Source organism: Papaver somniferum, chromosome 5, assembly GCF_003573695.1.
Source record: "Papaver somniferum cultivar HN1 chromosome 5, ASM357369v1, whole genome shotgun sequence".
NCBI classification, from domain to species: domain Eukaryota; kingdom Viridiplantae; phylum Streptophyta; class Magnoliopsida; order Ranunculales; family Papaveraceae; genus Papaver; species Papaver somniferum.
The window spans coordinates 2412082-2469164 of NC_039362.1; the positions used below are offsets into that span (position 1 = coordinate 2412082).

The 57083-nt window shown below is 38.0% G+C and overlaps 3 protein-coding genes across 6 annotated transcripts; all 3 read left to right on the forward strand.

Annotated features, from left to right (window-relative positions):
- Window positions 1–15501: 15501 nt before the first annotated feature.
- On the forward strand, window positions 15502–19372 carry LOC113280875. 4 transcript variants are annotated; one of them, XM_026529461.1, is made up of 6 exons: window positions 15502–15847; window positions 15947–16055; window positions 16276–17261; window positions 17843–18208; window positions 18538–18704; window positions 18950–19372. In XM_026529461.1, exons 3-5 carry the CDS (start codon window positions 16315–16317, stop codon window positions 18698–18700), a joined length of 1476 nt encoding a protein of 491 aa, XP_026385246.1. In that variant the 5' UTR covers window positions 15502–15847; window positions 15947–16055; window positions 16276–16314; the 3' UTR covers window positions 18701–18704; window positions 18950–19372. The 4 variants fall into 4 exon arrangements, with proteins under 4 accessions (XP_026385246.1, XP_026385245.1, XP_026385247.1 ...); XM_026529460.1 differs by having other exon boundaries at window positions 15503–15847; window positions 18806–19310; XM_026529462.1 differs by having other exon boundaries at window positions 15503–15847; window positions 17885–18208; window positions 18806–19310.
- Window positions 19373–19655: 283 nt separating this feature from the next.
- On the forward strand, window positions 19656–22023 carry LOC113280876. The gene is made up of 2 exons (XM_026529464.1): window positions 19656–21363; window positions 21554–22023. Exons 1-2 carry the CDS (start codon window positions 20611–20613, stop codon window positions 21563–21565), a joined length of 765 nt encoding a protein of 254 aa, XP_026385249.1. The 5' UTR covers window positions 19656–20610; the 3' UTR covers window positions 21566–22023.
- An 849-nt stretch (window positions 22024–22872) lies between these two features.
- LOC113280878 (replication protein A 70 kDa DNA-binding subunit B-like) lies at window positions 22873–26572 on the forward strand. Its single transcript, XM_026529465.1, has 12 exons — window positions 22873–23104; window positions 23557–23703; window positions 23786–23965; window positions 24180–24357; window positions 24476–24746; window positions 24859–24961; window positions 25052–25176; window positions 25272–25350; window positions 25427–25571; window positions 25704–25864; window positions 25943–26063; window positions 26161–26572. The coding sequence occupies exons 1-12, from the start codon at window positions 22965–22967 to the stop codon at window positions 26350–26352; spliced, it is 1842 nt and encodes a 613-aa protein (XP_026385250.1). The 5' UTR covers window positions 22873–22964; the 3' UTR covers window positions 26353–26572.
- Window positions 26573–57083: the final 30511 nt, after the last annotated feature.

Consider the following 57083-nt stretch of genomic DNA (forward strand, 5'->3'; position numbering starts at 1 on the left):
ATGAAATCAAGGAGTTTCATGGGATGAAGTAAACCTTAAAATAATTAATAAAAAATAAAGGGGAGTGTGGCACCGGCTAGGGCATGTTCGGCCGGCCGGCTGGGGCCTGGTCCCACGGATTTCCCTAATTTTATATTATTTTTCATGTATTTATGAAAATACCATGAGATGAAGGAGTTTTCATGAGATTAGGAAAATAATAATAAAATAATGAGGAACCATGAGGTGTGGGGCCGACCGGGATCAAGGCATGGCCGGTTGGCCAACAATCACGACCCCACAATATTTTTCCCAATTTTATATTATTTCCTTCGTGCGAAGGAAGCACCATGAAACTGAGGAGTTTCCTCAAACGAAGGATGTTTGTTCAAATGAAAGGATTTTCATAAGATCAAGGAAAATAATAAAAAATATGATAAAATATAAAACTGGCGTGAGATTAGCCACGGCACGGCCGGCCGGTCGGTGAGCTTAATCCCCTGGCGCCTTGGTCAATATTTTAATTATTTATTATTTTCCTTCCGATTTTGCATAGGTTCGTCGTATTTTGAAATACTCGTTCGTGCGGTGATTGTTAGTGCATCATCGTTGAGTACACTTGCACCTTTTAAGCCGGGACTTACTCGGAGGTAGCTCAGACGCCCGTGTGTTGAATATTTATTACTAACCCATGGAATTCTGCTGGGAAGAACCATAGATTGAAGTAACGAAATATTGCGAAAATATTTGAATATTTTCAGAAATTCAGTGGATGAATCCAAGAATTTAGGAATAATTAACTTATGGCTCTATACTAGCAGAGCAATATGTCTAGGAGCATTAATTATTCTGACATGAGCTTGTTGGAGCTTCATATCCTTTATATAGTCAGGGAAACTTGTTGTTTGTATCCTAAAGACGTTATCGCTCTATACTAGCAGAGCAAGTTGTCTAGGAGTCATCAATATCGTGATTTTATATATAAATAATTACTAAAGTGTTCAGTATTCATGAGATATGTCGTTTTCCAACCGAGAGACTACATATCTGCATGTACTCAATACTCAGTATTCTCAGTTAGAGGATTCGATGACAGACCCGTGTCTCAATACTCACATCTGATTGCTGGATCAGGAGTTCGTATAATTATGGGTTTACGATTTTAGCCTTTTTCGAAAATCCACCATCTACACTCTCTCAGTCTTTTTGCTGAAAATCATTCTCATGATTCCTTCGACATGTCCGCATGTGTTGGATCATCCAACTTCTCCTGATTTTGTGTTGAACTCCAGGAATTTATCCGAAAAGAGTCTACCAAATCACTCCGTTCAGTTGAGTTCACCTCAGGATCATCTTAGCACGTCAAATCAAAAACAGTCCTTCCTGGCTAACCGTAGTATGCTGAAAGAAAAAAGGAAGTCAACCTTTCATCAAAAGGTGTTTTCAAAAACGGTGTAGAATTTGCAAAGATCTGCAGTCAAGTTTTCTAAAACTCTTATCACAAGGTTAAGCAGAAACCTAGTGAAATGGGTGGTTTCTCTCTTTGCAAAGATTATCCCAGTCCAATCTTGGATTGGAGGCCTTATGCTCAGTAATCTTGTTGAAAAATGATTCTTTTGTTCTCTTCCTTTTATACAAGAATCGTAATATACAAGGGGACTGTAACATATTTTTTTGTGCTTTTTCAGGTCTTGTTCGTGAACGGCTTCAGCTTTTTTGATAACCAACTTCTGTTAGGATTTGGTAAAAAGGGTGTTTCTGGGAATTCTACACATGTATTCTTTTTAAAAGGCTCTACCTCTTCAGCACTCTCATTTCATCCTCTCTATCATGTCCTCCTCTAGTCTTTCAAGTACAAAGTGATATATGGACAATTCTATTTCCCTCAAAGAAGATTTGTTTCGATTCTTCTGACAATGAGATGTGCTATGACAAACATGTCTCTTCTTCTGACGAGAACCCTTGTGTCTCTCAGTTTGACAAGCTCTCTCTAACCATGAATCTCATTTTGGAACAAGTTTGTGCTCTGAAAAATGAAGTTGAAGTGTCTTCCAAAAAACTTGAGGATAAAATGGATAGTCTTGAATCAAGGATTGACCTAATCGAAGATGAGCTTGAAGAATATAGGGAATACGAGAAGAATATTCAAGGTAAGTGAAACGATTGATAAGAGGTATAGATACCTAGTATGTATTCTTTTTGGATTAGTTGGAAGAATAACTAGTGCTTTGAAAGCGATGATTGTGACTAGTTTTCATCTTCTTATGTTATTTTTGTGTAGGCTTATTGGTATCAAATTCTAAAAGTATTTGGAGGATGATGTTTATTGCAGTATTTTAATGGTTTGTGATATTGCAATATTTTTATGGTATATGTATTGTTTACGTCCGTGAACTTGAAGGTCCCATATTGCAGTCAAAAGTAAAGTCGTTCATGAATCGGTATTCGTATTGATGAAAGGACGAATGGACTTTTGACATATACAAAAGTTATGCCTATGCAATCATGTATTTGATGTAAAATAGGATAAAATCTTTTGTTCAACAAGGATAACGTCTATTATGTCATTATGATAGAAAATAGAATAGATCCTTGTATGTTATCTACGGTATTGATCTTCATTGATCCATTTTATTATGTTTTACCGTGAAGGCTCCATTGTGTGTCTTATGTTGAGCACCTTACAACTAAGTCGATTTACCTTGGCTTTGTTGGTTGTTCCATAAGATGTTATATGTCGAGCATTAGGAACTAAATTAATCAACTAGTTTGGTTATTTAGTTAATACTCCATAAGTCTTCTTTCATATGTTGAGTACATGTACGGTTAAGGTTGTCATATTCTATGATGAACTTAGTCGGGGTTCCATAAGTTCTCTTATGCTGAGCCCATAATAATTAAATTGATTACTTCGGTGATTAGTTTGGTTGTTTGTATTCCAATTAGATTAATTATAGGTTCTCTTGTAATTAATTTAGTTGAGTTTTCATATATTTAACAAGTTCTTGTTTTGAGTATATGAAAGGCTACACTATCATGTTCTTTGGTTAATGTAGTCATATATTCCATAAGGTTTTTCGTATGTTGAGTATTTGAATGGTTAAGTTAGTCATCTCCATATGATTGACTTAGTCGTAGATCCGTGAGTTTACTTATGTTGAGCACTTTCAATTAAATTGATCAATTTTGTGGTTTGATTTAGTTGCGCATTCCAATTGAATTAATCATGGGTTTATTTATGGTTAATTTGGTTGAGCTTTAGATATAGAAAATCATTCCTATGGTTTTTGGAGTCCAATAAAAAATCCTTCTTTTCTTTCGAAATTAAGGTCGCTCTTGTTGTTCTCTCGGGAATGACATCAAATGGGGGAGAGTTCTTTTGAACTTGTGCTTAATGGTAATATCTTGCGGGGAGTGCGACTGTGGAATTTTATAGGGGTTATCTTGTATCTTAAAACTCCTTGATGAATGTTGTTAGCTTCGGCTATTAGATTGCATCTAAATTAAGTTGGTATGTATTTTTCTTTTGGTCATGAATTGTCTCTTGTGAAAATTTCATTATGATCCCATTCTTGTACCTTTGCCAATTTTATTGACAAAAAGGGGGAGAAATATTGTGGTTCACACTACAAATACATATGGTTTTCGGATCATTGTGTAAGGGGGAGTGGTTTCCATGATCGAGATGGAGTATTGACTAAGGGGGAGTGATACATATCACTGTAGTATTATTGTTAAAGTCGTGATACAATTGGACTTTGATGTTATATAATAATACTATAACACTATATAATAATGATCGAGAATCTCGATTTCTCTCATTGTTATAGCTACGGATCTTTAACAACGATGGTGCTAAACTTACAACCTTTGGGATCATTGGAGTACTTGGAAGGACGAAGATTTCAAGGAACGTTGAAGATTATACTATCGAATATGAGCCACTAAAGTTTATCTTTTTTGTATTCCATATGTATTAATAATTTTATCACTAAAATTGACAAAGGGGGAGATTGTTAGAGCATAGCTCGGTCAAACTTGTATGTGTTGCTATCTCAAGCATGTTTGTCAATGTTAGTGATCAAAACTATAAGTCTTGATTTCTAGCCTACATAGCTAAGTCTCGGACTAGGATAGAAAAGTGTAGTTGAGCTCAAAGACTTCATGGAGATTCATCATACAACAACGAAGATCTATACAAGGAACCGTGGAACTTCATCAACAAAAAGGTATGTGGAGACTTGAACTTATCTATCACTCAAAAGTCTATCTCTTCTATCTCCTACTTCTTATGAGACAAAAGTCGTATGCTATATAGACCAGATCATACACATTTGACATTTCGAGCTGAGCAGTCATTGCTTATCTTTTATCTCGAAATCGTGTGTTGGTAAAGCGTTTCGCTTTGATCAAGTTTATCTTCACCTAGTGACGAAAGTCATGAAAAGTTTCAATCACTCGCGGTCTGTGAATAACGGCTACATAGCGTCCTCTGAGAATGTCTCAACGATTGAAATGAGAGTTTAGATTACATAACCCTGTATTTCTTGAAACGAAGTCTTCGAACTTTGTTGATCAAGATAAATCGGGAGGATTGTGGAATTGGCTTGCCAAGTCCGCGAACTGTCGGAAGTTCTCGACCGAGAATTTATACTGCATTTTCCAAACTCGTTTATGCGCTAAGTCCGCGAACTCAGTTCGCGAACCCAGTCCACGAATTGGCGGAAGTTCTCTTTCCGAGAATTTCTGCTGAGTTTGGAAAACTCAACCGGTTAACTTAAGTCCGCGAACTTGTTTATGAACTTAAGAGGTTATGATCTAAAGATTTGCTCTGAACATGAAATATAAAATTACTAAGGAATGCTTTATGCAAACCGTGGCTATAATGTTCATGAGCCGATTCAATCGAATCGAATCATATTTGTTTCAATTGTGTCTTGTGTAGTTACATAAGATCTCATAGCAATTGAACAACTCTTTAACTAGTTCATTTGAGTCAATTGAACTAGTTATGGTGAAGAATAACAAGGTTAATATGAAATGCTCATATGGTTAACCTTTTGGGTTACTATGTTGAACCAACATACACGTACACGTTTGGGCATGGTTTTCACGAACCCAGTAAACGTCTACCCAAGTGTGTGTGACAAGCTAAGTTTTCGATCTAACGGTTGAGAAATATTAGCTTGAATCTAAATCAGGTTTTCATCTAACGGTGAATAAGGATTGCTTTGTACCTAAGACAAAACCCTGATTTGAAGGCTATATAAAGGAGACATCTAACTAATCCACACACGTCTGTGTGTTACTAGTGCGCCCGCTAGAGTCGATTTCCATTAACCTTTGATTTTCTTCTCTAAAATCATGTTAACGACTTAAAGACTTCATTGGGATTGTGAAGCCAGACCAATACTACTTTGTCGTCGTTGTGTGATCTAATCTTGCATCTTCTATCGTACGAGTACAATCGATTGATTGGCTTGAGATCGTGAGAGTTCTCCGATAGGCAAGATAAAGAAGTCACAAACATCTTCGTCTCATTGTTTGTGATTCCTCGACAATCCGTTTGTGTAGTCAGGAAGGATTGTAGAGAGGTGATTAATTAATCTACGCTGTTCTTCGGGAATATAAGACAGGATTATCAATTGGTTCTTGTTCACCTTGATTTTATATCAAAAGACGGAACAAAACCTAGGGTTTATCTGTGGGAGACAGATTTATCCTTTGATAGGCTTTTATGTATGAGATAGATCTGTTTATTATCAAGTTTGTGATTTTGGGTTGCAACAACTCTTGGTTGTGGGTGAGATCAGCTAAGGGAATCAAGTGCGCAGTATCCTGCTGGGATCAGAGGCGTAGGAGTACAACTGTACCTTGGATCGGTGGGAGACTGATTGGGGTTCAACTATAGTCCAGTACGAAGTTAGTTTGCAGTAGGCTAGTGTCTGTAGCGGCTTAATACAATGTGTATTCAATCTGGAATAGGTCCCGAGGTTTTTCTGCATTTGCGGTTTCCTCGTTAACAAAATTTCTGGTGTCTGTGTTATTTCTTTTCCGCATTATATTTTATATAATTAAAATAATACAGGGTGTGCGTTCGTGATCATCAATTGGAAATCCAACCTTTGGTTGTTGATTGATATTGATTGATCCTTGGACATTGGTCTTTGGTACCGTCCAAGTATTCCTTGTTTTTGATAAAGACTCGATATTGTTTTTAGCCTGAGTAAAAATCAAATCAAAAGAGATATATTAACTCCTTAAGATACTTTTATCTAGATTGACTCTGACTGTCTAGTTGATTCTCTAGCAAAGTATTTCGGAGTTAGTCCATACAGATTGCTAAGCGAAATATTGGCTGGTGTTGTTAGACCCCCCGTTTTTTCAATCCTAATCCGAGACTTAGCTATAAGTAGACTAGAAATCAAGACTTATAGTTTTAGCAACTAAACTTGACAAACAAGCTTGAGATAGCAATGCTTGCGATTTCGACTGAGCAGTGCTCTAACAAACATACTTTGAACACATGAGCATTAACTCTTATCATTTATTGTTCAAAGATATTCCTTGGTACTCAAGGTGATCCTGTGCGAAATAAATTAAGAATCTTTTAATTAAGGTTTTTGATTTTATATGTATTAATTACCAACAATTAATGCATAGCTCTAGAAAATAAAAATTAGTAATGTGCATTTACCAATTGGATAGTTTCTATTGAGATATTTCAGAAATATTGAATAAGCATTTATTGGAATTAGGAAAACCGAATTTTGCCATTCATTGCATATCTTGAGAATATTTTCGGTTTTGGAAATTCCTTGGTGTTCAAACATCCTTGGTCTATGAATACCTAAGTTTGCATTTCTAGAAAACCATCCTAAGAGCCAGGCAAACTTCATTTCTTGTTATTTCTGGTGGAGTCGTCTATTCATAGAGGAAAGTATCCTAATTAGGTGAAATCTCTTACGATTGCTCGTTTAAAGACTCTCGTGGATCAATAAGCTCTTCAAGTATAGTTGGTGGGAAACTAGATAATTGCAGTGTTATTAGTTTTCGATTTTATTTGATTATTAACGGTTGTTTAAACCTTGATTGCACCTAGTTTGTTTATGCTTGAGAATATTCTCTTCTGATATAAGATTCACTCAAACTAGATCGAAATATCGACGGAATCTTTATAACTGTTGTTAATCTAAAGACATCTTGTGATAATATATTGTTAACAGACTCTGTTCTGTGCGTTATTGATCACAAGAGATTCAAATGGTGTTGTGCAGGTTTTTAAGATAAAAGAAGATTTGAAGAATAAAAAGATTTCTTATTAGTTTTTGTATCTTGTGAATTGTGTGCACAAACCTTGATCGGCTGGGATCCAACTAGAATCAGTTTATCTGAATATTGATTAGTTGCATGAGATCTACATTTTCTATATTTCTCTTCGAGATCTATATCGATTGAGTGTGAATCTAAACTTGACTATTTCGGTAGTTATTGGATAGATTGATCTAACCAGACAAAGGAGTTTATTAGATTAAATGGAAGAGCCTTTGTCAACGACTCATCTATATCTTGTAGCAAGATTGATTAGAGTGGTTACCAAACAGATTCTTCCTTTGATGTTTGAAATACGATCCAAAGGGTTTGTTATTCACGTGCGTGACTCTATAAGTCGAAGGCGCGGGGATACTTAGGGAACTAAGTAGCTAGGGCTAGTCTGCTTGGTTTCAACTATACCAAGGTGGTATTAGATTTTGTATATCGTCTTAATTATGAGAGTATTAAAAACTGGACTAGGTCTCGGGGCTGTCTGTATTTGCGGTTTCCTCGTTAACAAAATCTTGCTGTGTCATTTACTTTTCTATTCTGCAATTACACTTGTACGTTAGCTTCGCATTACTTTATATTGATCCTATAGAGTTTGGTGATTTTCGAACCTATTATCAAGTAACACACTTTGTTGCTGTATTGTCTCGATCTTGTATCCATAGTCAATCACACAAGTTATCTTGTTGTCATATTGTCTCGATCTCGTATCAGTATACGATCACACGAAGTGTGAATCGAATTGTCGTATTGTCTCGATTCTGTCCATAGACGATCACATTCGGTAGAGGACTTATAGGTTGAAACAAAAAGATTATGGTGTATTTGGATACCCTCGTGTTTTCAGTTTTCTTCCCAAAATTAATTCCCTTGAAGAGATCAAGATCATGATTAATCCTCATAATCCTCGTGATTTTTTTTCTAGGATTTTAGGAAGAAAAAATAAAACAGTTTAGGAAGGACTTTAGACTAGATAGCACATGACGTAGGGATTTATAAGATAAGAAATATCGTAAAAATATTTGTCTTGAGATGTATGCATATAGATGATACAATATCCAAGGGTTAAGAAGTGCACCCTTACGATAGTTGCCACGAGGATGACCTCGTCACGGCACAATTATTATTTTAATTTTAATTTTAATTTTTAATGGTTTATATAGAAAATTCAACATTTAACCGAGTCAACCAAAGTCAATATCCAGTCCAGGTACCAAGCCCTAACATTGGGCAAATGTTAGACCAAAGGCTGCATATGGACAAAATCTGAGTACCAAAGTCCGATTATCCCTTGTCATAAAGGTCAAATAACTGAAACCTAAATTGAAAGAAGAGCCATTCTAGCTTGGGTTATTTGCACTGAAATATGTGAAGTCGTATTTCAAAATATATATATATATATATATTATAAAAAGAAGTTGTGTGTGTGTAGCCTTATAAATCCGACCATCGATTCGTCATCCCACGATGAAGATCGATCAGTTATATGTCCTATATAGATGTCCGTCCGATCCCTTGGCTTCCTAATAAAAATATGATTTTAAAGATTATTTAACGACGTCGGATCCTTGGATTTCTTAATTTGACTGCAGCGTCGGATTTCCTAATTTGACTAAGTTTCCGTTAATATAGCCTAACACTAAGTAGACGTATTTATAGAACAAAAGAGCATCATTCTTTAACGGTTTCACCAACAGATGGTTTCTATCTATAGTTCTTCCCCTCCATTAACGACTTCTAATTCTTAACTTCGTCTTTCTATATCTTAATAATACGGAGTTATTAATACTAAGTTATTATTATGGATTATTTAAAGAATGGATACGGTGAAATAAAAGAAAACAGAGCTGATGATTTAAAAAAAAATTGGTCTAAAGAGGAAAGGAGAAGAAAGAAAACCTAATAGAGGAAGAGGAGTGAATTGGGTAAGAGGTTTTATGTTTAATGCAACCAAATATCTCCTTACTAATACATCTTCACGGAAAACATATGGCTAAGGGTCTGTTTGGATTATGTTTGGTGGATGACCCTCCATGAAGATTATTCGTATACACCAGATATACTCTGGTCCATCGAACGCTCAATCATCCAATAAGCATAATGATTTGTACCATAACTTTATCAAGAAAGTTTAAGTTAGCCTTAACTAATCTAAAAGCTATTTCTAAAAAAACAAATAAAATAGAAAACATGGTAAAGATTTATGTGCGAGATTTAAGTGTCACAACCCCGACCAACAAAACATTAGGGAATGTTTAAGGGCCACGATCGGGGATGTAAGCCCGGCTAATTTGACCTGACCAACAAAATACTATAGTATCCTCAAGGGACCACGGCCGGGGCTGTAAACCCCGACTAATTTGACCCGATCAAGAAAATACTATGGTATCCTCAATGGACCACGACCGGGGCTGTAAGCCCCGATTAATTTGACGCAACCACAAATACTAGGGACGCAAGTCCGAACTAACTTATAAGATCGATGTTTGACCGTTATAATCTAATTAGTTTTGCGAATGACTAAAAAAGATTTTGGTAGAATACTGACCAGCCGATCAAACAACAACACGAAAACGAAAAAGATTGAGCCCCGGCCGTAGGCCGGGGTGATACGTAGTATATATATATATATATATATATATATTGACAAGACTATTGTGAGAATTCTAGGAAACTTGAATAAGCACATCATTTTTCTTACCGTCCCATATCTCTCACCGGGAATGTAACTAGGATAAGTAATTCTAACTCAGTTTGGTTACCTCCAAAACCTGAGATTCTTACTATTAATTGTGACGGATCTTTTAAAGATTTAACCAAATCTGGAGGTATTGGAATGATCATTCGTGATTGTGCAAGTATCTCAAAGATAAACAAATGTGCCTTCCTTAGCATTATAGTGAATGCAGAACATGCAGAACTACAAGCTCTAGGGGTGACAGTTCAGTGGGCTCAACAACTAAAGTCGGAGCATGTGAATTTTGATATGGATTTGGAGCCGGTGGTAAATGCAGTTACCGAAAGAATATAACGTCAATATTAGGTAGATGATGTTATTGAAAATTTTAAGATTAATAAATTTTAGACATGTTATCATGTTCCAAAACACAGAAACAAAGTAGCATATATTTTATCCAAGATTGCTAGAACATAAAAAATAAGCCAGGAATGGAGTACTAACATTCCTAGTTGTATTCATAGTTAAATTATTCAAGATCAGACAATGTTAGGGTTGTACATAATTGGTTTCGGCTTGGTATCCAGCAAAACCGAAACCATTACACTCGATTTCAACTACCACCGAGCCATTAACCATCTGCTCAGTTTCTAGACGGTTTCGGTTTATTCCAGTGGATTTTGATTAATCGACTGCTATGTTAGTTTCCTGAAACTGAAAGTTCATTAAAAACAAACACCAATACAATGGAAGTGTAAAACATAAACGTAAACATTCCAAAAAAATGACAGTTATAGTTGAAGGTGACATTCACTCAAAAAGAAAACACTAGCAAGTAGCAATTCACTTTAACATTATAAAACCTAAATCAAGATATAAGACTGTTGCACATGTGATTGTGAATCACTAATAGATTAAATGACAACAGGGTCATTAACCTTATTAGTTGCAAAGGCATCAGGTTTGTCAGCCTTTAGATTCTCTTTAATCTTAACAGTGAAAGCTCAACAAGAAACAATATCCCAATATTTTACTGAAAGTTAACATATAAATCAAATAACCTTCGAAATCAAATCAAGCAACCTTTATAGCTAAAACCAATTTTTTTTACTAAATCTATCCAATGCACTTGCAAGTTGCAAGTGGAGCAAGGTCTATATGACTATATCAGTAACGCCGTTTCAACCCTTACATCAAAAGTATTATAAAATGTTGTAGCACTCCCATACTTAGGTAGTACAATATGATTCCCAGTCCTAAAATAAATAAAGATGTTCCAGTTCTAGGGCTTCATTTCTCAACAATGTTCTATTCATTATTTTTGGGTCAGACTTTTCTTTCACTAGATCGTCGGAAATATTAAACTGGAAATGAATAGTGAATATTCAGAAACTATAGAAAAGTAATCTTTTCTTAATAAGCTAAAAAGTATTAAGCAAGTATAATCAAATCAATGGAAGTGTGCCCTCGGTGTATTATTCTTCCCAGATGATAAATCTTGAAACAACTCTCAAATCACAGGTTTTATCATGTTTGTGAAGTTATCTGTTAGTCTATGAAATTTAATAGTCTTTGAGATGTTGAGATACTGCAGGAGTGTCAACATCTTTAATATTTCTCTTCCTATTAGGCCATTCCCGAAGATACTACTGGTGAAATAGTCCAATACCTTAGTAGTCTCTTCACAATGCAATAAAAGGTGGATATTAACCTCCTGCTCTAATGTGCCACATTACAGAACAAGCATATGATATCATTAGACTCTATTATAGCAGAGAGTCCACACCAAAAATAAAACTTTTACTAATCTCCTTTTTACTCGTGTCTTCAAAAACTAATGAAAGAACCAAAAAATCATTGACCGCTAGGTTGTGAAAGTTAGTTGTCAACATTCCTACTCTTTTTAGTTTAGTTCAAAGGACTTAAAAAGTAACAATCAAAATGAAGAGTTGAATATTCTTATAAATATGAATATGTATTGTGCATCTCTATAGTATTACGTTTAACTGCATACAGACGTGAGCTCATGTTTGTTGTCACGCGGTTATGCGCATGACAGCTTGATTGAGTAGACGTTGGACGATCTACCATAAACCCATTCTGGGACACTTATATCAATGAGCAAGTGGTTTCTTTACTAAAAGTTGTCATCAAGATGACCGAAAGTTGACTTGAAATGATAAAAGAGTAGAAAAATGAAAAAGGGGGTTTGGAAAATTTTTCTAGAGCTTATTTTCGACTTCCAGAAGTTGAATTGCAAAGTGCTTATGTTTCTCTAGATATCAGAAGTAAAGAAAGTCAATTCACAAAAAATTAACCTTTTTGTTTCTGTTTTAAAATTGTATCGCCAAACTAATTTCTAGCTTTACGCTCTCAGGCCTATTCCTATGCACATGCAAAAAAAAAAAAAACATGTTTGACATACCAGGTGGCATGACAAACGAGTTGTGCCACTATGGAAAAACCACTGAGCAAGTGGATCTTCGGTCGAATGGAATAACTCGAGTTTATGACCGCGCAAAGCGTAAGTCAAAGTTTCTAGGGAACGAGATAAATAATATCGCTAGCGATACCATTAGTATCGCTCGATATTACTATATCGCCAGCATTCGAATTAATCTTGCCAATGCTCGAATTTCGAACGCCTATAAATACCATACCGTTTCTTCTTCCCCTTCACACCTCCCCGTTCCTTCTCATCTATTCTCTTATGTTCTCTTTTCTTCTGTAGTTTATCAAAATTTTCTTGAGTGAGAAAAGAAAAAGAAACAGAAAAGTCAAAACATTTACTCGTACCCAAGCCATTGGATTAAGTTATTTTGTGGATAAAGAATATGAGTTTCAAAATTGTAGATAATTAGACGGTGATGGTGTGCTCCCTAATCACATATCTGACCATCCGGAGCGAGTTAATTTAGTATTTCGAAGTGGTGGATGGTCTGAGTTCCGTACGATATTTCGGTTACTTCCCCCTGTTGTTCAAGATAGAGTCTGAAGATATCCTTGGTGACATTTATATCATATACACCACAGGACCCAAAGAGTTCAAGTTATATTCAAACGATGGTGGAAGACCACAAACACGTTCTTTTTCAAAGACTTTGAATGCGGAAAGTTAGTTTTTTCTATTAATTAAATTTTAAATTATATTTTTCAAAGATTATGTTTTTTGTTTTATAAAATTCAACAAACTCTTATTATGAATATGTTGTTAAATAGGAGTTACACCGATAAATTTGTACATGTTAACGAGAATTCTATGTGCTGGAAACTTATTTCCATTTAATAGACTAAATTGGTTATCAGAAGATAGATGGAAAGAAAGACTTCCTTTATACTCAAATGATGAAGAAGGAAATGCTTCATACAGACTAATAAAAGCAAATGGATTAAAAGTGGTTGGGTTGAAAAGTTTCTTACAACGTTATGCTAGGAGAATGAAACAGTTGAGGTTGGCTACCCAACCATATTTGTTCCCCGACCATTATGAGGAGCTCGAATGTCTGTTTGTGTTGTGGACACTAAGCCAATGTTTATTTCCAAATGCTAGCTCAGTGGTGTTAATTGGTTTTCTCGAAGCATGAGAAGATTTAGAGCAAGCACCAACATATGATTGGGGGTCTCCAATTTTAACAGAGCTTTACATATCCCTTGATAATTGCTCGACGTGTGTCAAAGATAGTTTTAATGCTTTTTGGGGAGTGATGGAGGTAATAACCAATATTTTTCACATTATTTATTTGTTATTTTGACATGAAAAATTTACTATCCAATAATATTATTATTTTCAGTATAGGTGGTATACATATTTCCGTGTTTTGGAACCTTCTCTTAAGAATCACACCAATGTTTTTCCGGTCATACTGAAATACGATTCAGATAATTAGCAAGCAGAACAGGTTGAAGATGGTCAACATACTGCTATTGTTCAGAGGATCCAACAGCTGTGTGGAATAAGCCTTAACCTTGTCTCCACGCCGTATGAAGCAATCCCCGAGTTCGAAGAAGAACAAGCTCGCAGAATGATACAACTAAGCCTTAAAAGGATTGTGTTATACAATCCTATTTCTGAAAAGGGTGTTTCGTATTATGGTAAAACACTACTTCTTCAGATGCAGAAAATAACGGTGATAGCCGTCAACCCCTATCCAAGTGAAGATTTTTGAATGCGACTACTTGAAATTGATAAGGGAGGCCATCATTGGCAAGAAGCTGATGAATTGGTCCAGAAGCCGATGGACGTAAATTTCTACCTATATTGATTTAACACTATTTTCAAGCCCAATATTACTATGCAACCGCAAAGTTTGGGTCAAATGGATTTCCCAGCTTTAGGTATGATGCCACTTGGTGATGAATTTCTTCCTTCCCAACCTCCACCAGAGACGGGCAATGCATTTGCATATCCTTCTCAAGCGGGTTCATCGTCAACTGTGCCACCATTTTCTTGGGATGTACAGACTCTATCCACCACATCTGGACCGATTGTTACTTATCCAATTGTTTATACTGCACCTGATCGGACTTATCCATACCGGGGGGTCAATGCTACACCGGAGAAGTATCAGACCCAGTTGAACGATTATCATGCTCTGTTACATGGATTTCAGAGATTCCACTTGGATGAGTTGCAAAAACTGAGGGAAAGCATGATGTTTGACATGAGTCAAGGATTCTTTGGTCATGATGGTGCAAGTAGTAGTAGAGGCATAAGTCTCAGTGTTAGATGTATGAGTCCCACTGGTAGAGGAATGAGTCCCAGTGGTAGAGGAATGACTGGAATGAGTCTCAGTGGTAGAGGAATGAGTCCCAGTTGTAGAGGCATGAGTCCCAGTCGATCAAGTCAGCGAATTCGTGGAAGTGAAAGAAGTTTGAGACTTCGTTCTATGCAGGAGGTCCAGAAAGTTCTACTCCAAATGAAATGTTACAACTCCTGCACGTCTGTTTAGGGTTTTGCCAACAGACACAACGACTCCTGGTGGTGGTGTGAACATGGAAACAATTAGGCAATCAACTCTGTATACCCCAATTCCCTCAAGCTCATCAGCATTTCAACCATTTGAGCAAGCTCCTCCATCGAATTAGAGAAACATCTTCTTCTCGAGTGAAGCTAGCCACTCCGGTTATAAGAGCACTAGGCATGTTAAAATGAACTTGAAGTTGGGATGGTGTGAGTTGAAATTGAGTATTTATAAAAGGGGGAAATTATAGCTGTTGAATGAGGAACTGATGAGCAATGATCAGACCAGCGAGTGACATCATGACTATCGTTGGTGCTGGAATGACCAACTAGTGAGATTTTGACCATCTAGCGATGGACACTCTATCGATAGCTGGAATGTCTGTCGTGTATGCCTATATGTTATATTTCACATATTGACATATATGTTTAGCACTTTGGCGTACCCATAATGGTGCATATATGGCAAATATATTGGACTGAGATATGCATAGGAATAGGCTTCAACTTCCCAAGGTGTATCTTAAAATGTGAAAATGATTTCTTAAATCACAAAAGTTAATCCGAATACCCTAATTAAGGGTTCACCACTCTCCTCCCCGAGTGGGTGTAGACGGCTCCAGAGAAGTATTTTCGAAGAAAAGTACATGTAATCCGAATGAGGATGGCGGGAGAAGTGAACCCGTAACTAATTTGGAGGGAGGGAAAGAAACCCCGAAAAGATCGGTTCACCTTCAACTAATCCAAATCATTTCACACGTAATTCTAACTTTTTGAGTTCCTAATTCCAGTTTTATTTTTACTTTTTTCTAATTTCTTCAACTCAAACAACCCAAAAAAAAAAAAATCATCTCAGAGATTCATATTCTTACCACCAATCTCAATCTTCAAACTATCATTTCAACTAGGTAAATTTGTTATTTTTTTAGTTTCATCCTTCCATTTTCCATTTCTTTTTCTGTTAATAAGAAACAATTTTTGTTAAATTTTTCTAATTTTGTCTCTAGATTGATTTGGGAGGCAAAAGGATTGAATTTCTCGTTACCTCTACGGCACCCAATAATCACAGTTCCGGCGGCTCATCAATCCATTGTCTGGATAGATATAATCCACTGAGTAAGTTTCTTAATTCAATGCTGTCTTTAATTTCTTGTATTAATTTTTGTCATGGCATTTTCATTCATGTTTGTGAGATAAATTATCTTTCAGCTTTTGCAAAAAAATAGTAAATAAAAAATGACCCTTTATAATCTGATCTTTTGTATGTCAAACTCGGAAGATTAAAGGTTATGCGCTCTTTGTTGATGGTTCCGTTTCATGTTTTTTCTTGTTTCAGCATTTATAATTAAGATGTTTTTCGGGACCTAGTTAGAGCATGAATTCAATGATGGAATTTCGAGATGGGCGGCATGACAGTAATAATCATTCTATGACAAAATCTGAAACTACTCTTAGCGAAAGTGATCTTTTAACGCCGAGCAAGAAGTCTGGGTCCTCATACTCGCCTTCTTCTCCCTCATCTTCTTCGTCCGGCTCTTCATTTGATGAAGATTTCTTCCATCTAGAAGGAACCAAGGATAACACGTCGCAAACAGGCACTCATAAACTTGGTGAAAATACTCATTTGGCTTTAACAAATGGTCATGACAAGGAGGACATCCCCATCATTGTTTTCTCTCCAAAATCCCAAGGATCTGATCTTGGTTCTTTGGGACCTGCCTCGCCAAGATATGTGTCAAGCGGATTGGTGAAGCAATCCCCTCCAATCCAAGTGATGGGCAGGACAGATAACTTTGAAAACTCTTACAGGATTCCGTCTTCTGTGTTTTCAAGAAGTAAATCCACAACACCACAAGAATGGAGTGTGGCTTCCAATGAATCGTTGTTCAGCATTCATGTGGGGAATAACAGTTTCTCTAGAGAACAAATGGCTTTCCTTGGTAAATCTGGGGAGTTGGTCTATCCTCTTACCAAATCAGGAGAGTTGGTCTACCCTCCTCTTAACAAGTCTGGAGAGTTAAAATCTCCTGATTCTAAGTCGTCTGGAGAATTGGTTTACCCGCACTCTGGCGAATTTATCAGCTACCAAACTAGTGCACCCCAAGATAGCACGGTAGTAAAATCTGACAATAATACTTTGAATTTGAGGGAGGAGTTAGGTGTAACTGAAGCAGCAGCAGAAACCATGAAGGAGGTCCTGAGGGTTACTGCAGAAGACCGTTATAAGGAAAACGCACCTACCGAAGCGGTCCGCCTTTCTTTTAGTATCTCTCCCCGCTCTGATGAAAGTGGAACCAGCGTCCAATCTTTTGCTTTTCCCATGTAAGTTGCAGAAAAAATTTCATATCTTATCCATATTTTAGCACTTTTAAGTACTACTTATTATGTGCGTATGTGTGGTTACGGCGTTATTTATGACGTTTCTATATAACTATGAGCTGTTGAAGCTGACTTGCCAAAGGTAGGATTGATAAGTGTTGCATCAAAACGCGTTTTGCTCCGTTGTTTGTGAATTTATTTTAAATTATATGTCGCGTATGTTACTTAACGTGATATTGAATAGGATCAATGTCAGAAATGGTTTTGCTCTTTCTAGAGGATGTTTAGGTGATGATGACTTAAATCTTCCCCAAAACTTTTCCCTTGCCAGGCTTTTCTTATTTTGTTGATCCAACACTCCCACATGGAAAGTATTGTGCTTGTATATTTTTTTAGACGAAACCACAGGTTGCTCTTTGTATAACTGGTCGTTTTCCTTTTCAACATGCTTATGAATGTATCTTTAAATGCTTGTAGATTGGTAAGTATCTCTCTTTTCCTCCTTTTGATGGATGCAAAACGTGTCTAATGTTATCCGTTCACGTGTCTGCATATCTAATATATGCATTCATATATGTATTAAGGTGTCTGATTATGTGGATGAGGAAACCCTTTATGTGCTGCAGAAGGAGAAAGAAGTGTGCAAGGCCATCCTGCTACTGTTGTGCACGGCCATCCTGCCACTGTTGTGCATGGCCGTCCTGCCGCTGTTGTGCATGGTCGTCCTGCCGCTGTTGTGCACGGCCGTCCTGCCGCTGTTGTGCACGGCCGTCCTGCCACTGTTGTGCACGGCCGTCCTGCAACTGTTGTGCATGGCCATCCTGCTACTGTTTCAACTGTAGACGGGCGTTCTGCTACTGTTCCTGGCCATCCTGCTCCTGTTGTAACGGTAGTTGGGCGTTCTGCTACCGTTCAAACTGTAGCAGAATCTTTTGTTGTCGATCTAGAACGTATGCTTCTCACTCTTTTTTCTACCTATATTCTGTAACTTTGTCTTCCTCCCAATTTCACATTTCTCTCTCTCATTCTTTCTACGGGTCATGTGTCCACCATGTGAGCGCTTCTCCACATTTACAATTTCATCTACTAAGAGGAAATCCACATATATGTTCTGTTTTTGAGTGGTTTTACTCTCTTCGTAGACAAAGCTCGTCTCACATGCAAGTTTCTGATACCAGACACATTTTAACACAACATTCACTTTAAACGCGTGACTCTAAATTTTGTTTTTAGAATTTTTATTCTCAACAGCTCCTAATGGAAACTGGTTTCTTTGCAGATTGACAGCGGGGGATAGAGGAAAAAGTAGCTCCGCTAAGACGGATCCTGAGCTACAACAACTAGAGCAGCATACACCGTCCAAAGACATTCCAGCAGCCCCTAACACCCTTGGCTCGAGATGGTTCAGCTGTTTCTCTTGTTGCCATATCTGCAAATGCTAACAGAGTAAGTACTCAAGACATGAATCTTGTGGCCACTCTAGTAAGAAAATGAAAACTAGATTTCAAAACAGTAATACTTTTGTGTGGCTTTACCTTCCTGTTCAGATTTCGTTCATTTTGGATATCATCATGACCTTTAATGCGAGGTCATTACAGTATCCCGTCAGATATTACAAACTGTCATTACTGCTGGTCGTCAGTCTTTCCCTCTCCAATATGCTTCCCGTGCTTGATTCGGTTGTGTTATAGGATTGCTTTAGGGACAATGATGGAAGAACAAATAGTTGAGGGAAGTGCGTATTCTGAAATCAGTATAAACATCGGAACAGAAGTTTTATTTGTACGAGGAGCTTGGCAACTGATTCTTGGTTAGAGTAAAAGATTCATACCGTAAACTGTATGATGATACTTGTTGAAAATATTCTGTATATTATTCTTCTGAATACATCCATACATACATACGTAACAACGGTTATAATAGTATTAGATTTTTCTCAACCTTTCATTTATTTGTGTTCAGACTGATTGATCTTGTAAACACCATTTTATAAATCTCTCATCAGCATGCGCTGAAGTGAATGCAAATATAGCTTAACTTGAGTTTGCTGCATTTCTTGTTGTTGAACTGATAGTTGCAGTAATTTGGCATAAATTGTGGCCAAAGTTATTGAAGTATGCTTGAATGATAAGAGGCTTAACATAAGTGTATGTACTTCGTCTCCGGGTGCCCGGTGGATTCTCATAAATTACTACCATTGAGAACTTCAACCTTTTGGCAAATTTCCAGTACTTTGGCCGACTGACTGGACTTCCTTCAGAGGATGTCCAGAACTTCAACCTTTGGTGGACAACAAATAAGCTTGGGCAAAATGGGAAATTGATTTTGAAAAGGGGGTTAAATCTGTCTTCTTCGTTCGTAAATTTTCTGAGCTCATTTTAAAACTCAGAGGCGTGTAAAAAATCCCCTAAAGTGAGAAATGAAAGCCCTAATTGTGTAAAGGCTCTTCTGTATTCACTGCATATTCTGTGTAATTTCTTTCTTTCTGAAGGCTACAGTCAAAGATTTCACACCATGTTCTCTGTAATTTGTGGTATTATAAATTGGGTTAGCAAGAGGAAAAGAGTGATGATCGATGAAGAAGAAGAGCAGCAGCAGCAGCAGAAGAAGAAGAAGCAAAAAAAGATTTCTTCATCTTCTTCTCCATATCTTCCTCAGGAATTAGTAGTGGAGAACATTTTGACCAGATTATCAGTTCGGGATGCACAGCTCGGTTCACTTGTGTCAGTAAGTACTGGTACAATTCTATTGTTAATGACAAGGGATTTGCTAGGTCTCATTTAGCTCATCAACAGAAGAAGATGAATAGCACAAATTTATCCTTTAGTCTCCTTAACGTAGATGATAATCATGATTATGGGATAGCAAATTACTTTTTCAATTTACAAAAGGATAGCCATAATCAACATGATAGCAATATTAATTTTTACAATTTTGAATTAATAATGGGATCAGAATCACCACTAGTAGCGTATGAATCAGTAGGTAACTGTAATGGTTTAGCTTGTGTGAAACGGGCGAGTCAACCTGGTTATTACGATGAAGAAATTACTGTCATTAATCCATTTAGGAGTGAAACACTTACCCTCATTACTGAGATTGGGGGAGGAGGAGGAGGGGGATCATTAGAACATTTATGTCAAGGTTTTGGTTTTGATTCATCGTCACAAGAATATAAGGTTGTACTTATTTATACAAAAACCTCTGAAATCTCACCACCACCAGGTTGTTCTCCTTTTCCAAGTCGAATGGTGACAAGAATTTGGAAAAATACACATAAATCAGCCACCATTGTGGGGGTGATCTTTTATGGAGGGTAACTAATACTTGTGATGGTGGCATTGAGACCGAAATGTTGCTCTTGTTCGACATTCGTAATGAGAAAATTCAGCTCATTCGACTCCCAACTAGATGTAATTCTCTGGTCCGGGCGATATATGAGGATGCTTATTTAGAGGTTGTTCATCATCTTTTGGAGTTTAAAGGATATCCTTGTGTTGCACGTTCCGAAAAGATAATGATGACCGAGAGAGTACACCCTCGCCGTTGTAAGACTAGATTTTGTGGTTACGGTTTTAAGGTCCATCTGTATATATTGAAGGACAAAGTCAAGCAGAAGTGGATAGAGGAGGAAACTTTTGATGTTAAAATGAAGGAGAACAGCGTATTACAAGATCCCTTTTGTCGTTTCTTTGGCTATTCTACTAATGCTAATACTGGTAACAATCATCCTACACGTATATTCAGTTTCTCTGATCAGTTGATGTTGTATTGGTTTGATGGGGGATATCTTATATTCTACAACCTGCAAATGAAACATTATAACGTGGTAGAGGGCACCCGCTCCTGTAATGAGGAAAATCGTGCTATTTTTGAGGCTAAGATGTCAGGGATCGCCCCAGACCCTGGTATTTGTGAGGATGATGATACTCATTGCCCCTGCTCTGACTATCAGCTGCACGCGCAAATGGAAAACATCATTTCACTAACAAAGTTCATTCCTGAAGGAGTCAAAGTTGCTGAATTTGATTGTATCGATTCTATCGAAGACTGGATGCTGTTCATTCCTGAAGGAGTCAGAGGATGGGTGACTAGACCCTATTCGGTAAAATCACTAAAGCATTACGCTTTCTTTTAGGTCGTTTGCTCCTATTTTAGGTTTTACACGGAGTTATTTTCAGAACTTTAGACAATGCATGTTACTAGTTGGTATGCTCAAACCTTTTCTCAGCTATTCACGTTGTTTTTTGATGAGATTGTTGGCTGTTCTGTTTTCTGGGTTTCTGTCTCTCTAGCTTGAAGGTTGAAGCAATATACGGTACAAATTTAATAGGAGTCTCAGAAACTGAAAAATATGACATCTCATTCGTAGCCGTTTCGATCGAGGAATCACATTTCATTTCGGTTAGGTTGCTTATATTTTGTACTTTTGAGATCTCTTATGTCTAAATCTGGGCAACTTGGTGTTTCATGGTTGTGATGATTAAGCATGAGATTGAAATACAAGGGAAGAAGGTGGGGATTATATAGGCGAAGAATGAAGCGCGCATCTCAGTGCTAAGTCTGGTACATTGTTTACGCCTTGTGCAGGAGGAATCTCTTTTTGCTACTCTACTAATTTCATACTGTACTAAATATTTGTTGCAGTTTAACATTTAGAATTTTGGTCGTGTCGGCATGTAGTGGCGGTTTACAAATTTGATACATTAAGTTCTTTTTTGATTAATTTTGGGAGGAATAAATGTACCAGGTCAGTCTATGGTGATGCTACTTTGAGAAGTTTCTCTTGAAATTATAGAAGCAAAAGTTAACTTTTTGTGAAGCAAAATATTTTTGCTTCCGACTTCTGATGTTGGCTTTTGCTTCTAGTATCCAAACATGTTAACTTTGTTGACATTACAGATCCATATGAGCCAAATTTTACAAACTTCTACTCCATGTTATTTTGGATTTGCAAACTACGTTCACTCGCAACAATCAAGAAACTAAGAAACTAAGAATTTGATGGTCGGATTCAATAATTTTAGGATAATTTGTATAATAAATCAAAAGCAGAAGTGCTTCTACTTTTCCAGCAGCAGAAATCAAAAGCAAAATGTGTTTACTTCGTAAAAATTGAATTTTTTTGTTTTTAGAAATCATTCTGAAATTGTATATCCAAACTAACTTCTGACATTTTTTTTCCCAGAAGTTAAAAAATAATTTATGGAGTGATATCCAAACACCTGATATTTTTACTTCCAGAAGTTAAAAAACAACCTATGGAGTGATATCCAGACAGACTATAATCAGGCTCAACAAGATATAGGGTCCAGTCACTCCACATGACCATATACCTCCGGCACAAGCCCCGCGTATGGCTAAATATGCGCGTGCTCATAGTGGTTTTGTGGTTGCCTTAAGTAAAATATTAAGAAAACTGAAATTTCAACCCGCCCCCGCCATTTCATGCCCTAAATGACATATTTTGGGCGTTCGGCGCGAAATGAAAACTCTAAAACTTAGATTTAAAATTTGACAACTGTTTTGGCGGGGTGAAATTAGAAGAATTTGCCGCCAAAAGAATGTATACAAAACGGACCTCCCTTACCCATTTGTCTTCATCAGTTCTTCTCTCTCGTTTCCAATCTCACTTTTTTTTTCTTCTTCTCTCTGCCTGTTTCTTCTTCTTCTTCTTCTCTATCTCTAACCTAAGAAATCCAAGCCATGGAAATGGAGAAATCAGTAACCCCAAATGCTATTTCAACCATACTAGCAAACCCTTCTCTTGATTCTTATTCTGATTCTGAAATCCCTCAACTCATTATTCAAGTTGTAGATCTCAAACCTGCTGGAAGCAGATTTACGTAAGTGCTTTTTCTTCTGATTGAATCCATTTTTATTTTCATTTCTAGGGGTTTTGTCAAAATCTCTAATTAGATCTGAAATAAATTTACTGTTTTGGAATCTGGGTTTTTCTCGTTTCAATCTTATTTCTGTGGATCTGAATGAATAATACTCTCATGAATGATTATTATTGCTAAATCTGGTCGTTTTAGGGTTTGAGAATCTTGAAATATCCTTTGATTCATTCGATCTAATGATAAGTAATCAGATCTAGCTTTTCGTATTATTGTTAGGGTTTTAATTTTTCAATTTCTCGTTTGGATATTTGGTGTTTGTAGTCTTCAATCTGAGAAGATTTCGAATCCTAGGGTTTGTTCAATCCTTGATTTAGATTGATTTTCTTATGTTGTGGATTTGCCTTTAGGTGTGTTGTTATCTTGAAATTTACCTCCTTTACATTGATGATTTTCAGATTCAAAGCCAGTGATGGAAAAATGAAACTCAAGGCAATGCTTCCACCCAATATGGGATCTGATGTCAATTTGGGAAATTTCCAAAACCTTGGCCTCATCCTTGTTCAGGATTACAACATACAAATCATGCAAAAGACGCAAGAAAAGTAAGACCACTTCCTCTAATTTGTTATATGTTTTAATGGGAGATTATATATTTCCGTATATTGACTGATTTGAGTTCTTCAGGTGTTTGATCGTTTTGAAATGTGAAGTGGTTGCTCCTGTGCTTGAAAGTGAGATTGGAAGTGATCCTAAAAGTCAAGAAATTGAATTCAAACCAAAGCAAGAAACTGGAATTGTGTTGAAGCCAAAGCAAGATGTGGTTGCTAAATCTGCAGCTCAAATTGTCCATGAACAGCATCAGAAGTGAGTTTGCTTCTAATTACGAATGGGATTATTTTGTTTTAGATAGATGTTTAAATTATCGAGTTCTGCAGGTTAAATACTTGCATTTGTATGCTGCTTAAGAACTTGTTTGAGTTCCTTTACGAGCCTTTGAAGTAGTTAGAAGGTTCTCTTTTGCTTTATGTGCTGTTTGGATTTATTGGATACTAACTGAGGCTAATGTATTCACTTTCAGTAATGCTCCTTCTGAACGAATGGCCATGACTAGAAGAGTTCATCCTCTTGTTTCCCTGAATCCTTACCAAGGGAATTGGACTATAAAGGTTCGGCTGACAAGTAAAGGCAACCTCAGGACATATAGGAATGCTAGAGGAGAAGGGTGTGTCTTTAATGTGGAATTAACAGATCAAGATGTAAGTGTCTCTCTTCCTATGTGTGCAGTTTGCTTCTTATGTCCTCCTTAACTAATTGATCCCGGTGAGTGGGTTACTATGATTATACTGATATATTGAAACTATTCTATTTATGCAGGGTACACAAATTCAAGCAACAATGTTTAATGAAGCTGCGAACAAGTTCTACAATAAGTTTGAATTGGGAAAAGTTTATTACATATCAAAAGGAACTCTTAAAGTTGCTAACAAGCAGTTCAAAACTGTCCAAAATGATTATGAGATGACTCTGAATGAAAATTCTGAAGTGGAGGAGGTATCTGAAGAAGGAAGTCCTATTCCAAAGGCAGTGTTCAACTTTGTTAAGATTGACGATTTGGGTACCTATGTGAATGGGAAGGAGCTTGTAGGTATAACACCAATCTCACACCTTGCATTAACCTTTCCTATTGCTTTTTGTGTTTTGATCTCTGTAGTCTGATTTACTTTTGTTATACTTTCCTTTTTGTTTTGAATTTCCAGATGTTATTGGGGTTCTTCAAAGTGTTTCCCCTACAATGAGCATCAGAAGGAAAGCTAATAACGAGACCATCCCAAAGCGTGACATAACAATTGCTGACGACTCGTAAGTATCTCTGAACTGTATCGCACTTATTTTTTTATACAAATGTTACTGTGTGGCTTGCAGTCTAAGAAGTTGATATTTTAATTGCAGAAACAAAACTGTTGTAATTTCTTTATGGAACGATCTTGCCACCACCATGGGGCAAGAGTTGTTAGATGTTGTTGACAGCAATCCGATTGTTGCAATCAAATGTCTCAAGGTTGGAGACTTCCAAGGTAACCTTCTATACTCATTCACTCTGTTGGTGTATACTTTCCGGTTTATATGCTGTAAAGGACAGTAGTCTGATACTTTTCCATGGTATTTTCAGGAGTATCTTTGTCATCTCTGGGCAAAAGCACTGTGGTCGTAAATCCAGATGTTCCTGAAGCAGAAAACCTCAAATCTTGGTACGTATTGCACCTATACTTCAATCTTTATCCTTTTAAAACATTGTACAGTTTGCTTACTCGTTCTATGTAACAGGTATGCATCTGAAGGTAAATCAACCTCAATGACCTCTATTGGGGCTGGTTTGACCAATTCTACAAGTAGTGGTGCAAGATCCTTCTACTCTGATCGTGTTACCATTTCTCATATTACCAGCAACTCCTCTTTGGGAGGAGAAAAGGTAATGAATAAATGCTTACGTGTTTCTCTTCATGCTTTTGAAACCCAACATGTCGATGAGTTCTTGTTTTGAGACAAACTGAGGATGAGCTCTATGGTGGTGTTAACTGTTCTTGTTCTTGTTCTTGTTTAGCCTCAATTTTTCAGCATCAAAGCATGCATCAGTTTCATCAAGCCTGAACAACTGATGTGGTACCAAGCTTGCAAGACATGCAACAAGAAAGTGACTACTGGTCATGTGTCTGAATATTTCTGTGATGGATGCCAGAAGAATGTAGATACGTACAGTTTACGGTAAGAAATGTTAAACGGAAACATCTTGAGCCCTATGAACTTAAACACCAAAAATCTTACTCTAATTGGTATGTGCAGGTATATATTGGCATTGAGAGTTGCTGACCCAAGTGGTGAAGCTTGGGTATCTACATTCAATGACCAGGCAGAAAAAATATTAGGTTGCTCCGCTGATGAACTTGACAAGATCAAACAACAGGTATCTTACAATTAGCTCTATTCCATAGTCATTTTTCATCAGTAATTCGAAGCACAAACTTTAGTTTCTTAAATCTGTCTTTCTTTTGTTTTTATAGGATGAGAAGGAGTTCCATTTGAAATTGAAACAAGCAACATGGACTCCTCGTCTATTTAGAGTCAGTGTTGCTCAGAACGAGTACAATGGCGAGAAAAGACAACGGATAACTATCCGTGCAGAGGCGCCACTCGATTTTGCTGTGGAATCAAAGTATTTACTGGAAGAGATGTCAAAGTTGCAAGCCTCTTAAATTATCTTAGGAAGTTGTTGCATTTTCTTTTATGCCATCTATGTAATATAAAGGTTCTTGGCTATTCTAGTTTAACATTGTTAGTTTGCCCTATATCATAGGAATTGAACAATTTAGGTGTTTTATGAGCTTGGTTAGCGATAATTTAATTTTAATTTACCGAAACTACTTTTGTGTTGCTTCAACTTTTAACAGGAAATTGAAATGTTAGTTTGCCTCAGCGTTTTTGCCCAATACCTTTCGGTGATAAACCTTCATTTTATTCGTAAAGGAGAAGTGTTTTTGCACTCCAGTTAAAAATCTCAGACCTTCAGTGACTTTGTTGTGTAAAGAAAAAGTATAGCCCAGTGGTGACCAGTTACTTCTTGGTTTCAATGGTGACCAATGAGAGCATCTGCCTTGCTTCAGAATTAGTTAATGAGTTAAAAGTGAAGAGAAAATTTGGGAATGTAGTCCTTAAGCTGGACAATTCTCAGGCGTTTGATACTGTCAGCTGGGAGTTTATACCAACTGTATTTCAACACTAATTTTAATTCTGCAGGAGTTTCTGTTCTTCTAAATGGCAATCCAGAAGGGTTCTTCTCGGTGGGTAGAGGGGTCTTCGTCAAGGGATCCACTATCTCCCCTAATTTTTGTTTTGATTGAAGATGTGCTGAACTGGTTCAGGAAGGTAAACTGAAGGCAATGGTGACAAGAAAGGGGGTCTTTTCTTTGCGGACGGCATAATGGTCTTTTGTAAAGGTAGTATGAAAAGTTTGAGGCATTTATTGAAACTTCTGGGCATTTATCAAGATGCTTCTGGGCAGGTAGTTAGTAGGCCAAAGAGTAAGTTATATATTGGTGGATGCTCTAATGCTAGGAAGAGGTGCATTTCAGCTTTTCTGAACATGGGTATTGCTTCTTTTCCTGATCGTTATTTATGAGTTAAGCTGATGTCTGGTCTTGTGAGAATCGATCATGTTAAAGAGGTGGTTGAGAAGATAAAAGCAAGGCTTGCAGGTTGGATTGGTGCTTTGCTTTCTTTCCAGGCAAGAGTTGTTCTTATTAAGGCAGTTATAGCTAGCTTCTCTATTTCCCTATGGTTTGCCAATTGGCTGGGTGTAGGGAGCATTGCCAGAATCCTTGGCATTCCAGATTCAGAAAGGCAAAACTTGTTTGCAACATTGAGTAGTATTATTCTTGAGGGTAATTGGAGTTTCTCAGACAGCTTAGTGAGAATTTTAGACAGATGTGGGGTTGATCCAAATTCAGTTGTTGCTCCAGCTGGTGGGGATGATCTGAGAATATGGTTGCCTGACCACTTGGTTAGATTTGCCGTTAGATCTGCAGTGGAAGTGATTAGAAACAAACATGTTGCTGCATTTGAGGGTGCAAGTTTGATATGGAGAAAATCTGTGCAGCCTAAACTGGAAGTTATTAAATCCCCAATGCTGTGACACAGCTAGCCTCACGCTGTTATTTGTGCAAGAACAGTGAAGAATGCCTCTCACATATTCTGTGGGACTGTGAGGTAGCAAAACAATGCTGGAATTGGCTGGAGGGAGTGTTCAAGGTCACTGCTGAGAGGGATCTAAAGGCCTTCTATAAGAAAATAAGTGGCGGAGGCGGACCTATGTGGCTCTTGGCTATCCTAATTACGAGAGCAGCGCTTTGGAAAGCGAGAAATGCAGCTTGTTTTGAAGGGGTGAGGGTGGACTTCTACAATCTGAAGGCAAAAATTCATCTCTTAGTTTCTTCTTATTCTTTAAGAATTAAGAGCCATATGCATAAGCATAACACATGCGGGGATCTCCAGATGAATGCTATTGGGTACCTCCAGATGAATGCTATTGGGTACCTCCAGATGAGAATAGCCTAATGTTGTGTCGTGACGGGGCTTCATTTCAAAATCTTGGTAATGCAGGGGCTAGTTGCGTGCTCAGAGATCATTTGAATGCTTGCATCGGGCCTTAGCTGTTGGGTTGCGCCATGAGAGCCTCCTCCTTTTGTAAATTGAGGCGTATTTGTTTTTTGTCCTAGTTTTTTTTTGTAAATCCTTGAGATTTTTTTTTTGGTAAGTTCAAATGCATTCAAAAGACTAACTTATGGAGTTAGTACCCCTTACATCATTGGTGATAGAGTTTTCTAATGCTGGATTGGGACGTCCATCCCTTGCATTAGATGTATCTACTTCTAAACTTTGCAAAATACAAATAGGTGGATCTCTGATCCAATCAACAGAGTTAGAGAAGTTTTTTGCCTCTTTTGCAAGAGTATCTGCCACATTGTTAGCAGTTCTAGGAATATAGAAAAAACCCAAAAGTTTTGACAACAATAAAAATCTCCTTTTACTTCATCCATAATAACTTGATTCTTCCAGGAGATTTGAGAAGGTATCCCATTCAAATAATCAAACAGATTCTTGCAATCTCCTTCCACACTGAAGTTTGTTAACCTTCTTTCTGTCGCCCATTTAGTTCCTTGCAGCAGTCCTAGAGCGTCCAGTTCTTCTGGGGTAGAAGCTGTGCCTGGACCTGCTCTGCCTTGTTCAAACTTGCTTGCATCATTCCTTAGGATTAATGAGAAACCTGCAGGCATATCTTTAGAAATCCAAGCAGCATCAATATTAAGTTTCTTTTGTGTTCTCTTAGGAGGTAACCATTTTGGATTTACAATTTTATCTGCTGAGATATTTCTAAATGAAGGGTTATCCTTATACCAGAAGTTTAGAAATCTTTGTATTTCTAAGGCTAATTGAGAACTAGTTTGTTGTTTTGTTTCAAAATGCTCTATTGCATCGTTCCTTCCAGATGAACCAAGCTTTAGTCAATATGATTTCTATGGGTCTAATTGGGTCCTTTTTTCCTAGCCATTCCTTGCAAATATCTAAGAAGGTAGTAGTATTGTCAAAGTTTAGTTCAACTGAGTATGGCTCAGCAGCCCAAACAGTCTTGGCAAAGGGACAAGAAAGCATCATATGTTCTATGGATTCATGCTCTTGACAACCAAAGGAGCAGTTAGGATGAATATCCTTCATAAATTTAGATAATTTCAGATTTGTAGAGATTGCATTTTGTAAACACTTCCAAGCAAATTTTTTAATTCTTTGAGACACATTAAGGCTCCATAAATTTTTCCAAAAAGAGTCAGGCTGGACCTAAATTGTAGTGGTTCACTGTTCTTTCATTGAGCTTGTTATACACAAACTTAACAGTAAAATTGCCCGAGTTGGTAAGAAGCCATCTGAGAGTGTCTGGTTTGTTTATGGATATTCTAATGTTGTTGATGTTCCTAGCAATATGTTCTGGAAACAATTCAAATATTAGAGGAGAGTTCCACTTCTTAGTGATTGGATCAATGAGATCCTTCACAAGAAAATAACAAAACAAATAGATGCTCTGCAAAGAGACTTCTGGTGGGATAAGGAAACTAACTATCAAGGTTACTACCCAAAATCTTATTTTTTCCTTTGTAAACCTATAAGCAAGGGGGGTTTAGGATTTACAAATGCACATAAGTTCAACCTAACAATGATACCAAAATTAGCTTGGAGACTACTAACTGAGCCAGAAGCCCTTTGGGTGACACAACTTAAGCCTAGATATTTCAGAAAATATTCAGCCTTCAATGCAAAAACTCCGTATACAAGTTCATGGATTTGGAAGTGCATTAGTAAAGATATTCATCTAGTTGAACAAAACAATATTTGAGAAATAGGAAATGGCAATAATACCAATATATGGGAGGATAGATGGATACCCAACTTGGAAGTCAATCTTAGTACCTTTAGAACAACTACTAATCCCTTGTGATTATTTGAGGCTTTTAATGAATTTTTTGACCTAGCTAAAAAAAAAAAAATACTTCTTGGTTTCAAATTTTAGTCTCTGGATGCTGGATCACTAATTAGATGTCAGTTCGAAAATGTTTTTTCTTTGCATGCATACACAATACCCATATACATTTCTTAGTTTCTTTTCCCATGCATTATTCAGAAATTGATGCTAATAACTATTTGGTTCTAAGGCCGGTTTATATGCATGAGGCAAATCATGTATGTACCCATTAGGTAGGACTAAATGGCATACAGAGTCTTGGTGGCTCGGTATTATGTATGTCAACGTGTGTTTTATCATCTATCGGTTGAAAATCATTCATTTATAAATGTTCAATCTCACATACAATTTAACTCACATTTTCTCCACACCTCTCATTTGAAATGATTGAAGTCACTTCATTGGAGAAAAATATATTAATCTTATTCGTGTTTGAATATTGGTTGCAAAATTATGGAACAATGTGTTTCAAGATCATCCAGGATTTTTTTATCAAAGAACTGATGAATATCTTAATAGCTTTTTAATCATTTTGAACTACTCAATTCATATGTATTTTCAACGACAAAGAATTTAGTCATGATGAATGCTATGAACACTTTAAAATCCATGTTTCTGGATTCAATGTTGATTATGTCTTATGCAACGCAATGTGACGGGATTGTGGCTTTTATAAAATGTTAGTTCTAATTAAAACTGATTTAGACTTAATTTTAAATCTAAGACAATATTCATTAATCAAAAGAGCACAATTAAATAAACATTTATAAACTATTGATTTCCTTGACTATTAAAGATTCATCTCGCAATGCTTGGATCAAGAGTGGTGTTTGTTGAAGGGTAGTTTTAGTTTTGGTTCTACCCGTCCTAACTACACCAAGTGACCTCACTATACCAAGAATAATAAGAGAGAGAGTTCCTTTTATTGTACCTTGTCCTTTCTTATATAGACTTTCCAAAAGTCCTTTCTTTTTATGACATCATGCAACATGTCATAAACCTCCTTAATTACTCCTAATGTCATTCTTTCCATAATATATCCTTCTTCTTATTCATTAATACCTTCTTTGTCCTCTCCACTTCATGGGTATTTTCTCATTCGGGCTTGGGCTTAGTCCCCAAGTCCCCATGTCTCATGTTAGGTTCGTCATCCCTCTCGGGGGCACCCTAGACCCGTTAAGGGATATTATTTTTTATGTATCAACATTAGTCCCCCTGACTATTGGGTCAATCGTTAAATGACCCGATAGTCACATAATTTATTAAACGTCCCCTCTTTTCATAGAACATCGGGTGAGGGCTCACCCTTCCTCTTCATTGACTCCGTGATCATGAGCGACGCTTGATTTTCTTTAATCGTGCAAAACCCTCTTCTTTCTCTTCAGTTACTGTCGGTTAACATCTCCTCTGTGTAACCGCCACGTTCAGGCTTTGAAGCCCTCTATATATAGACCTGTTAGTTTGTTTATTCCCCATCTTTCTTTTTCTCCCTCATTCTCGAATATACACATATACTCTCCATGTCTAGCAGTTCCACCGAAAATTTATAGGAAGAATCCTCCGAGTCTGGAGGAGCCATGAGTAGAGGTTCTGAGGAGACCGAGTACTCGGGGCAAGACGAAATTCTCCTACCTGCTCCAGCGGATAGAAGGTCATATACGATCGCGGAGTTCACTAGCGGACCCGATCTGAAGCGCGCGCTAAGGCTGAGGGAGCTCCGTGGAGGTAAACGCGTTTTTCCTCTTGACGACATCTTGGTCCCTCGCCTTTTGAACCCTCCTGTATTGCCATATCCTTCCGCTCCTGGATGGCTTATGCAACCCGAGTCAGATACTATGGATGCTTTTGCTTTTAAGACGGTACCGCGGATGATTATTCATCGTGGTGACTACGACCTCCCCGTTATCAGTTTTCGCTCCAGGTTAAAAACACATCTGGTATGGCCGCACTGGGCATCTTACATACGTTTAGGGATGCACAAAACCGACCCTACCCGCCGACCCAACCCACACCCGTCGAAAAATACCCGCATCCGACCCAACCCACCTAGACGCGGGTCGACTATGGGTGATAACAGCTGAACCCACCATATGTTGGGTCGGTTGTGGGTAGCAGCTTATGTCACCCGAACCAACCCGCCCACCCGCCTATCTTAACCCTAGATCTCCTAACTATTAATCCTAGCCGTCAATTCTCATATATAAGTCAAAAATCTAACCTAACTAGCCCTAATCACTTTTTTCTCTCCGTTTCTTTTTATCTTTCCTCTCTTCTGCAGTCTTCCTTCTTCACTTCACCACTAAATCGAAATCACCTCCAATTCAGTTCGATACCAGTATACCACCGTCAAATTCCATAAAGGTAATTTCATTACATGATTCAACTGAATGTTAGGGTTAATGTTCTTTGATTTGAATTGTTTTATTGTTAGAGTTTATGTTCTTTTGTTTTGAATCTCTTTGTTTGATACTTTGATTGAAATTTGTTTTTCATTTGACGTATTGGGTTTGTATTTGTTCTTTAATTCATTTGCATGTTTTTTTTTCTGTATTTGTTTCTTTTAAAAGGTTGAAAATAACTAATATGTTGATACGGAAGTAGATTTTTTTGATTTGGGATGTTTTTTTATCAGGGTGTGATGATTTCCTAGGTTTTGATTTGTGGGTATGTTGATTTTTTAGGTTCCAGTATTTAGGTATGATGATTTGTGGGTGTAGATGTTGATGTTGATGCCAATGTTATGGATGAGCTCATGGATTGCTTCCACAAGTAAGCGTCTTTCTTTGTTCATTTTTGTTTGTTTGTTTGGGAACGATCAGACCCAAATTTATTGTCAATCATCTTCCCATCTCTATATTCAATTGAGTTTGTTTGTTCTTCTAGAATGTATTTATCGCAGTTCTAACTTACTAGGAAGATAATTTGATATACAGGTAGAAGGGATATTATTAGTTTAGTTAACCAATGAATGGTTGAAGCTTATTCCAGTTTGTTTAGTTGTGAAATTCGGGTGTATGTAGTTCAGGGATGTTAGTTTTATCTAATTAGTATGCATCTGTGAGTCTTATATGTATGGATGTGTTGCAGATTTCGGTTGAGATCAAATGTTGATATTGAAAATATGAGTGAGGAATTTTCGTGCTGGCAACGTTTTGGTAAAAACCTTTATACGTCGTCTGACTCGAAACAAGAACCTCTTGGCTGGGGTGCTGGTATTGACAAAGCCGGTCAGTCATCTACAAAAGGGAATAGTTCTTAATCAGAGAAGAATTGGTGGTAAATGAATTGAGGCAATTGCAGATGGGAATTTCTGTGCTGACGATATCAATCTGGTCATCGTCGTACTAATTAATTAGGGTTAGTTAAGTACTACTGTACCATGATATGTTTATTCCTGGTATTCTATTTTTTATTATCATGTGCCAAACTGCCAACCTTGGTTGGTTTTACAGTTCCTATGCATGTGTTGAGATATAGAAAACTATTAGATGCAGTATTTTTGTTTTCTTTTTCTGCATAATAGTGTTTCAGTGTTGATTGTATTCTAGAAACCAGTAAATTTGCATCTGCGTGACATTTAGGCTTTAGCTGTGGATCTTTGAAGACCTAATGTGCTTATGTATGCTGAGCTGATCATCTGTTATTATCTAAATCTGTGTAGTTGCGTCCAGTAATTCACTATTCACTTCTCCTTTAGTTTTATCAATTCATTTTTTAACATGTGTTGCATTGTAAGAGAAGCTGTCTGCTAAGCTTAGCTCCTACTGCTGCATGTCCGTCTCAACTTTGTTAATGTAAGTATGTAACTAACTTGCATACTTCGTTTTATTTCAGGCTAGCAGAGCATTCAGGGGTAAAACATCCACATCTTCTCGGGGGTCGCTGATGGTCGCTTTATATGATCTTAGGCTATAGTATAGTAGGCAATAGTCTTTTATCTTTTGATATTTGAACAGTTGAACACTTGAACTCATTTCTTATACTTTGTTTTGCATGCACTTTGTAACTTTGTAGATTGCACCAACTTCTTACTTCTCTGGATTATTGTCATTTGCTTAAACTTGGGTTCAGCTTTTTAATCCTCATCTGTAAGAGTCTTAGGTATGTATGTATGTAATTTTTTTTTTTGGTAAGTAATGTGTATTTTATGGTGGGTAACCCACCACCCACCCGATCCAACCCACTGAAAAACCCATTGTTATGTTGGGTCGGTTGTGGGTGAAAACTTATGTTACCCACCATCAGTGGGTTGGGTGGTGGGTGAGGCCAAACCCGACCCAACCCGACCCATGTGCAGGCCTACATACGTTCCAATCCTGATCACGCCGCCACTCTTTGTAAAGCAGGTATTGACGAAGCCATAAATTCGTCTCTTAAACGGGAGGTGAAAAGATGTAGGCACGACATACTGAGGCTTTTCTCTCGCTGGATTGTTCTTGTTCACACTCTTTTTACAGCGTGGGGGGAAGCGACCATCATTATGGAGGATGTGGTCACCCTTACAGGCTTACCACTCCATGGCAGTCACTCATATGACGAGGCGGATGTTTATGGAGCGTTGAACGATGAAGACAAAGAGTCATGCACTTACCTGTTGAACTGTAAAGACGCTTCCCGACATGAATTGATATGGAAGAGTCAAACGCCATCAAAACAGAGAGAGGATAAGAAGGTTACTGGTGAGTGCAAAAAGGGGCGTCATCGTCCATTTAAAAGGGGAAGACCAAATGGGTTGAAGAAAAGAAGACTCCTTTAACACGCCCAATCGGCGAGCGGCTGTTGTTTGGTTCTATTCGTGCATACGAAGCGATTCATGGCTCATCGACTCCAGCAAAGGTTGGTCCTGAGTGGGTTGCCAAGACCAACCGATGCACTTCCTTCCCTCTCTGGCTCAAGTATTGGGCTCCGCGGTTAGTATACGGGAAAGTTCTTGCCCCGAGCGAAAAGAGGAGAATCCTCGTGCAGAATTGGCAGCTTTCATCCAATTTTGGCTTTGCCATGATGTATTTGAGTACAGTCCCCAGGATACTGTGGTATTTCTTTTACACTTGCACCGATGTTCTTAGGAGGTTTGTATCGCCATTTGGATTTGCTTTGTCGAGATCTTCAGACGGTAGGTTCATCTCACAAGATCGAGACTTACATCCCATCTTCTTTTATGCTGGCGTGGTCTTGGGAGCACGTCCCCCCATACGCTCCCGATCCTAATGAACTAGCGGTTCACCATGAGGAAGATGTCAGACATGACGATGGCTCGGTTAAGAAGGTTCCAGTTGTTTACGACTACCCACGGATGGCTCTTTGGAATCTCAAGGGGAAAATTCCCAAGGGAGATATTTCCAAGCATTTGGATGTGGCTAAGGATTTCAAACGTTCCCTTATCAAGATGGTCGATCGGGCGCAGCTCATTATGACTTCACTGCGCCTTTCGACACGGAGCTAGACTCGTCAAAGCTTTTGGCGGAAGCGGATTTTGATTCAGTGATGGCCATGCAGCCTGGATATCTTCCAGGTTATCCATGCTGGCAAGTTTATCGCCATGTCTTACAAACCCAATCGTGCAGCTCGACAAGTTGGGTTTGATCAGGGGGTCCCTGGTAGGTTCCCTCCGCAAGAAAGCTCTGATATTGGGGATATCATTGTCAGTTTCGATCGTTTTGTCTTCAAGCGGGCAATACGCTTATCTGATCGAGGGATCAACTTTTCATTCAAGCAGCATGTCTCCGCGCGTCCTTTGGCAGTTACTGAAAGAGCTCATGAGTACCATGATTTCTTGCGTCGTAGGGCTTTAAATTCTTGGACTCCTCCTGAGAGTCATGAGCCCATACAACCGAAGAAGGGATCGAAGTCGTTTTCTGATCGTAAGCCTCCGCTGGTAGATGTGTCAAGGCCACCTGTTAATCCTCTGACTACACAAGTACTTGTTGTTCCCTTTGTTTTTCATTCGTCTATTATTTATCATCGCCCCCTTTTTTCTTTGATAAAATGGATAGTGGGGGTTGCTTTCTCAGGAAGCTCCTCATTCCAATCGCGTGGGGTGGAATCCCTTTTCTTATGTAATGGAAGAGTACTTGAACATGACTGAAAGTGATTGGACTGAGAGGAGCCTCGCAAAGAAGGCCAGGCGAGAAGCAGTTAAGTTACCTGCTCCACGCCCTTGTTCTTCTGCTAACATTTCACCCTTACAACCCCATAAGGGCCGTCGGAGGAGCGCGTCTCAACCCCCTAGGAGCATGAGTAACATTCCTACTTCCTTGTTTGTAGACCAGTTGAGGGACCTTGGGGTTAGTCTTCCTAAGTGCTCTGGTTAGGTATCTTCGCGCCTTCATGTATCGTCAATTCATCCTCTTCGGGCTGAAACTGTCCGTGCTAGGGGGTACTTCCGGTGTCCCCTAATGCCGTGTTGCAATCAATGAGCCCGCCTGGGTCCAGTCGGCCAGTTTTCGGTGGGTCTTAATCCCACGTGGCACCAACCGTTGATGATCATGCGTGTAATCTCCTATTTAATACGTATCTTTGTTTTCATCATTATTCTTTCCTCTTACTTTCCCTCCCCCCTATCTCTTTTTTTTTTTTTTTTTTTTATAAATCTAAGTTGTTTATCGCAATGGTGGTCATCTCTCATTTTTCAGGTTCCACTAGTGACTCTGAATTGTCTTCTAGTTCTTCCGCATCTCTTCCTAACCCTGCTGATATCTCGCCTGGTTTGTCGATTCCTGAGGTTAGCTTCCTGTCCTTTTTTTTTTGTTTCCATTCGTTTGTTTGCTAAAAGTTTCATTATCGGCGCCAGGATAAGGGTAAGAAGCGTAAGGAGACTATTAAGCCTGACATGGATGGCATGCGGTGCGTTGTCCCCGGTATCGATGGGTCTGGAAAACGTGCCCGGAAATATGATAGTGACTCCTCTGCTCCTATGGAGAAGCAGACTGATGTTCCTGTTTCTGAAATACCGGTTATTCCCATTGTGCCAGAAAATTCCGAGGATGTGCAGTTTCGCTTCCCTTTGGTGGTTAGCGCTGTCGAGGCTGGAGTAGACCCTGCCACTCATACCCTCGTTCACGTATTTTAGGTTCCAACCGTTTTTGCCACTTCTTATAGAGATATTGTGGAGCGTGGTGGTGGTCATATGTCGAAGGCGGATCTTCTGGACGTTCACATTCTGTGTTAATGACTAGAAATCTCTTGGAAGTCGCCGATCGACTCACGCGTAGGGGATGATCCTGTTGATGCTGCGAAGATACGTAGCTGGAAGACTACCTTGCAGTCCGCGATTAACGTTCAGTTTCCGATAACGTGGTTGGAAGAATTTTTGGCAAAAGTGAAGAGTCGTAATGACCATCGTGGTCGGCTTACAAGTCAGATTTCTAAGCTAGAGGAGGAGCTGGGGAAGCGTTCTGAGGCGACTGCCAGCAAGAAGGCGGTGCTGAATCTGTTGCTTGTTGATGTTGGGGTAGCCAATGACGAGTTTCTACGAGCCGAAACCGCGGAGGCAACGGTCCGGGCAGAGCTTGAGAAAAAGCGGCAGGAGTTGGCTAAGCTGTAGCCGTTTTAAAGTGCTTCTTCTTTGTGTTGTCTTTCCCTTTTCCTTCTGGATGATATATTTGGTGTTTGTTTTATTTGTTTTTATTTATTGTGGGATATTAATATGATGCTTGGTTGATTATTAGTTTGATGTTGGTGGTTTTCATTATTCTTGGCTTCATGAATGGTCGCATATTCATAATCATCTTCTTTTGGTCTCCATAGAGACGTGGGGTTGGGAGGGCGTTGATTGGATGCATCTACCCCCCATTTTTTTATCGAAGGGTGTCGGGTGGGGTGGGCATTAGTGAAACACGCCTACTCCCTCCTCTTTTGTGAGGGGTGGGATGGGCGTTAGTGAAACGCGCCTATTCCTTCTTCTTGTATTGAAAGGGTGTTGGGTGGGGTGGGCGTTGATTGAACGCGCCTTCCTTCGTCTTTGTATGGAAAGGGTGTTGGGTGCAGTGGGCGTTAGTGAAACGCGCCTACTCCCGCGACATCTCTTTCTTGGGTTTCTCTGCCATGCCTTTGGGTTTCTGATGACTTTTTGTAGATTTGTTAGTCAATCGGGCGCCTTTGGCTTTCCTAAGACTTTTTCGTAGATTTGTCAGTCAATCAGGCGCATTTGGATTTCCTGAGACCTTTGGTAGATTTGTCAGTCAATCATGCGCCATTGACTTTCCTGAGACCTTTTGTAAATTTGTCAGTCAATCAGGCGCCATTGGCTTTCCTGAGACCTTTTGTAGATTTGTCAGTCAATCAGGCGTCATTGGTTTTCCTGAGACATTTTGTAGATTTGTCAGTCAATCAGGCGCCCTTGGCTATCCTGCGACCTTTTCTCAAATTGCGAAAGAGAAAGTTGTTCTTACCATAAAAGGGGGTGTTTACAATGTGGTATTTCCATTCATATTCTTCCTCTCCTCATTTATTTCGCATTAATGACGAGGGAAAGGGTCATGCTCAATCGCTTGCTTAGTTGCCCCGAGTTCCCCAGCGGCGCGCTTGCGCTCAAATATACTCCTTATAGCAAAACATTCTTATGTTGGGTGCCCCAACTTTCGATGATAGTGGCAGTACCTGGCGGAGTTCTTATCCATTTTGTTAACGTCTACTACCGTCGGGGGTAGCTGAATTTCTTGTTCGGTGACCCACTAACCCAGTAATTCGACTGCGCGTGCTTTGATGTAGGGAAGAGGGGGTGGTGGGTTTGAGTCATGTCTAGTCCTTCTGTTTCTCCCTTGGTTTCTACCGATGGTTCGGAATTGGTCCCTCCTTCTCTATTAGTGTTGGGTCTTAAGTTGCACGGTGCCTCAGATTCGGTGCTGACTGTGTGACGCCAAGCAGGGTCTATGGGTATTTCTTCTATGCAGTCGACGATCCTTTCAGCCGCTTCTTCTAGCTCGACGAAGGTCTTGAATCTAAAACTGATCAAACTCCCCTTGAAAGCTGGGATCATTCCTCGTAGACAAATATCAAGGAGAGTTTCCTCACTGATGTCTTCGTGACAGTCTAGTGCCAAGCGCCGGAACCGTAAGATATACTTTCTTATTTCTTCTCCCATCCGCTGTCCGTTCTTTCTCAAGTCTATTGTCGTAATTTTCCTCTTGGCTGAATAGAATTTCCGAAGAAAGAGTGTGGACATAATCAGTCAGGAATCCACTCTTTCTGCCTTTAGGTTGTCATACCAGGTGAACTCCGTGCCTGCGAGCGATTTGGGAAATTCTTTTAGGCACAACTTTCGTCGGAGGCTCTATCGTTCATTGCTGATAGGAATCGACTAAGATGTTTCTGTGCGTTCCCTTGTCCGTCATAAGTCTTGAATTTCAGAGAAGTGTAGTCCTCGGGATAATGATATTCCTGGATGTTTGTTGGGTATGGACTGCTTACGTGACAGTGGTTGTCTTGTTTTACCACATGATAATTCTGATCCAAGTAATCTCGCCATTTCTTCATGTGACATCACTGTTGTCTTATCGTTTTTGTGCTCCTCGCTTTTCGTTGTTTCTTCGGGAGTTTTTTTCTTGCTGTTAATGCTTGTGTTATCCAGTCTTCAAGCTCTTGCCTTCTGTGTGAGCGATCCTTTAGTTCCTCTTGCATATTTTGCAGAGTTGGTGACATGGGTTTTGGCAGTTGGGTTGCTCGCATGTTCTTCTTTTGCCTTTCTGTTATCTCTCTGTTTTGGGACCCATGTCCCACACATCGTTTGATAACACCTTGGATCAGTGCTTGTTCCTCGCTGTCTTCGTCTTCTATTGTTACTTCCTCTAAGTTGATGGGTCGATCGGTCGCTTGGTTTTCTACCGCACCAGAGTAGCGCCTCCTGAGTGTGTCATGATGAGCTAGGCACGAGCCTCCGGGTGTGGTCGCCAAATTTTGAAGGGTAGTTTTAGTTTTGGTTCTACCCGTCCTAGCTACACCAAGTGACCTTACTATACCAAGAATAGTAAGAGAGAGAGTTTCTTCCATTATACCTTGTCCTTCCTTATATAGACTTTCCAAAAGCCCTTTCTTTTACTGACATCATGCCACATGTCCTAAACCTCCTTAATTACTCCTAATGCCATTCTTCCCCTAATATATCCTTCTTCTTATTCATTATTCCCTTCCTTGTCATCTCCACTTCATGGGTATTTTCTCATTCGGGCTTGGGCTTAGTCCCCATGTCTCACTTTAGGTTCGTCATCCCTCTCGGGTGCACCCTAGACCCGTTAAGGGATATTATTTTTCATGTATCAACAATGTTCAACAAAATAGATAACTCATTAGTTTGATTCTCAATATTGGGTTGAGTAAAATCAACATAATCATCTCATAACCTTGAAAAGTAATCTAAGGGGATCATTCGTGCGGAAAGGAAACAATAAAATCTGTAAATAGGTGAAATGTTCATTGGGTATACAGAGTAGATTGCCGAGTTGCTTCAATATTCAAGCCACCACAATTTTGTATATGAGTTGTTGCTGTGTTAAAGAAAACGTCGGGAGTTTGTAGATGACACCAAATCCCCATAACCGGTGCTTATTGAGTTTCTTGCACCATATTTATGGTATATAGATGCCTTCTTTGACTTTCAAGACTTCTCAAAATTCTTTAACTTCCACAACCATGGTCGGAACCTCTACCATCATAAGTGGAAGATCCTGGAATAGATATGCAAAATATCATGTTATCCCGCAATTGGTTCATCTGATGCAAGTGATATGCATGAAATACATGTAATAGATAGTCATGCTCATTCAACCTTCCCTGATGTTGCTTTGGTGTAGCTTATACTACCAACATGGATCAATTCGACCAAAATCTTGAGAATTAATTGGAACTGTAATAGTATCTCCTTGTTAATATATGCTCATCACTTCCCAAGAAAATGGTGGCATCACTAACTATGATGAGGATCTTTGACTACTGGGATATGTGAAGGCAACTTGGGCGGTGATGGAGGTTGAGAAGAGAAAAAAATCGTCATCAAGTTGCATCCTACCTAAAGCTGGCATATTCATCCTACTCAAATTTTGTGGCTGCATGTTAATTCTAAGCTTTCAAATTCTGCGGAACTATTTAAGGTAATCACTATCATCACGAGGCACTTGCACCAAACCTTCAGCTTTTCTCAAGGTTCACCATTTCTAAACAAATCTACATGTTCCTCATGAAAAATTTGCCCGCTAGGAAGTGGCCTGATGACTTTTACTTATCCGCTTTGGCCAAATAAAATGTATATAGATTTTTTATTTCTCTAGTTTCCTCATTGATTCCTACTTGGTACTCCGAAAATATTTTATACGACATGGAAACAATGTTATGGCTTGTTCTACACAGTTGTTGAATTCTATGAACCAACTCAGTGTGTTGACTGCATCATCGCTCAGATTAGACACCCAATTATCTGTTTCATACTTCCTTATGACTTGAAAAACATTATTGGCATGGCAAAAAAGATCATCAACACGGAAGTTAGAATACCTATAATACTAAAATAATAAAAATTATGTTTATTAGAGTATTGCTCAGTCGAACTCGCAAGTTTTGTTATCTCAAGATTGTTGTTAAATTTAGTTGCCAAAACTATATATTGATTTCTAGTCTACATATTAGTCAGGTCTCGGACTAGGATTAGAAGTGTGTAATTAAGTATCAGACATCTCTGAATCACCAACTGAAGACGGAGGGAAACCGAAGATATTTGGAGAACTTCATCAATAAAAGGTATGTGAAGAAGGAACCAACCTATTACTCAAATATTCACCTTTTAATCTTTAAGACTAAGCCGTATGATTACGTGGACTTGAAACATTGCATAAAAGAAGTTTCGACAAGCTTGTTTTGTTAAATATGTCGAAATATAATTTAAAGCAACAATCATTCATATACTTGATGAATTTAGTTAAGAACGATTTATTGTTTATGAACTAAGTTATGATACAAGTTAATCATTTGAAATTACCCCGAGAAGTAATGTTCTTTATTGATGTCATTTGGGAATGTTTCGAATTGATTAAAAGAGAGTAATAGAACTACTGAACATATGGATACATGGATGATACGCGTACCTAGTACACATGCCGGCGTAACTGTACTGGTTCCGGATCAGTGGTACGTATACCCAGTACGCGTGCCGACGTACCTCTAGTTCGGTAATGGCTCATGGTATGCGTACCCAGTACGCGTGCCGACGTACCTCTAGTTCGGCAATGTACACGTACCCAGTACACATACCAAAACAACCTGAGTTTGAAAACTAACTTACAGTACATGTACCTAGTATGCATACCAAAATAGTCTGTCCAAGAATTGCCTTAAGGTACACATACCCGGTACACGTACCTTGATAGTCTAAGTACACGAATTGGGACAATTACACGTACTTACCTGCTGAATATTTTCAGATGCATTCAAACTATTTCTACGATATGTTTGGCGTTTGATTAACTCTCGAAAACACCTCGAGGAGATATTTGACCACTTAATCACTTGTGATTTTGCATCGAGATTAAAGTCTAAAGTATTAAACGAATATGGCTAAGCTTATGGTTCAAATGGTTAACCGACAATGAACTATCATTTTACACAGTTTTCCTACCACCGACCATAATATATATTCTGCTCTGTGATTTCAAGTCGGATTCTCACATGCTTACGTGAAACCCTAATAATAGTTTCATCTAAACATAGAAAGTGTTGGATACCTTAGATTGAATTTTAAGCGACCTTCCATCTTGAATTTTTTTTAAATATAATGACTCAAACAACTTGGGAATTCAATCCATGACACTTTTGCGTGTCCTAGTTGTATGCTAGGGTCGTCCATATTAACCTAGGTTTCCTCTGTGAAACATAATTAGGTTAACGACTTATAGACTTCACTTAAGGATTCGTGAAGTCAGATCCGACTATATTTTACCTTGATAGTTCACCTATGCTGATCTTGCTTTTCTGTTATCGAGGTTTTCGTAATCTTTTTCAGGAATGATAGATAAAAATCAAAAAGTTTCTTCGTCTCAGACTTTGTGATTCCACAAAATAGTTATCTGATAACGATTCTTAATTGAACTCGTCTGAGATTGTTCTTGTGAGGTGAATGAAAATATAGGCTTCTCTTTGGAAGTTATAAATACCGGATTTTGAGGTTTGCTATTTTTTCTATTGCAAACACAATTCCTCACCCTGATCTCACGATCTAGATGAAAATCATATAGGCTTATCTGTTAGAGACAAATTGGTATCACAAATCTTTACTTAGCTTGAAGCAACACTTAGGTTGTAAAGGAAGTCATCTAAGGAAATCAATTGCGTAGAATCTTGCAAGTTCAAGAGACGGAAGGAGCGTAACTGTAACTGAATCACATAGAGGGTGGATTCAGTTTCAAATACATTCCAGTCCGAAGTTCTGATAGTAGGCTAGTGTTTATAGAGGCTTAATACAGATTGGTGTTAAAATTTGGACGAGGTCCTGTGGTTTTTCTACAGTTACAGTTTCCTCGTTAACCAAACTTCTGGTGTCTTGTGTTTTTATTTTCTGCATTATATTGCTTATTTTTATAATAGGATTATCACAAGCAGTACGTAACCGATCGTAGTTATAAAATTGATATTGATTGTGATCAATTATAAGAACTTGTTCTTGTATAATTCGTATCTTAAATAATAGATACCAAGTTTCTTGCTTAGAAGAATTCTGATCCAGTTATTAGATTCAGCTAGATTGAACTTAGATATTGATCTTTGGAATCGTCCAAGTACTCTTACGGTTATATCAGTTTCAAAGACTTCTTGTTTAGAACTTTCTGATTTTAAGAGAAAAAGATATAAAATCTTTGTACAATTTTGTTCAAGGATCAATAAGTTGGTGTACTTGTAATTATATTAAGGTTTGTCTATACAGGTTGCCGAAATAAAAATTTGATGGTATACTTGGTACTCCCTCGTTTTCAAATGGTATCAGAGCAGGCAAAGACCTAATAAGTCTGTGTTTGTGGCGATCTGAATATGTGGACAAGAGTACAATTTCTAGAAGCGTACCACCAGTTTTCAAAGCGTTGTTATTATGGATTCTGTTAATGAGGTCTGAAAAAGCGGGGGTATAAAATCCACACCAAATAATTCGTTTGGAATTTTGTATGGACTAAACTCCAACTTAATTCTGAGAGCACCAACTTAAAAGCGAGACTCAATAAAGAATTATATCAAAGAGTTTATATCTCTACCTCAATACAATCAGCAAATAAAACAGATAGAAATTCGTGAGTCTGATTGATATGAGAAATAACTTGGATGGTACCAACGACCAATACCCAAGTGTCAATCAATAACTATCCAACAAACAAGGTCGGATTTATCAACTGATTGAACTACACACAATCTGTGATATTTTAATTATATAAAAATATAACGCGGAAAAGAAATAACACATACACCAAAAAAAAAATTAACGAGGAAACCACAAATGCAGAAAAACCCCGGGACCTAGTACAGATTGAACACCACACTGTATTAGTCCGCTACAGACTCTAGCCTACTACAAGTTAACTTCAGGATGGAATGTAGTTGATCCCAACCAAGTCTCACACCAATTAAGGTACAGTAGCATTCCTTACGCCTCTAGAAGCACGCCGGATTCTGCGTACTTGATTCCCTTAGCTGATCTCACCCATAACTAAGAGTTGCTACGACCCAAAGTCGAACACTTATAAACAAATATGTCTCCCACAGATATGTCTATTCTTTATTATGCTTTTGTTCCGTCTTTTGATAAATCAAGGTGAACATTAACCAACATATAATCCGGTCTTATACTCCCGAAGAGCAGCCTATAAAATATTAGTCACCTCACAATAACCCAATTGATTAACAGGAACATTTATTGCGGAATCAGAAGAGTCTGGGACAAAGAATTTTTGTGATTACTTTTTATATCTTACCTATCGGAGATAAATCTCGAGTTAATTTTAGAGAAGATAAAACTCAATACGATAGAACAAGTAAGATCAAAATACACAACTACAGAGAAAATAGTTGGATCTGGCTTCACGAATCCCAATGAAGTCTTCAATTCGTTAACCTATAATGGTTTTGGAAAAACCTAGGTTAAAGGAGAATCGACTCTAGTACGCAACTAGGAACACACAAAAGTGTGGGGATCAGGTTTTCCCATTGATAGAGTTCTCCCTTATATAATCTTTCAAATCAGGGTTGCTTTCAATCAAAGCTAAGATAGCTTAGTAACAAAGCATTCAATATTCACCTTTATATGGTCTTTGCTTGTTACACACAAATGAAATATACCTTCATTTAGATATGGTTTACCGTACCTAAACGTGTATATTGAGTTGGCTCAATATTTGTTAACCGAAGTTAACCATATGAAAACTTTTGTCTTAACCGTATTCATCTAACACTTCTAGATAAAATATGAAGATCAATCAATCATGAAATATAATCAAATGAATCTAATTGTGTTTCAAATAGACTGGTTCAATTGTTCACTATCTCATAGAAAAATATATGAACAATTGAATCGAAATCGATTTGATTCGTAATCGTACAAAATACTTATACATGAATCAATTCATGAACATTAAGCCAAGATTTACAAAGATTGCATTCCTTAGATCATAAATGTTTTAGCTCATGAGTATGAAAATCATATATGACCGATTCTAGAACTTTACCACTGTGTTCTCCTACCAGGTACGCGAACAGTAGCTCCGGACCTTGGCCTAGTAAAGTCGTTAGCAAACCCGGTTCTCAAACAACCATTCTGGACCCAACTCAGGTAAACCCGTTCGCATACTAGGTCCTCAAATAAGAGTTCCGGACCTTCTCAGGTAAATCCATTCGCCTACTAGGTATGAAAACATTATCTTTCCACCAAACCTTGCATCTGTCGTTTTGATAAGTTTTTTCTTCCAATCTTTAAACTTCAAAGAAGATATAAAACCAATGGTTCTAGGAAATTTCATATATAAAGTAAAGTATCAAAAAATATTCATATATAAAGTATCAAAAAATATAATTGTAAAACAAATAAAAAGGAGTGATAACTTCGATGATTAGTTTTGATCCAACTGAGTTATGAAAAAACTTAATCAATCTTCATGGCATGAAAAAACACCACCGATTATTCATTTAATGTATGTTGATGACCTTCTAATCACTTATAAAGCCTCTGCTCAAAGTAACCTTCATCTCAAAATCTGCTTCACTCTAATGGCACTTCAACGGGTCAGATAATTAATACTTCCAAATCAGTAATTATTCATCTCCCGAGATTGGATCCGATCAAGGTTAGTAATCTTCAGCAATTCTTTGAGATGCCGGCAACATCAAACCCACCAACCTACCTAGGAGTCCAGTTCAAACAAGGAAGAGCTTTTAACCACACCTTTGCACCTCTCCTATAAATATTAGCTCGAAAAGCTAAAGGATGGATGAAAAAATGCCTAACCCAAGCTGGGAGATTCACGCTTATTAAAACCTCCCTAATCCCCACCTCAAATCACCTAATGCAAACACAAAATCTACCTGTCAATGTCCACAATCAAATAGATCGTATCACCAGAAATTTCTTCTGGGGACATCATTCGTCAGTTAAAAAGTTCCATCCTATTGGTTGGGACAAGGTAACAAAACTAATATCAGAAGGAGGACTAGGCATAAGGAAAAGCAGTGACCATAACAAAGCTCTCTACTCATGAAGAGAATTTGGAGTTTGCACGAGCAACCTAACTCCATCTGTGGTAGTCTTTCAGTGAAAAATATCTCGATCAACAACCAATTCTATAATGCATTGACACCACACCTTCTTCCTCTAGCGTCCAATGGAGGCATTTAGCATCAATCATCCCTACCGTGCAACAGTTGATCTTTCATCGTATAGGAAATGGGTTATCAACTCCAATAGAAGCCATTTGGATTCCACATTCCCCAAACCTAGACCCAAATCAATGTTACCCGATCCGAAAGGTAGCTGATATCATTGATCCAATCTCTCAGAACATGAACCAAGAAAAATTAAACACTTTCCCCAATCTTGTAGCCCAAAAAATCATAAATATTCACCTACCCCAAGATAATCAACAAGACAAAATTATATGACCACATTCAAAATTGGGAAAATACACCATTTCATCGGGATATAAATGTCTAACCCATAATCAACAGAACCATACACCCCTTCCACCCACCAGATTCCTGTGGACCTTACCATGTCCACCAAAAAATCAGTTTTTCTTGTGGAAAGCAATCAATGAAGGTCTACCAACCTTCTCTCTCCTTCATCACATCCATTTAAACGACTCAGACATTTTCCTCAGATGCAATAATGACCTAGAATCAGCGACACACCTGCTAATTCACTGTCCAACGACAATTAGATCTTGGAACGCTCTACTCTCATAACCTTCAACCACACCGAACTCCAATATCACCCCCATAATGGTTATTTAAGAAAAAGACCCATATTTGGAGCAAAAAGTGCCATCTAACTAACTCAAAAAGAGATCATAGACCGAGGATAACCAACTCTAAATCGTCCTTTTGCAACAAAAAAAAAAGAAAAAAAAAAGTTTCCCTCGCGACCTCTATTTGTGTGTGATCCACGATTCACCCCGAATGAATTCTCTCCACGACAAACAAAGGCTAGCTAATAATTGAGGCGGCTTTACTATTTATTTGATCTTGACTTTTTCGTTCTTTAACCAGCCGTTAAAGACACGGTTGACTCCGAGTGACGAGAATTGTAAGTCATACAAATACAAAAGCCGCTACCCAAGTCCTAGGAAGTCTATAAGCTGACTGCACGAGCCTGACTCCCATTAATGATCATTTCAAAAGCTTATCCTGCCAAAGAATATGCTGCCTGCCCCATCACCAGTTGTAGATGAAAATGGAGATTTGAGTTAAGCTTACTGGATTCATGCATGGCTTCCGTGGGAGATTTTAGCTATGGACTTTTTCATGCACCTCCACTCTGATAATGTTAATAATTTTTATGGTAGATTGGTTTTCATGAACCCTGTATATTATACAGTAAAAATACCATTCGCAGTAGTTTAAGCAGGTTGAGGCTAAATCTTGTTGTTAGTCGTTGTTGCAAAATGCAAATAAGATTCTTAGAAAGAATAAATAAATGAGATGAGATTCTAGCGCATTATTATAACACGTTGGCTAACTGTGGTCCGTACCCTACGGCTAGGAGGACGTTTAGCCTAACGTCATGTCACTATTTGTTTATTTTACTCCCTAGCTTAGCCTAACAAGGTTCTCCTCTCTTGCTGCTTTCTCCCGCCGGCTATAATATGGTCCTCCTTTTCTTAATCTTATCTATCTATAGATTCTATAGTCAAGAAGATGACATCATTTTACAAACTGACTGGAAACAATTTTTTTTTTTGTTGTTGGTCCCAAACATGTTACGGTAGGTTAGAAATAAAAGTCAAGATAAGTCACGAGATCCGCGCTGATCTTGTTTTTTTCAGCCTGACGAACCACACAAGGTCGCCTCAAACAGTTCTTTATGGGTTTCATCTCGTGATGATATAGCTGGGTTCCATGTTGGCTAGCCTAGCTTAACACAACCTATTCCTTTTCTCCTGGTTAAGGTATAGGGTTCAGGGTTCAGGGAGCACACAGACGTAGTAGAATCCTTAGCGCTTTTCGTGGCGAGTTCGTTTTTGTTTTTCACTTGTCACGCTACTGGATTTGAGTTCACAAGTACGCGGGTCATACTCACCTCATAAACAAAACCAAGATATAGTTTAAGAGGACAACTTGCCTCGTTTTTTTTAGTCAAAGAGGGTAACGCCCACCGTTATATCTTTCGGGTTTCATTTTTGAGTCAATCCTTGGCGCTTTTCGCACCCTGAGTTGACTTTTGTTGGCATGGGGAGAGGGCATAAAACCAACTCCCTTACTGGATCTTGGGTTCATGAGTTCACAGGTTATGGCCATCTCAATAAGAAGTAATTGGTCTTGTCTTTGTCGCGCAAAACGGAGAGTCAATATCACACGAGAACTAAGCAACACATGCTGACTCGTATTGTCCATCAAACAACAACCATCTCGAGTAGGACTAGCAAATCAAGACAATTAAGGCAAGAGGAATACGAGCATCAGATAAATTGCTCCAGATAGACATGACGTGCGTGTAATAATTTTACAAATCATGGTATTTATATTTGTTTGATGGTAAAAACTGATTCTGCTGTTTTTGGTAAACTTGGGTGTGTTGACGAGAAACGAATTCAAACCCTAAACAATGCACTACATGGGAGTAATTTTAGATTCGAGAGATCAATCTGTAAGACTCTAGCCTAAAACAAGAAATGGTCGTTCCGGATTCAATTCGGTCACAAGGTGAAGGAGAAGGGTTGAGCTTAGGGAGGAAAGCAAAGAAGGTGTTTTAAATCAGAGTGTTGAAGGTGTGGCTGTTTATGGCTTGCGTATCAGAAAATGGTTTCTGGCTACTTGTGTTGATAACACTTGTGTTGTTCGTCTCCCTTTTGAAAATAGGTCGAAGAACCTATTTATACAAGTCATTTGAGCGCAATCCTCATCTCGTAGGAAGTGGAGAAAGTTAAGTGATGGAGTAGTGGGGTCGTGTAGGGATGGTGATTGTCACAAGATCACGCCTTTGCCCACTTCCCTCATCACCGTTAACCGTCCATCTTTTCCTGATACGTTCTTGTAATGAGCGCGTTGCACGCCGCACACTGTAAACCGCCAGACCAATACCCCAGTAAGTATCCCTCAGTTTGTGACATGTTTGATGTCTCGAATGAGTGGGTCAAGTTGTGGGACTTGTCGCAAAAAATAGTGTATGATGCTATTAGGTTAAATAACTAAGTTATTTATGGAATTGATATTCATAAAATACCACCTTTTGGGCGCACGTTTCGAGGCATCGTGCCCTGGTTTGCATAGGCCGGCCGGTCACATATAAATATGGGTCAATGGTGATCACGTTGACACCCTTGGGACCGCTTAAATCAATATCTACACCTTCCGTTTAGGCTGGTGAAGATGGATGGTCGTGATCAATTTACGACAGAAGCGTGTTGCCGTAAACCCCAATTAGGGTTTTGAACAGCTGCGGCCGCTCTAGTTCGACCGAGCAACCAGATGCTCTATTGACCTCCCTCAGGCAATTCGGTCGAACATGGATGGAGTTGGGACGTTGGTGAACTCGTTAGCACCTTCCTAATGGTCCAAAATGCGATCCAAGCCATCCAAATAGGCTGGCTAAGTTGGATGGTCGTGATCGATTAAAGACTCTAGTGTACTTCCGCGACTCAAAATTAGGTCTAGAAGCCTCACGCCTTTCATAGTTTGGGCAAGCGTTTCATTGCCCTATGGCCTTGCCGTGAGAAAACGGACTGATTGAGGGGAAAGTGGGATCGCCGGTGTGCGTGCTAGCACTTCCCTAATCACTTGTAGAGCAATCTAAGTCGTCCAACCAAGCTGGCAAAGTTGGGCGGTTGTGATATGTTGAAGACTGTTTTGGACAACCCAGCTCGATCGAGCTCCTTCCAATTAGCACGACCACCCTACTTAGGGTTGGCGTTTGACAGCTCTGGGAGGTGTATAGGTGAGATCCGATCGGCCAGGCCATTAGTGGGCCCGCCGATGGCCATCATGTTGGTTGCCCATTCCTGCTAGGGTTTGGCTATGCTCGTTAAATTGTGTGGCCGTGATCGTTTCTGAGACTGACATGGACAGTCTAGGTTTCCCTTAGGGAAATTAAACATGTTCAATCGAGCTATCCTTAATAAAAAGTGCGTCGATACGAGATTCTCTTTGTTAGAGAATGATGTAGCCTGTGTGGGTATTTCATGGAGATCTCAATATTGGCACTTCGGGAGATGCATGCTACTCTGCTGAGAGTGAACACTTAATCGTCATGTCATGTCAATGATGAGAGTTCGGCTGAGAACATAGCATAAAAGATACTAAGCGAATCATGCATCAATTGATAATGCTAACAAAACATAGAATTTCACAGAATATCTGGGATTGCCGTTGCACGCACCATTCTGAGTGAATTTCATGTATATATTCATATTGAATTGCTTCAAACAAAGCGAAGATATTTTCTGCACTCATTACTTCTTAAATGGCTTTACCCTTTGCAGGGCGATGGCGCATTAAATATTGATTTTACAATTTTATCCCTGAACTAAAATCCACCATCAACAATATTATTTATTGTAAATTAGACACTTATCCGTGGTACATTCGATAAATTACAAGCACTTAAGACAAAGTTTATGGAGAAGAGAAAGGGTGCTTTGAACTATACTGGAGAATGACTAAGTTTTATGGTTTGGAAGGAATAAAAATCCTAAGCGAGACATTATTTTTCATTTTCTTTTATTTCTAAATATATTGTATAGTGGGACCAAAACCTTATAAGCATACTATGGTGCAAAATAGCACTTGGCCAGCCTCTAGTTGGATAATACATCATGAAGGTGCAATATTCTGTTACGGGTCAACTTGCCCTTGACACACAACACGAGCTTGAGATGAATTTTCATCTCGTGCTAATGACGCATATTTGAGCATGTGACATGCGAAAAGGGTGTTATAGGAAACATTAACAATCAACTAGTTCATGAAATGAGCAATTAGTTCGTGTACGCTGAAATAAATAATGCTAGTAGTTTCTCAAAATAGACTAGTTCGCAAACTGACTAGTTCAGTTCGTGTACCGGAGTTAGTTGAAAAATTAGAAATCAAATTTTTATATTTACAAGTTCAATTTCATGAACTAGTGAAATAGTCTGTGAACTTAAGAAATAACTTGACTACTCCTTATAGCTTGCATTCTTTGCAATGCTCATCATAATACTAAACTCATACGTCATGTCTCAGTAGATAGAATAGTAGATAATATGAGTAAATAAGATAGTCAGTCTTCACATACCTTTGTTGACAAAGTTTCCATTGACGCCGTCTTCAGATCATCAATTCTTCAAGGTCGATTGGTGATTTATGATACTCAACTACCATTCTCTAATCCTAGTATGAGACTGACTTCAATTAGTAGACTATAAATCAAGACTTAATTTTGATCAACTAAAATTGACAACAAGCTTGACATACCAAACTTGTGACTTTGATCGAGCAATGCTCTAACAAATTGCACAGAGTTATTTCCACATCAACAAGAAAAGACTTATGTGACCTTTTTAATATCAAATCTCGGGAATATCAATGATAATATTCTTACCTGGTTTTCCACATAAGAAATTTTCGTAGATACATGACATGTAATGGAAATTTTTTATCCTTCAGTATGTTTTTTCTCGTCAACCTAATAAAAATATTTATTTCTGTTGAAGCTAACATTACATTTCGTGAACCCATTAGATTAAGTGTCAATCTGGAAAAAGCTATGGGTTAAGTAAACTGGCTTTCATTTGACTTCCATAACTTCCCATTCATTTTCCATAATTTATAATTGGTCAAAAATCTGATGAATACATTCGGTTTTCTTATGGTCAAAGTCAAGCATATATTTTACGACTAGAAGTAGATTCTCAACTAACTGCTATAAACAAGATATTAATATTGTATAAGCCCCGCCACATGTTATCCAACCTTAAATGAAGATTTCAAAAGATGATGACGATAATACTTTTGCTTCAATGGTGTATCTGAGGTGATCTTATATTCTTTTATTAATACATTAATGATGATGTCTCTAGAGTATAGTCGTGGGGATCAAGTGGTTCTTGTACTAATGATCCTATAGTATATCAACCTCCAAATATGTTTGAATATATTTACTATACATATTGTACCCATCTTAGCACAACCAGAACAATAGTTCATTTATAGTCATATTTCTAAAAGACCATGTTATATAATTGTAAAGTGGTAAATAAAGTTCGTTCAACTCAGACTTGTGAAGATTCGATTTTAGACTTGATTCTTAATTTCAACTTAAATTTATGTAAAAATGATAACAATATTGGAAGAAACTGGAACTCATGATTCCACCATTAATCAAATTCAATTGGTTCATATAATTGTTAGAGCACTACTCGGTCGAACTCGCAAGCGTTGCTATCTCAAGCTTGTTTGTCAATTTTAGTTGATCAAAACTATATACTTGATTTCTAGTCTACTTATAGCTATGTCTCGGATTAGGATAGAATGTGTAGTTGAGATTTAGACTTCACGGCGTTCAATAACTGAAGACGAAGATCTACTGAGGAGCTTAGAGTAACTACATCAACAAAAGGTATGTGGAGACTAAAACTTATCTATCACTCAGAAGTCTATTTTATTCTATCTTCTAATGATACTAAGTCGTATAGCTATATAGACTTTTACATTATACTCCCTCCGTTACTTTTTAATAGGCCAGTTTCTTTTTTTGAGAAAATTAAGGAAATTAAGAGAACTAATTATTGAAAGTGGTCCTCTAGACACTTGTCAATAAAAGAAGTGAAGTGAAATGGTCCCAATGACACTTTTCAGCCAAAGAAATAAGTGAAATGGTCCACATAACAATTGTCATCAAAAGAAGTTAAAAGAAAAGTAGTCCCAAAAAATTAAAGTAACATTTGACTTTTCCAATTAGGAAACTGGCCTATTTTTTTGAAACATTTATTTATAGACACTGGCCTATTAAAAAGTAACGGAGGGAGTACACATTTGATATTTCGAGCCGAGTTTAACTCGCTTTTTTATTTCTCGAAATATGTGTTGGAAGCTTTTTCCTTTAGCTATATTCATCGTATTCTTGACGAGTTTAGTTGGAAACAATCTATTTGTTGGAAACTAAATATAATGTCAAAAGATGATCATGTGAAAATTACCTTGAACATCTTATATCATTTGTGTGAGACAGTCATTTAATGTTAACTTGGTAAGTTTCATATTGATCATTCGATCACTTAAAAATTACTTGAAGCTAATGGTTTGTGCGAGACAACCATTGTCGTCTTCCAAGGATGTTTCAATGATTAAAATGAGAGTTTACAAAAATTACCCATGTCTGGATAAAACACGGTATGCATACCTAGTATGCGAACTATATTGTGATGATTCAGATCTGGAACTCTTGTTTGCGTACCTAGTATGCGAACGGATTTACCTGAGAAGTTCCGGAACTCTTGTTTGCGTACCTAGTATGCGAACGGGTTTACCTGAGTTGGGTCCAGAACTGTTTTTTGCGAACCGGGATTACGAATGATTTGACTAGGCCAAGGTACGGATCCGATGTTCGTGTACCTGGTTGGTAAACATAGTGGTGAAGTTCTAGATTCGTTTATGTATGATTCTCATACTCATGAACTAAAAAATTTATGATTTAAGGAATGCAATATTTGCAAACCGTGGCTTAATGTTCATGAATTGATTCTTGTATAAGTACTTTGTACGATAATGAATCAAACCGATTTTGATTCAAATTGTTCATGTATATTTCTATGAGATAGTGAACAATTGAACAACTCTATTTGAAACACGATTAGATTCATTTGTTTATCTTTCATGATTGATTGATCTTCATATTTGATATAGAAGTGTTAGATGAATATAGTTAAGACAAAAGTTTTCATGTGGCTAACTTCAGTTAATTGTTATTGAGACAACTCAATACACACGTTTAGGTACAGTAACCCATATCTAAATGAAAGTATGTTTCATTTGTGTGTAACAAGCTAAGACTATCTTACAGTGGAGATTGATTGCTTTATTTTTAAGCAGACTGCTTAGATTGAATCTTAAATCAAGTTTTCATCTAACGGTGAATATTGAATGCTTTATTACTAAGCTATCTTAGCTTTGATACAAAGCAACCCTTATTTGAAAGACTATATAAGGGAGAAATCTAGCAACTGGAAAACCTAATCCCCACACTTCTTTGTGTTCCTAGTTGCGTACTAGAGTCGATTCTCCTTTAACCTAGGTTTTTCCAAAATCATTAAAGGTTAACGACTTGAAGACTTCATTGGGATTTGTGAAGCCAGGTCCAACTAATTTCTCTATAGCTGCGTATTCTGATCTTACTTGTTCTATCATATTGATTTTTATCTTCTCTAAGTTTTACTCGAGATTTATCTTTGATAGGTAAGATATAAAAAGTAATTACAACAGTTTTTCGTCTCAGACTCTTATGATTCGGCAATAACTTTTCTTGTTAATCAGTTGAATTATTGTGAGGTAAATAATATTTCTGGGATGCTTTTTGGGAGTATAAGAATGAATTATTAGTTGGTTCATGTTCACCTTGATTTATCAAAAGACAGAACAAAAACCGAATAAAGAATAAACATATCTGTGGGAGACAAATTTGTTTATAAGTCTTCGATTTTGGGTTGTAGCAACTCTTAGTTGTGGGTAAGATAAACTAAGGGAATCAAGTGCACAGAATCCGGCGTGGTTCTAGAGGCGTAAGAAACGTGACTGCACCTTAATCGGTGTGAGACTTGGTTAGGACTCAACTACATTCTAGTCCGAAGTTAACTTGTAGTAGGATAGAGTCTGTAGCGGCTTAACACAGTGTGACGTTCAAATCTGGACTAGGTCTTCAACATTTTTTTCCGCGTTAACAAAATTTCTGGTATCTTGTTATTTCTTTTCCGTAGTATATTTTTATATAATTGAAATATCACAGGTTGTGCGTAGTTCAATCAGTTGATAAATCCAACCTTTTTTGTTGGATAGAACTTGATTGAAACTTGGGCATTGGTCTTTACTACTGGTGGGCCCGGGAAAGCGTATAAAATTGAAGCGAAATGAAACGGGCCTACAGTAATACCGCAAGTGCACGGTCGTCGGTTGTAGCTCGTGCAAGTACGGGTCGATCCACAGAGACTGGGTGCGTTTTGTAGTGTTTAGCTATTTTGGGCTCTAATTTGCTATTGGGCTTTGGTAACTTCTAGGCACAGTGGGCTTGGCTTTGGTTTTGAAGTGCACTGGGCTCTTGATTGAGTTTGTGCTTTGGCCTTATTCTATAAGAATGAACTGGGCTTTGGGCCTTTGGACTACAGATGGACTGAACTGAGCCTTGGGCACCCTAACAGTGATATGGGCTTTTGCTTCACCCTAGCAATGAGCTGGGCTTTTGGCCTTAACCTAACAGTCTACAATGAAAAAGAAACAGAGAACAAACCAGGAAGGACAAAAAAAAAAAAACAATGGCAAAGAAAGAACAGTGAAGGCAAAGAAACAGTAGTGAAGAGTAACAAAGATATAGTGTATCAAAGAGTGACAGTGAAATGAAAACAGAAAAGAAACAGAGAAAGAAAACAGATGAAGTGAATAAGAAAACAGTGAGACAAAAACACTAAAGTGACAGTGGTAAAGACAATGAAACAATGGAAGCATATACAATGGCAGTGAAATGGTGATTGTTAACAGTGGCAAAGTGCCAACGAAGCAAAGAAAGTGGTAAAAGAAAGGTGGCAGTGAAGATGATGTGAAGCAATGGTATTGAAGTAAACCAAGGCTATGAGCCAAGGGCAGTGGAGATGGTGAAGTGGAGCAAGAACAAAAAAAATGAAAGGCAAAGTTGGGAGCCTAGGCATACAACTAGAGTGGGAAGATAACCAGTTTGCTCACAGTCACTAGTGAGCACTAGTTTCTCCCCACTGCTCAATCAATCCAATGCTTCAAAGGCTTTAGCCTAACATTCACACAAAACAGTACAGAACATTACATCAAATGGAGATACTGAACAATTCACAGAACATGGAAAAACATGGATAGCAAAACATGAATTGAAACAAGATAAACTAAAACTGAATTTGGAATTAAAATTGAAAATTAAAATTAAATCTACAAATACAAAACAGGGAAGAAAAATCTACCCAAGAGGAACTGGCTAGTCCAGCCCTCATGGGGATACACTGGCTAGTCCAGAGATAACCAATACAACACCTC

Coding starts and splice junctions, on each gene's coding strand:
- LOC113280875 (XM_026529461.1), top strand. CDS start 16,315: ATGAATTCAATGATGGAATTTCGAGATGGGCGGCATGACAGTAATAAT. Junction 17,262..17,842: donor CAATCTTTTGCTTTTCCCAT/GTAAGTTGCAGA, acceptor ATATGTATTAAG/GTGTCTGATTATGTGGATGA. Junction 18,209..18,537: donor TTTTGTTGTCGATCTAGAAC/GTATGCTTCTCA, acceptor GTTTCTTTGCAG/ATTGACAGCGGGGGATAGAG.
- LOC113280876 (XM_026529464.1), top strand. CDS start 20,611: ATGTTGCTCTTGTTCGACATTCGTAATGAGAAAATTCAGCTCATTCGA.
- LOC113280878 (XM_026529465.1), top strand. CDS start 22,965: ATGGAAATGGAGAAATCAGTAACCCCAAATGCTATTTCAACCATACTA. Junction 24,747..24,858: donor GAATGGGAAGGAGCTTGTAG/GTATAACACCAA, acceptor TTGAATTTCCAG/ATGTTATTGGGGTTCTTCAA. Junction 24,962..25,051: donor ATAACAATTGCTGACGACTC/GTAAGTATCTCT, acceptor TTTTAATTGCAG/AAACAAAACTGTTGTAATTT.